Genomic DNA, 72,089 nt, shown 5'->3' with positions numbered 1-72,089 from the left:
GATTTTGAGGCGGGGGAAAAATTTCTGGAGAAATGAAAAGGATTGCTCTGTATGACAAATAATTTTTTTTTTTTTTTTTTTTAATTTGACATGGTTCCAACAATAGAGAAGCAAAAGAAACAATTCATGTAATTATGCTTTGGCTTTTCAAATTCCACTTTGGTCTTTTCAAATCACTTTGACACAGCATCCTATTGGAGTCTCATGATCCTATCAGGAAGATTAAGCAGGCATTTTTATCCCCATCTTCAGATTGTAGGTGTTGTAGCTGAGTCACGGAGATCAGCACACTGCACAAAGTGAGCATGGGCATCCAAACTCCTCAGGTTTCTGGATCTTAAGACCCTCTCCCCCCAACACCTCCCTTCCTGTTCACTATAGTAGGTCATAAATGTGAGAAATAGTGATATAAAAATTTCAATTACTGGTAGATTCCTATTAAATAATATAAGAAAAAGTTGTTTTCTTAGTAAATTAACATCTTTGCATCTTTTACAAATTCTTTTTTTGTGGGGCGGGGGCAGGATACTGGGAATTGAACTCAGGGGCACTTAATCCTGAGCCACGTCCCCTGCCCTATTTTGTATTTTATTCAGAGACAGGTTCTCACTGAGTTGCTTACAACCTTGCTTTTGCTGAGGCTGGCTCAGGACTCAAGATTCTCCTTCCTCAGTCTCCTGAGCTGCTGGGATTACATGCATGTGCCACTGCACCTGGCTTTTTTACAAACTTTTGATCAGAGTCCTGTAGCATTTTGGCCTACTCTCTTGACACAAGAAAAACAAGATCTTAAAATGGACTTTGATTTAGAAATTACAGTACTAGTTAATATTGGCTTTCATGATGGAAAGCAGGCAACATGGATTGATAGCTCCTGAATGCACCTATCAAAACAATACCTTGTTTTGAATCTGGCACTTTCTAGCTGTGTGAATTTGGACAAGTTGCTTATCTTCTGTGTGCCTTTGAAAGGGGAATAGATTCTATCAGAAACTCCTCATGAAGCTCTCATGAGGTCTAACATTAATATATGTGCTTTCAGCAATGCTTGGCCCATAGATAATTAACAGTTGTTATTGAATATTTACAGGTAATACTTTGAAAGGCTTTGTCATTAAGTCAAACCTCTTTTGGGAGGAGAGTTAGATTATTTCCATGAATTTAGCTTTGAAATGTTTATTTCTTGCAGGTATCTCTCCAAGAAGCAAGGACAGTAGTTACAAGTTATACTGGCAGTTATTGAAGATACTTGAGATCCATGAACTTTTTGCTTTTATGCTAGAAATCATTATGATAGTGCTGGACACTGAAGCAAATACCAGACTGCTTATCCTTTGGTCTTCCAGTTTTTTGTAAGTTTAATTTTATATTTTTTGAAGATCACAGCAATAGGCTAAAAAAATTCTTTCTCCCCCCATATGAATATGCTGTTACTCTTGAAAAATATTTTCTCCAGCATTGATTACTGAGATGTTTTCCACCAAAAAAAAAAAAGGAAAAAAAGGAAGACAAAGACAAGTGAAGAAAAACTTACTCAACAGTGTCATTTTGTGACTTGGGGAACAGGTTATGTCTTGTGTTTTAACTTCATTGTGTTATCGATTGCCTAAATCTAAGGCCAGACCCATCTTGAAACTAGGGCTTTTCCCTTAATGACCAAAAAAAAAAAAAATAGAACCTAGTTTGTTATGATTAAAATTACCAGGAATTTTTATTCTTTTGTCACAAAATTTTTCTCCTGTATTTCACTAGTTACAGCTCTAAATTCTGAGCTGTCTCACTTTGGCCTGTGTGTGTCAGTGTTCTTTAAGTAAAAACTGGAGAACATCAGTTGTGATACAGACATGTCCTCGTATGAGAAATAGAAAACGTAAGACTGAATAATAAAATTAAGGGGCAAGAGTGTTTCTTTTTGTGGCTAAGTAGGAGCACTTGTGCCTGAACCATTGTCATAAAAGCAGTTTAAGGCAATAAACTTTAAAATGGGATATATTACCCACCAATTAGCTCTAAAAAGCATGAACAAAATGTTTTTGTTCTGTTCCAGCTCTATCTTGTCTAAGTGCTAACACTGTGTTTCAGTGAAAATATCTAGCCATAAGATTAAAAAATATATCATTTGCAATGCTTAAGCCTGCAGATATGTAATGTGACCACTGTTTCGTGTTGACAGTATTGCTTTAATACAGTTCTTGTATTTGGAAGGAATTGATCCTTTTAAATAAACATGGTGTATATTGTTCTTATGGGACTATTTCAGTGGTATAAATAATAAATATCTTTTCTTAAAACATTGGTCATCTGTTCTATATTATTTTACCCCTTTGTTGAATCACAAAACAAATTTTGGGTTCAGCCAAGGACTTATTAAAAAATCAAGTGTGTATGGTATTAAAGGTGTGTATATCACTATGCAGTCAGAGTTGGTTTTAATAGCTACTTATATATGTTAATTCACTTAATTCTGAGGTTATTGTAAGGATATATATATATATATATATAATATATATGAATAATTTGAGAGCTTATAACTAACAAAATGATTCAGTTAAAGTAAGTTCTTAATTATGAGGCTAAATTTAAATATTTAAGTGTAGAATAGAATATTTTAGAGTATTTGTTTATTGATATATCTACCCACTGTAAAAGACAGCTTTTTATTCTAAAGTAAGCATTAAAGGGCTTACTCTTTTTAAGTGAACTGAACATTTAACTTCAAGAAAATCAGATGTTTTCCAAGTCTGTGTAAGCTAAAATACAAGAATTAGCAAGCCCCTTGGAAACAAAACATTTCCTGCCATTAGATGGTGCCCAAACCAAAGTTTGTGAGCCAATATGCTTAATCAAACCATTCTGGGAGAATATTGTCCTTTTCAGCTTGTTGAAATCATATGTGCTATGTGTGATTGATACTTTATGATCATAGAGTATGGGAATTTTAGTGCATCTTCTCTCATGGCTTTTTTGAAGAGATTTGTTTATCTCTGTGGATCTATATCTATCTATGTATGTGGCACACAAATCTGAGCCAGGAGATGTCTTAGTTCAGACTAAGTCACTCTGGTGAAGTAGCGAGTTGTTTTTGTCAGACATAATTTCAAACTTTTTAAAACAATTAGTATCTAATGTTTATTTAGCTTAAGAACTACAGAGCATCATTACATCTTTGATTCAAAGGGCAATTTGAAATCTAAGAGCCCTTCAGATTCAGGTTATGAAAATCAGTTATTGAACTAATGACCTGTAGCAGCTATGCAGTTTAACAGGTCAAGAATAAACAGGGTATTATAAATGGTAAGCAGCTGAAACATGTTCATTCACGGAAAATAAAGTAGTTGACTTTTAGGGGGAGGAGGTGGAGGTAGAGGTGTGCTGGGATAGTAACTGGGAAAGAAGCATATGCAAAAAAGATTAGGTTATTGCTTGTTTTTTTCCAGTGATAGTTGTTAAGAATAGTAAATAAAATATGAATACTGAATAACCCTGTTGAAGATTTTTCTCATGTAGTAATCAACAGAACTCTCTCAAAGGACAACTTGTTACAGGTTGCCACTGAAGTATTCACATCAAAACTTGTTAATCTTGTTAGCTGGAATAGCAGCCTAAGAGGTGTTTCTAAAGATTAAATGCTTAGCTACTTATGGAAGAATCTAATTTTTGAAATTGCTTTGGGGGAAGCTATGTGGGTGTTGGTGAGAAGAGAATTCTTTTCATAGATTTATCAGGAAGGAAATTCTTTTCATAGATTTATCAAAGATTTCTGAAAAAATGGTGCATTATAAGAAGGGGGACAAATCAACATTAGGCATTCTGTCAGCTAGAAAAGGGTGAACTAATAATGCCAGTGTGCACATGGAGAGTAAATCTTAACCTTCCTACTGATAGTTCTCTTTAAATTCTTCCTTTGGAAGAAGCAAGGATTTCTTAAATGCTAATGTAAAGATACTTCTTGACATAAGCTCTTACTTATTAAAATACTGATTCCTTCTGAAAAGCTTTAAAAGTTGAACCTGTGGCTTCTAAGGCTGTTTATAAACAGAGCACAAACCTTACAAACATCAAAGATTGAGCTCTAGTGATGTTTCTGCAAGTCAATATAGTTAACAATGAACCATGTTAAATTGAGTAGGTGTATAATTTGGCCTTACTAAAGACCAAAGTGATGACTTTTCAGGAATATATAGATTGTTAAAGTGAGGTTAAGTAGTTTCTGATTGAATACAAATTCTTACTGCTAGTCCCCACGCTTGAGGTTGCTGTCATGTGTGATTGCTTAATCTGTAAGAACTGCTGTGGTTTCCCAAATAAGGCGTTAAAAAGAAAGTGCAAGTGATTTGTCAGAAAAACACTTGGCTAGAATTCCTCTTTACTGGCAGTAGGACCTTGGGCAAATGGCTCTAACTCTGAACTTCTGCTTCCTCCTCAAGAAAGTCTGAAAAAAAGTACCTGTTCTGCCTTTTCCATAGACTGTTGCAAAGGTGAAATGAGCTAATGCATGAAGAGGCCCTGGGAGGCGACAGTGGTCTGTACATGTCTGATGTTACGACTAGTTCTGCGCGTGTGACTATCATTAAGCTGTATCATTCTGAAAATTATAATTAACAGTGTAATTATTAAAAGAAAAATTTCTGTGATTGACTGTATGCTTACAAATACTACCTTACTTTTCTAAGAGTTCTTAATAGAAAAGAAAAGAATGAGGAAACATATTTTATGACCCTGGTCTTTTTTTAAGTCTGTAAATGCCATTTAGTAATTCAGAACTGGAAGACAAGTCGTCACTCCTCACCTAACCACCCAAAGTGGACATGATTGAAAGTTTAGTGGCACTGTAATATAATCTGTATAGTGGAATATTAACATCATTTCAATTTCTAATTTTGGAAACTGGCAGTTCACAGATAGAAGCTTATTAATTTTGCTGTGTCATAAAAGAAGTCCAAAACCATTTTTTAAACTGTTTTGTTTTTATTGTAAAGCTACACTAAGGTAAATGTTGGTATCTTTTCCTGATGAGTTTTAGGGAACTACACAGGAACCAGACAGGCAACATTTAACATTTTGTTACTACCTGCAGCATCTGGGGTACTATTCTTCAGAGATAAACAAGATTCTCTAGCCTCAGCTTATATGTGAGTGAGGGTAAAAAGGTAGAAAGATAATTTCAAATAGAAGTGTGTGTGTGTGTATGAAATATGATAGTAATTTATTGATGAAGTTGTATGAATTAAAGTGGGATGACAATAGTTTAATCTTTTTCCTTAATAGGACAAAACATCTAAGGCAGGCTAATGAAGAAAATATTTATTTATCTCAGTTTGGGAGACTGAGATCTGAATGATAAGAATCATCTCTCAGAATATTATGGAGAAAATTGTCTGGGGCAGAGCTAAGAGCAAGTGCCAAACCTTAAGGCAGGATCAAGGTAGGCATATTCAGCAGAGAGTGGAGGTAAGCGGTAGCCTGGCGAGAGATGAGGTTGGAGAGGTAGACAGAGTCCACGGGAAAGGCAGGATTCTGCAGGTCACAGTAAGTAGTCTGATGAATTCTAAGTGAAATGGGAGGAACCAGTGGACAGTTTTAGATATGAGAATGGCAATTTCACTTTTTAGCAGCTTTATTGAAAGAGAATTTACATGCCGTAAATTCACCCATCACTGAGTATGCTACTCAGTGATTTTTTAGTATATTGTACAACCATCACCATGATCGAATTTTAGAACCTGATTTTTTTTTTTAAATCATTCTGGCTCTTGGGTGGAGAATATACTGAAGAAGGCAAAAGTAGAAAGGATAAAACCAATAGGAGGCGATTGATATCACCCAGATGAAAGGTTTTTCACTGACCACATGTGCATTCCTTCACTCCATTATTGCATCATTTCCCAACCTGTAGAGTACCCCAGCATGATGTCCTTGGCCATGTCCCTGGCTGTCTTCAGTATCCCATGGGAGCATGCAGCTGTGAAACTGGCTGACAAATGTAGCCCTCCCAGCTTCTCTATGCAGTGAAAGATTGACTTTGAAGAAAAGAAAACTCAGCATATCAAAGTCAACATATAAACTGCCATTCTCATCCACCTATGCCTGCAATGAAGAAGCCCTTCTCTGTGACCTTAGCCAGCCCTTCTGCCCAGATGGTCTGGGATGGAGCATCCGTGCATAGGCTGTGACAGTGTGGGGCAGAGTGGAGTCCTGCACACTCAGGAAGATAGGTCAAAGGCCCCTTCCATTTCTCTCCTTGAGGTACCCCAGACATGGGCAGCTGAGAAAGAAGCGGGCTTTCACAGTGCAAAATGTTTACATTTGTGCTTTTTTACTCGTTATATTACAACTTTTTCTCAGTACCTAATGGGGGTACAGTGTGTTCCCTAAGTCTGTGGCTGAGCAGCTGTATATTGCCAGACGTTTCCCACAACTCCCAATCCCCTGTACTATTCCCTTCAGCATCCCTGGGGCTTATCTCATGCAAACCCATTAAAGGTGCTCCGTTACAACCAGATTTTTCAGGACATGCGCTGCTATAAAATTTAAAAGTTTTAGTCAAAGCAAAAACAAAAATAAAATAAATGTCCACTAACGGGAAAATAACTAAGGGGTGCTACTGCAGATGTTGCTCAAGCTTAAGATCATATATCTATGTATCTATGTATCTATCTAGATATATAGAATGTGAACTATAAATATTCTGCTTGACCTAATGGTTTAGGAGCTCCTGAAGGGGCCAAGGCCAGAGCCAACATTTCTGTAACAAAAGACAGGTTAGCAAGGAAAAAAAGTAACATTTATTTTTACCAAGTTTTATGTGACACAGGAAGCTTTCAGAAATAAAGACCCAAAGATTCAAGGAAAAACTGTATTTTTATGCTCACATTTGATGAAGAGTGGACAGCTGTGTAGACAAGTGATCAGACAAAAGAGTCCCATCTAATGACAACACACTGGGTGACTCAGAAAGGCCAGTTTGTTTAGATTGATCTTGTCCTCTCCAGGTACCATCCTTTCTCCGTGGGGCATGGGACAGCACCTTTCTATAGAATGAGGGTCTTGTGGCAGGCTTTCAGGGAAAGTAGTGCCTCTAGGCTTTATAGCTTGTTTGGGGAAGCAGAGTTCTAGTTTCCATGATACCCACCCCCTTGGGGAAGAGGAATTCTCTGGTTATGACCTGCTTTGGGGGAAAAATGAGGGATGTTGTGAGAAAGGAGGGCAGGGGAAGGTTGGTGAGAACTTAATTTCTGCGGCCTTTTCAGCCTCCTTCAATAAAGTTCCCATTAGGACAAAGCACCATACTTGGGGTATCATCTGAGTCCCCAAATCTTAATACTAGTTCATGATTATTTTTATTTGGAGACCATTTAAATATAAGAAATACAAATAATTTTTTTGAATTATACATAATCTTACACCCAGAAGTAGCCACATGATTACACTGTAATTATGGCTCACATTGTGATGCCCACCCTCCCATGGTGTTTTTCTATGCACATGTGTACTGATAAAACATATGTGTAGTGTGGATAGCTGTTTCACTGGCTCTCTGGGTTTGAATTAGCCCCAAGAGATCATATCTCTATTTCTTTCTTTTTTTTTTTTTTGGCCAGGTGCGGGGCAGGGGGTGATACCGAGTTTTGAACTTAGGAGCACTCAACCACTGAGCCACATTCCAGCCCTATTTTGTATTTTATTTAGAGACAGGGTCCCACTGAGCTGCTTAGCACCTTGCTTTTGCTGAGGCTGGCTTTGAATTCGAGATCCTCCTGCCTCAGCCTCCTGAGCTGCTGAGATAACAGATGTGTGCCACCAAGCCCAGCCTCTCTATTTCTTTTATATTCCTCCCAAGTTCATAGTAAGCTTCTAAACTTGGTAGATACATGACATATGGGAGTGGAATTAACCAGTGAATATATAAACAAGCCATAAAATAGGTGCTTGTTTAATATCATTATTTTTAACATTTGCTTCCTTAACTGCTTCGAACTGTGATGAGAGTTGATAAAATATAGCATATATGTTTATTTTCCTTTTCTTTTTGCATTCCTTCTTACTGATTTTTCAGTCTACCTTTATAGGAGAATATATTGAAATAAAAATATTTTCATGACTACTTTCTTATTGCAAAAGAAGAGGTTTTAAGATTCTGGTTATCCAATGTTCTGTTGGGTGGGTGAGCTTTACTACAGTTTTACTTTTCTGTTATATAGGAGAGAGCTTTTCATCCATCTCTTAGCTACATTCTGCCTTTAGTGTTATAAGTTGATCCGTGTCATTTACAAGTGCCTTCACAAGAGAACAATAGAAGTGCATAGCACCATATATAAATGCCATAAATTATTTCTTTTAAATTGATATTCTCAACAGTTCTAGGAGCTCCAGATGAGATGATTGTCCATTCTGATTAATGGGGTAATGGGAGAACAGGGCCCAAGAAGAATCCACATTTTCATTGCCTATCAGGCTGCTCAGTATATATGAAAAATTATGTGATCTGCTTGGTGACCCAGGTCAGGGAAGATCCTTTGGGAGGAATGGTTTGGGGAAACTCAGCTGCAGGCTGGGACCTTAAGCAATCTTAAAAGTCCCATATGGGAGCAGGAGGGCAGGTCATGGCCTTGATGAACATGGGCTTTGGGGTTAAGAGACTTGGGCTGGATATCCAGTTCCACAAATTATGTGGGATCTTGGGTTAGATACTTAATATCCTTGCATTTTTTCCATTGCCGCATAGCAAATTAGCACATGCTTAGTGGCTTAACCATGCATGTTGGTTATCTCACAATTTACATGGTCATGAGTCCAAGCCTGGTTTAATTGGATCCTCTGTTCAGAGTCTCAGAAGGCTGCAATCAAGGTTTTGGACAAGACTGGTTTTCATTTGAAAGCATTACCAGGGAAGAGACTAATTCCAAATGCCTTGGGATTGTTGGTGGAAACAATCATGTGCTTGAGACCGTGTGACCCAATGCGTGTCTGAAGTCCCCCAACTTTTTGTTGATCGTCAGCTGCCTCAGGCTGGTGCCTTCCCATGGTTTCTTGCTACCTGAGCTTTTGCAGAATGGCTGCTTACCTCAGCAGCCCTTCCAGGAGAGTTTCTGGCTCTAGTCTGCTGAAACGGACGCATCTTATGTTAGGAGAAATAGGGGTGACATCTCATCCCACTTCCATATTCCATTAGAGGTAGCTGACAGATCCCATTTGAACTCAGGGGAAAGGATTACACAAAGGTGTGAATGCTGGGAGATAGAATCATTCAAGTTTATCTTATGGTCTGTCTCCCACACTCCCTGAACTCATGCCATAAAGTTGGTATAAAAATACCTACTTCTCAGGTGGTTACACAGATTCAAAATGAGATAACATATCAAGTGTTTGCATGATAATAGGTGCCTGGCTGATAATAAGCACTGGATAAATGTCAAAATGATGATGGTCATCATTGTTGGTAACCTGTGGATAACCTGATAAATTTCTACTGGCTTCCTAAATCATGGTGAGAACTCATTGGAGTATCTTGGAGTATACTGGTCAACTCAGTTATGAATGTGATGCAGAGAGAGAGAGAGAGAGAAGAAATTAACATAATTCAGAAAAATCTCTAACTGGACTTTGCAGGATTTTTTTTCTTTGTCCAATTGATTTGCTTAAGCATACTGTTCCATACTACAGAGGTCCTCTAATTATTTTATTTAACTCTTTCCCCAGTGATGGACTTTAGTTTGAATATAGTTTTTATTCTTGCCAACAATGCTTCAGTGGACGTCCTTCTACATGTATTCTTTTTCTTTTCTTTTTTTATTAGTTCTCTTTAGCTATCCATAACATTACAATTCATTTTGACAAAATGAATTACAAAAGCATAGAATATAATTTTCTTTAATTCAGTCCCCAGTACTTGTCCTTTTCCTGTCCTCCCTTCCCCCTTCCCTTCCCTCTACTCCACTGATCTTTCTGCTATTTACTTTTAGTTTTCTTTGTATTTCAATTAGTGCCTTGTGGATGTACATGCTGATGAGATTTGCTGTGGTGTATTCATATATGCACATAGGAAGGTGATGAACAGATTCATTCCACTGTTCTTATCATGTCCCTCCTCCCTCCCCCTTCCTCTATTCCACTGATCTTTCTCCTATTTGATGGAATCCCACCACTGCCTCTTTTCTTTTTTCTTTCCCCTCATTTTTGACTAGCTTCCACATCAGAGAAAACCCTTAGGTACACAAATATTCATAATAACATTATGTGGGCCTTATAATAACCCCAAAGTAGAAACAAATGTCCACCAACTGATAAATGGATAAGTAAAACGTGTCCTATCAATGTAATTGAATGCTGTTCTGCAATAAAAGGGAGTAATGACACATGTTGTAACATGTATGAACCTTGACATTATGCTGCATGAAAGAAAGCACAAAGAACCACATGCTGTATAATTCCATTTATATAAAATGTCTGGAATAGATGACCCCACAGAGGAAGTAGCTTAGTGGTTGCCTAGGGCTTAGAGGGGAGGAAGGGATGCTGTGATTGGGGTTGATGGCCAAGGGGTGCTGGGTTTTTGTGGGTTTTTTTGAGGGTATTAAAAGTATTCTAAAGTTGATTATGGGGATGGATGCACAGTTCTGTGAATATACCAAAAGCCATTGTATTGTGCACTTTAAAAGGATCAATTGTGTAGTGTGTGAATTACCCTTCATTATAGCAGTTTAAAAAATTAAAATTTGGTGTTCACATTGTAGTAGATAACAGTGGCTTCAATTTGTAGAGTTAGAAGAGTGAGGTCAAATAGAGAGATCTGTTTTTGTTTTGTTTTGTTTTTGTATCAGGGATTGAAACCTGGGGCCCTTAACCACTGAGCTACATCCTAAACCCTTTTTAAAATATTTTATTTAGAGACAGGGTCTTGTTGGGTTACTTAGGGCCTCACTAACTGCTGAAGCTGGCACATGAATTCACAATCCTCCTGCCTCAGTCTCCTGAGCCACCGGGATTATAGATGTGCACCACTGTGTCTGGCAAATATGAGGGTTTGTTTGTATGTTTTAAGTAACTTTTTCATTTCTTAGAAGTGAAAGTTTTCCCTTTTTTGTAGATCTTGAGCAAAATGCAAATTCACTGATTTGCTAATTTGTACACACTTGCTTTCTGAGGGTTAATAGTATTTTTCTTACCTGGTAAAGTTTCAAAGAATTGAAGTTACTCAGATTTAAATGTCAAAACATTGTGTAAAGAAAAGAAATCACTAAAATCCTTGAAAACAGTGAATTTTTCTGAAAAGTGGTAAGACCTCTGCATTATTTATATGATGATCCCATTCAATTCAATTGATCATTTCCTCCTGCTCTGTCCATTCTCTGGTAGGAGCTGAATGCATAAATATAAGAGGAGGTTGTTTTCTGCCCATCAGAGTCAGTGGTAATAATATGCAGTTGCTGAATCAGCCAAGCACGTTGTGCATTCTGACCTCTTCAATACAGTAACATTTTTGCATGATTAAGTCTGTACAATTTGTTCCAAAACATTACCCTACAAAGCAGGCTGATCCGTGCCTGCACAGCCATCTTGAGCTTCACAGCCGTCTTGAGCTTGGTCCTCTCAGCTTGTGGACTAGGATCTGGAACACTGAGGGCTTGTATAGAGAAGATCATGGATTGGGTCAAACACAAATGAGCACCCCAGAGATGCACTCAGGAAAGTGAGAGTCAGCCACACCTTGGTTTTCATGTGACAGCAGCACATCTATTCTATGGAGCCAGAGCTTGTGGACCAGGCCACATCAATGCATTTACAAACTCCAGAATCACTGTTAGAGCCATTTCCTCCAAAGCCTGTAGAGAGCCTGCTTTTCCTGAACCCCTCTTGGTGAAACTGATGAGCCAGAGCAGACGATAAAGGAATAAAGAAGATTTATTACCCGCAGGAGCACTGGAATTACTGGCAAAGCAATGCTCTCGCCAAACAAAGGAAAAACGGGGATTTTATTCTGGGAACCTGTACATATTCGTATAGGAGAGCACATGTAGGGGCAGGCACATTTCAGAGCATGCTCACTTTAAGATCATAGTTCAAAAGGAAAGATGCTGGACGCACTTTTGTTGCATGCTCAGCTCAAGGTCATGGAGCACACGTTCAAAAAGGGAAGATGGTGGACACAAACGCTTCTGAGCATGCTCAGTTCAATATTACAGTGATCCAGGTTTACTTGAGGTTGACTAAAGGAATGAGTCAGAGTGACCTTGCTGGTTTCTCCTGAGTGTCTCCAGTTTTAGGAACAAAATAAAAGCATAACTTTGAAAATGTGTTAATATAGGAGTTTGCCTTTAAAGGTGCCTGCCTTGCTTAGTGGCTAAACCCAGTGCATTCAAACGTAAGAGAAATTAAATTTAACGGAGGTGAATTGAGCAAAGAACAGTTTGCCAGTCAGCCCTGTGAACCAGCAGAGTTTCAGAGAACTCAGTCTTCAACTTGGGCAGAAAGCACTTATGGACAGAAAATAGACATGAGGTATAGGAAGAGCTTGGTTGGTTACAGCTTATGTTTGCCTGATTTGGATGTGATCTGATCAGCTGTAGCCTGTGATTAACTGAAGCTTGAGTGCTGCGATTGGTTGAGACTCAGCTATTTATTACAAAAGTGTATTCTGCCCAGTGAGTTGGCACAGGACTGTAATCCCAGATACTTGGGAGGCTAAATAGGAGGATCTGAAGTTCGAGGCCAGCCTGTACAACTTAGGGAGACTCTGAATCAAAATAAAAAGGGTTTGTGGTGTGATTCATTTGTAGAATGCTTGCCTAGCTTGTGCAAGGCCCTGGGTTTGCTTGCTGATACTGAGAGAAAAAACCTGCTAAGTTAAGTTGTAGTTTGTTCAGTAGTGATTCAAGGTACATTGGCAGGGTCAGGTCAAATTTAGTTTAAGCAACTTGTAGGAGGCAGAAGTCAGTTTCAGAATTATGGCTGATTGGAAAATATTTTCATTTTCTGGATTTTTTGAGGGGGTAACCTAGTCTCCTCTCTGTGCCCCCAAATGGCCCCCTGATTTCTAATGACAACAATTCCAAGAGGGTCTACAAGCTAGAAAATAATACAGAAGTCAAAAGAAGGAATAAAAAAAACAATAGCTAAACTTTAGCCTTATTAATACACTGGTATTTATTAGTTCTACTTAATAGAAATAGAAGATGAATGAGCCATATAAGTAATTAAAAAAATCTTTTTTTCATACTGGGGATTGAACTGAGGGATACTTTACCATGGAGCCACATCCCCAGCTTTATTTTTATTTTTTATTTTGAGACAGGCTCTCACTAAGTTGCATAGGGCCTCATGAAGTTGCCAGGCTGGCTTGAACTTGTGATCCTCCCGTCTCAGCCTCTTGAACTTCTGAGATTACAGGAGTGTGTTATGGCATCTGGCAAAATATTTACCCATATTAAGAAGTGTTAAAAATAGGTGAAATAAATTCTAATAATACTTTATAAGAAATATAATTCTGACATACAACCAACTAAAAAATGATGAATGGGGTATTCTATATTCTTTCATACTATCTTTAAAACACTGAGTTCACATGCACCTTGCGTCTCACTGCATTTCAAGTGCTCAGTAGCCTCCTGCAGTCAGTGGAGCAGTGCAGGTGGGCATGTGTGGCAGACTTCTGCCCGCAGTTTGGTTTGATGTTACATGAACGGAAGGAGGTTTCTCAGAAGCTCTTCCAGATCTGGGTGTGGAGCAACAGAGTGGGAGGGTGGTAAAGCTGTTAGCAAACATCAAAAAGAAAACAACCAGAGGCAGACTTTTTATATGTATGATAAAAAAGAATATTTCTATAACATAAATATATTGTATTTATGGCATACACTTTTACAGATATTATATACTGGTGCAACCAACCACTATGAAAAGCAGTATGGAGATTCCTTAGGAAACTTGGAATGGAACCACTGTTTGAACCAGTTATCCCACTCCTCAATTTATACCCAAAGGGCTAAAAATGAGCATATTATAGTGATGAAGGCACGTCAATGTTTATAGCAGCTCAATTCACAATCACAAGCTGTGGAACCAACCTAGGTGCCCTTCACCAGATGAATGGATAAGTGTTTTATACATACACAAGGGAATATTACTCAATTTTAAAGAAGAAGGAAATTATTTCATTTGCCGGTAAATGTATAGAATATTAAAAAAAATATACTCTACTGTCATGTATACCTAAAAAGAACAACAAAAAACATAAATAATATATATTTGTTATATAAATATGTAATATTTTGATATATATATACACACACATGCAAAGTCTGACTTTGTCCACCTTTCTCTAGCTATTTAAAATGTGTATAGTACCCTTCCAAATGAGGAAATACATCTAAAACTGTTAAAAACTTAAATACATCGTATTTATCATATCTATATTTATATACAAATAATATGTTTTTTGTATTAAACACAGTGATCTATTTAAACTTATCAAATATATTGTGTTTGTCATATCTATGATTTATACTCAAATAATATATATTGATTATATAAATATGGAATATTTTACTATGGAAAGGTATACATGGTCTGATTTTCTCTACTTTTCTTTAACTATATAAAATATTTACAGTACTCTCCAAATGAGGAAATATATTCAAAACTGTTAAAAGGCCTGTTAAAAAAATTAAGTGGAGGAGGAGATGTAGATTGGAAGACACTAAAAATTTAAGACTTAGCAAAGAAGGATGTATGTATACAGGATAAGCCGAGCCGCGTGGGGACAGACGGACAGTTCTTCCTCTAGCACAGGCAGCCCACTCCTTGACCTGACCCAACCTTGCGCCTACGGCCCCTTTTCCTGCAATGTGCCCCCCTCCCGAGGTCACAGAGCTTCCCTTTCTTCCTTTCAGTTCCCTGCTCAAACCTCACCTCTTCTTCCCCATTTGAGGGGTCCTCCTTGTTCATGCTATCTCTGTGAGAGTCCTGCCCACCCTGTGACTCTCTCTGCCTCTCCCCTGCAGAGCAGCTACCCCTGCTGGAGTTCTTCTTGTGGTAGGGTCTGCCTGTTCTGGTGAAGCAGGAAGCTCAAGAGCTCAGGAGTCTGTGTCTGTGTTGTTTTCTGCTTTGGCCCCCAGCTTTTAGTGAAGAGTCTGGCACACAGTAGGTTCTCAACAAATGGTTGCTGAAGAATGATTAGAAGAAACAAATGAGGAGGTTAGCTGAACACAGGGAGCAAAAGCTCCTATCACGAATGCAAATATGTATTTAAAAACAAAACCCAGGTCAAGTTTTCCTTTATTAAGAAAAGCAGTTTTGCTTTCAAGGGCCTGGAATAACATTAGACTAACAGTGGCGGATTTCTGAATGCTTTGGGGTTTGTTTTAATGAATAGATGGAAATTGTATCTAATTAGCATTAACTTTGTGTGTGTAAACGGGTATATCCAAATTGTATAAAAGCAGTTCTGAATAATTAAAACATCCTCTCCACCCTGCAACGCATTTGGCACACTTGTCTCTCCAATATTCCATTACTGGGAACTAAAGTCATGAAGTCATGAGGTTTTTTGCAAAAAAAAAAAAAAGCTCTTTCCTTATGCAGGCATATAGAAAATACAATACTTCAGAAATGGGTAGGCCTGAGAATCTGAAATAGACAGGGAGCCAACACTATGGTCTCTAACAACATCAAAAATTAGGGAGGTTTTGCTGGGTGCAGTGATGCACACCTGTCATCCCAGTGACTTGGGAGGCTAAGGCAGGAGGATCGCAAGCTCAAAGTCAGCCTCAGTAATTTAGAGAAGCCCTAAGAAACTCAGCGAGACCCTGTCTCTCTATAAAATATCAAAAGGGCTGGGGATGTGGCTCAGTGGTTAAGTGCCCCTGGGTTCAATTCCTGGTACCAAAATAAATAAATAAGAATAAATATTTCTTCTTATATTGAATCAATAGAATTCAAATTAATAGATGTAGAAAAAATGATGGAAATAGAAAACCACCATTAGGCAAAATGAGTGTCGTGAATAGGATCATCTATACGTGCTGAAGTAAGTTGGTAGAAGTATGAGGAAGAGGATATTGACATCATCTCAGGGCACCTCTCCACAGGTGTATTCATTCCACAGGGAGAAGCAGCAGCTTCACAGTGGAGAACCCTGGAAGACCACATGAAGCATGCGATCAAGGTCAAGATCGCTAGAACCCCTGGCGCCGAGACTCAGTGCCCCTCCTGATGTGATTGGCGGAGAAAGGCACGGGATTGGTGGTGGGATTCTTCACAAGAAAGCAGAAGAGAACTTAATCATGGGGAAACATCAGATGACCCCCCAATGAGGGAGAGTTTCCATAATAATGGGTCACTGCTCTTCAAAAAACGACAAGGCAATCTGTGATTAAGGAAGACCCAGGAACTGACCTAGATTGGAAGTGATGAGAGGGACAGAAAACTAGATGATGTGGGATCCTGGATTAGATCCCAGACCACAAAAAGGACATTGGTGGGACAACTGGAAGAATTTGAAGGTCTATGAATTAGGTGAGAGGATTGTGTAAATGTTAGTTTAGATAATGACACTATGATCATGCTAACATTAGGGAAGGTGAGGGATGGTCATCTGGGACTATAAAGTACTATTTTTGCAATATTTTTCTAAGTTGGAAATGAATTCAAAATGGAAGATTGGAAAGATATGCAGATCTACTTGGGTAATCTGATATGAGCATGATAATAATGTTAAAAGCAAAACCACCTACTGTTATGGGTTAGATCATGTCCCCCTGAATTTCATATGCTGGAGGTTGTAACACCTGGTCCTTTTTTTTTGGGAAGGGAACCAGGAATTGAACCCAGGGGCGTTTAACTACTGAGCCACATCCTCAGTCCTTTATATGTTTTATTTTTGAGACAGGGTCTCTCTAAGTTGCTGAGGCTGGCTTTGAACTCACGATCCTCCTGCCTCAGCACCCCCAAATCGCTGGGATTCCAGGCAAGTGCCACCAGGCCCAGCACACCTAGTACTTTTAAATGTGCTGGAAATAGGGTTGTCGCAGATGTGATTAGTTAAGATGAGGTTTTAGTGGGGTAGGGTGGGTCACTAATCCAAAGTCACGGGTGTCCTCATTAGAAGGGGAAATTGGGATACAGATGGTGACATAGGAAGAACACCATGTTAAGATGGAGACAGAGCACAGTGATGTGACAGAAGCTGAGGGATGTCAAGATGCCAGCAGACCCTCAGAGGCTGAAGGGAGAGTCCTGGAACAGATTCTCCTTCACAGCCTGTGAGAAACCAGCCCTGCTGACACCTTGAGCTCAGATTCCCATTCCCAGAACTGAGAGACAAACCATTTCTACTGTTTAAACTACTCTGCTTGTGGCTCTTTATTACAGGAGCTCCAGGAATGAATGCACTAGTTAACATTTACTGAGAACTATATTCAAGACTCTATATTGAGCTTCCCAAATCCTTTCTCTCACTTCATTTTCACCCCAGCCCTTTGCAATTGGTGTTATTATTGCTTTCAATTTGCACTTTAAAATTGGTGCATTGAATGGGTAAGTAACTTGCCCCAGGTCACACAGCAAATAAACAGCAGAGCAGTTCTGACATCAGTGCATTGCACAAACGGCTTATCTTTCCTGGCTTCCATTCCCATGTGATTTGAAATGATTTCCTATGATCATTTTCTCTCTACACCTCAAGTGTAAATTCCAGAGATGGAACATAATCAAGTGGATGCCGTATCCCCAATGACCACCTGCAGCCTCATTGCAATCAAGCCTCTACTTATTTGGAAACTCTGAACTTCCGACTTGTGAGTCCCCCCAGGAAGGGGCATGAGTCATCCAGGAAGAGGATCCACTTCTAAAGTGAGCAACTAATTTAAGTGAAAATTAGGGCTCAAACTCAGGCATCAAACTCATTGGGGACTGTATTTCCGGTGATCACAATTCCTAGGGAAAAGCAGACAGAAAACTTTTTTCTTTGATGACGAAGAGTCAGAATTCTCCACTGGGCTTTCCTGAGTCATTCCACCATTCCTCTGCTTTTAGTGAGCATTCCTGGAACCATTGGAATCAGACCCAGCCACTTGATGAGAAGATGATAGTCCCAATTTTTGATAAGTCTCTCATCCTGAGGCAAAAATGTGAAAGTGATAGCTTTTGAAGGCAAATCCCATGGACCAGTTCTCTTTCTTCCTTTTTCTTTCCTTCCTCCCTCCCTCTTTTCTCTCTCTCTCTCTCTATTTGGTTCTGAGGATGGAACCCAAGGCCTTGCATGCTAAGCATGTGTGTGTCACTCATCTACATCCCCAGCCCCCATATCCCAATTCCCCTCTCCCCATAGGCATCATCTTCTGAATGATTCATGTCATTTTCCTTGTTCATGCTAGTGCTTCCCTGTCCCTGTCTCCAGCCCAAATCTTACTCATGGGCTCTGGACCCGTATGTGTAAGCCTTAGTGGATATCATTTGTTATGGTTTAGATATGTGGTATCTCCCCAAAAGCTCATGTATGAGACGATGCAAGAAAGTTTAGAGATGAAATGATTCAGTTATGAGAGGTTTAACCTAACCAGTGCATTAATCCCCTGGTAGGGATTAATTTGGCGGTACAATTAGATAGGGAGTGGCCGGAGGAGGTGGGTCTCTGGGCACATGCCATTGGGGTTATATTTTGTCCATGAGGGGGGCTCTCTCTCTCTCTCTCTGTCTTTCCTGGTGCCATTTTCCTAGATGCTTTCCTCTGCCACACACCTCCACCATGATGTTCTGCCTCACCTTGGGCCCAAGAAATGGAATAGGCCATCTATGGACTAACCTCTGAAACCATGAGCCCCCTGCCCCAACTTTTCCTCTCTAGTTGTTCTTGTCAGGTCTTGGGCCACAGCAGTGAAAAAGCTGACTATTATTTGTCCCATAAATATGTCCTCAGATATAAAGTGGACCTCATTGTCTTTTTCCCTTCCCCAACAAGCCTGCTCCTCCTCTTTCAGTGAATGGTTCCACCAGTGACCAAGCTGACAAAGTCAGAAGTCTCTAAGTTCTTTGTCAGTTGGGTCTGGGTCTGGATTTTTGCTGAGGCAATGTCTGTGTCTAGCTTGGCCCTTGGAACATGAGCTATAATGGTAGGTGGTAATGACCAAGGGTTGACCGGGTTTCCTTCTTTTCCTTCACTGATATGTCCAATAAACCCTGTCAATTCTCTGCTCTATATTATTCAAAGTGGCTCACTCGTTTCTAGCCCCACCAGCATTTCCCCTGTCCAGATGGTCATCATCTGTCTCCTGGACCACCACTGTGTCCTTTACCTGGTCATCTTGCCTTCTCTCTTGCCACCTCCCAGTCTATTCTTTGGGTAGCCACTAGCATCATCTGGTAAACACAGATTCCAGATCCTGTGACTTCCCTGCTTAAAACTCTTCCATGACTGCCTATTGCAATCCTGATGAAGCCCAACCTTGACATTTGAGAACCCACCTGATTAATTTCTACTTATCTCCCTGTCCTTATTTTTCAACTTTCTCTTTTTTCATAGCTTCTCCCACACAGAAGGAGCTTCCTCCTGGTCTCCAAATATAACATCTTTCTCTCTTCTAGACTTGTGCTCATGATGTTCTCTTTACCTGGAAATTTCTCTTAATTCTTCAAGGTGCAGCGTGAGTAAGTTCTCATTTGGAGTCCTGTTTGAATTTCTATTGCTGCTGCAACAACCACAGATTTAGTTGCTTACAACGATACCTATGTGTGATAGTTCTCACATTTCTGATAGACATCCAGGTGGGCTTGCCTGGATTCTCTGTTTAGGGTCTCATAAGGTAGGGATATATTTCTCTCTAGAGGTTCTGGGGAAGAATCTAAATTCACACTCATTCAGATTGTTGGAAGAATTCAGTTCCTTGGGGTTGTAGGACTGAGGTTCCCATATCCATTACACCAAATGCCCACCTCCATATTCAAACCATCAACAGCATGCCAAATGCTCCTCAAACTTCAAATGTTTCTGAAACCTACCTCCTGCATCTCTCTGACTTTTAAGGGATCATGTGATTATAGTGGTTCCACCTTAATAATCTGGGCCTTTACATGCTCTAGAGAACAGGGCATGGACTTCATAATGGGCCATTATTTCATCATCACTGATGTCCACCTGCACATCTGGATTTCATGTCCCTCCTTTGTACACCAGTGACAGGTACTACTGGTTGTCTAACCAATAGCCATTTTCTACTCTCAGCATCTTTTCTGGTCTCAGACCCTGTTTCCCACTGTGGTGGGTGAAAACCCGAGATTCTTACTTTCCAAGCTTCCCTTGTAGTTAGGACATAGGCATATCTACCAGGAGACGCTGGGGAAAATGGTTATTCCTGATTAACAAATAATTTTAGGAGAAAAACTGCCTTTCCAAGTTTTTTGCATGATGATATGAGGACCTAATGTTTAGAGGTACAGTAGTTATCCTGTGGGGCATATATGAGGATAAAAACCAACATGTGGAGGTGGGTGGAGGAGGAAGTTGAAAAGAATCTAGGTTATGGATGACATCATGAATTGCTCTATTTTGCCACAACTTTCTGCCAGACTTCTTATGTTAACCAGAATGTTCCTTACTACTGAAGCCAATTTTAGTATTTCTTTTACTTGCAGCCCAAAGTATTCCAAATGATAACTCCATAGACTGCTCTTCTCCACCCATACAAAAATTTAACCACACTGTATTTTTATTGTCTGTGACTTTATTTTCTGCCCTCTCTAGGCTGTAAAATCTTGCATTCTCTTTCATACCTATCATAGGTACAGTAAACACTAGTAGTTTTTTGCTAAATAAATGAATGAATAAACGGACAATTGAAATGCCCACTTCTGCTTCCAAGCACTTATTCTTATCTTTTCCAAACATCTATCCTTTCCTCTTACCCAAGCATCTGTTTTTTTCCTTACCATGAGTAGGGCTGCCACTACTGGGTAGATTGGTTCCTACAAAAGGCTCCTGATTGAAGGAGTAAATGGAGACTGAAATCTAGACTGCTCTCCACTCATCAAGCCATGCATCCTGGCATGGGGCTGTGTCTGCCTGTGTCTGCCTTTTGCTTTAATTAGCACAAAGTTGCTGTAGGACTTGTAGCACCACAGTGACAGCCACATCCCAACTTTCCTAGGTGTATAAGGGTCACTGCTTGCTCGTACTTTTCTACCCTCCCATGGAGGAGAGAATGCCTTTCGGTTCCAAACACCATGTTCCAAGGAGATGGGCAACTATTTTGAGAAACTAATTAGTACTAAAGTGCTTGTGGGAGATATTAAGTTTTAATGTGCTGTCCCATTCTAGTGATAGACTGGTCATTTAAATGCCAATTTTCTGAGAATTTTGACTTAATATAACAGGAGTGACCCAAATGGGAGTCAGGAGGCCCAGTTCAAGTTTGAGTCCTGACATTGATCCGGCTCTGAGTGTTAGGGCAAGGTACCAAACTCTGCCTTCAGTTTCCTCATCCATAAAACTAGAGATTCACCAATTGTGTTCTGCAGAGCTTAAGGGTATTGAGAGGCCTGGGGATTCTCACAGGTGAATCGAGAGGGTACTCAGTGGATAGGAGGCTACAGCCAGAGCAGATTTGCTTTTGTCTTCTTTTCATATGGGACTCGAGAAAAATTAACTTTTAATTATGCAAAAAATGTATTTACATATTCTGTTATAAGGACTTAGAACATTGCAGATACAACAGAAACACTTCTGAACACCATCTTCAAAATCTCTGTGTATGTTGGGATTTCATTTAGGATTTCCATTTGAACAAAGGGACCCTGGTGAAATTCGTTGGGGAACCATTGATCTATTTAGCCTCAAAGGTTGCCAAACATACAAAAAAGAGGTATTTCAGAGAAAGGCACAAGCTGCGAATCAGATGAACTAGGGTGTTGCCCTGGATGCTGTGACTTGGGGGTGCTGTCACTGCTGTGAGCATGCACTGCACCCAAGAGAGGTCTTGTGAGTGGGAGGATGTGGCTTTCTGACTTAGGACTGGAAGGTTTATGTGCCTTTCCAAACCAGCTCATCCCCATGGGGAGAGAAGAGGCAGAATTTAGGATCGCTTCTTCCGTTGGGTCTGATCATAGAAAAATAGCAATGGTCACTAACCTTTACTGTGTTTTTGCTGGGTGCTGTTAGCCTTGTCTTATTTAACTCTCATGACAGCCTGGGGATGGTGGTGCTAGTAGCATTCTTACTTAAATAAAAAATAAGGAAATTGAGACACAAAGAGATTAAGGAATTACTTTAGGGCCCAAGGCAGTAAGTGGGGAGCAGGGATTTGAAGACAGATCTTCTTGCTTCAAAACAAGGCACCCACCCTTGAGCTCTGGGCCCCTCCCAGGCATTGCTTGGCTGTTATTTCAGCAGGGTTATGTACTTTCCTTCTCTTCCAAACTCCAGGACCACTGGCAGAATAAGCACTACCCATGTTCCAGTTAGGTCCGTTTGCATGCAATCAGGGAAGGCGCCAGGTGGTCTCAGGCAAAAGGGTGGAGAGGTGTTTTGTGTGTCTTAGGAAGACCAGAGAGCTTAGCAGGCAGCTGCAGAGCCCTGCAGCCTCTCCTACACTGCTATCCTCCGGATGGAGAGGCCGCATGCTGCAGCAGGCAGGTGGCCAGATTGCCCTGCGCTGACTGGTACCCGGGCTTGCGTGAAGGTAAATGCAGATTGGCGCCTCCCAGTGCGCCACTGCAGAGGGAGGTTTTATTAGTATGCACGCCTGGTCTCCTCAGCCTTCAGCTCGAATGCTGATTTTATTTTTGCATTTTATGAGCCTGAGAGAGGGAATTCATTTCCTTGGCATAATGTGACCCTCTGGAGAAAGTCTTGTCCAAATACATTTTGCTCACAAACCCTGTCCTGGAAGAAAGGCTGTATTGAAATGAAAGAGATGATTAAAGTCTGATTTATAGATAAGGTGAATGGGTTAATTCATGCCAAATTATTATATCCAGGGAAGGTGACAGAGAATGAAGGGGCTCCTCCAGGAGCTGGAAACCTTTGTAAAAAGAAATATTAATGGTGCACATACATTCATTCCAGCCAGGAGATTTTTAAAATATATTTACCATGTTTTAAATATATTCACCATGTTTCTTTCTCTCACCAGATCGTGCAATCCCTGAAGGCAGGGGTTGGGTTCCTGCACCTTGATATCCCCCATAAAGGGGTGTTTTTGTGATTTTATTTATAAAATCTCAATCAACTAAGCCACATTTCTTCCCCATTGGCTAATCAGTGATCCCTTTATCCCAGCTCAGTTCTCAGGAGACACCCAGGACTCGTAACAACTACTTTTTCTTCCCCAACCCCTGAAAAAAAACCACAGGTTCCAGAATTGAACTTTTTTCTTTTTCGAGCTGTAAGTACTGTAAGTCTACTAATAAGCTTTATTGAGTACTTACTATGGAGCAAGTACTTTGCTAAGCACCGTTGAGGCTCAGAAAATGATATTGCCAAACATGGCACTTTGGCATACTGAGCACTTCGAGCTAAAGGACACTGGAAGGGCTTCAGGAGCAAAGTCTTCCTCTGACCTTCCCCTGACATCCTGTCTCCTGTTCCTCTTTACCCCAACGTGAGTCATTGTGACCAGAATTCCTCTTCCCCAGGGCAGTGTACAGGAGCGAGAACCCTTCTCCCCACAAGAAAGCCATAAAACCTTGACAGGTCACTCTCAATCTCTCTTTTGAAAACTATCATTCCAGAGGAGTCCTGCCCCATGCCTGGGAGGAAGGAATACCCTGCATAGAGAGACCAAAAGGAATCCATCAGACAGGTCTTGCTGGGTCCCCTTCAATGACCATTAGATCACACCCTTTGGTTCACATCACACCTACAGAGCTGTCCGTTCTTCATTGAACTTATGCATAAAAACAGATGGTCTTCTCTGGGTCTTGACAGCTGAAGGCTTTCCTGCCTTCCCATAACTTTAACTCAACAGACTTGCCACGCTTCTCTGCCACTCACCTGTCTTTGTTGGAGGAGAGTCGGCCACTGTTGAGAGCCACAGCCAAAAGGGCCCCAGCAAACTTCCAGCTGATTGGCTCACCGTGGCCCCAGCAAACTTCCAGCTGCCAGCTGATTGGCTCCTCTGCGGTGATGCTCATTGGGCTGTTTCCCCGCCCTTTCAGACCACGGAGCTGCTCATTGGGGGACTCTTTTGGCTCCGCCCATGCCACCTAGCCAATCGGCCTCAAGAGCAGGAGGAGTGGGTGGTTGAGAAGCTTGTGGGAAGCCGGTGGTGGCAGTTGGGCTCTGAGGGAATTCCTGAAGAGCTCCTGTGGTAGGGTGTGTGTTCTAAAAATAAAGTTTGTTTCTGCTTGATAAGTGGCTTGTGAATTGTGCCCAGCCAGACTGCAGCAGGCCATGCTGTCCATGAGGGCAGAGGAGCGGTGTCCCCTCTTTCTGCTCCTACAGTGCTCACTGAGCATCATTTCATTTCACACTCACAACCACCCTGTGCTTATTCCCTTTGAAGGATGAGAAAACTGAGCCTTGAAGACAGTACATAACTTATTCAAGGTCAAAGAGCTAGTCAGTGGACACAGCTACTATTTACAGGGTGCCAGTCCCATTAAGTTGATCTCACTTCACAGTGCGCTTAATAGGAAATGGCCTCCAGGACTTAGAGCCTCAAGCATTTAGTCCTTTGCAAACTAGAAGCCACCTGAGGGCAGGGCTTTTTCATCTCTGTATCTAGGAGGTTGAGGATGGTGCCAGGGACCGAGCAGCCATCCTGGGCATGTGAAATGAAGGAACAGAAGAGCTGCCTTTGCCAGGAGATCCTCCATCTCCACCTCTTTGCTGGGACTCAGGCTGCCCTTGGAAGAAGGACCCTGGCCATGGCATCCCCATCTGTATTACTAGAGATTCCCCCTTCACAGGGCGGTCAGGGGCCTCGTGAGATGCTCCAATGTCAGCATTGGGCCTCGACCTTCTGCACCATCTTATTGAGGGTGAGAGGTGAGGCACAGACCCTTCATGGTTGGACTCTTGCAGACCTCAGAAGGGATCCGTTTGTGATCTTCTTTCTTGTTCCTGCACAGCACAGAGTCAAGGAAGCAGGACATGGAGGACCCCACCCAGCATCTCCAGAGATGGAGGGAGAGAGCTCCTCCATTGGGTTTGTGCCAGCTGTGAGGTGCAGAACCAGGTTTTCTGCACCAAACCCTAGGCTCCTTCCTGAGCTGCTCGTTAAGTCCTTTTCCTGACTTGGACAGCAGCCTTTCATGCATAGGGGTCATAGATGTTTATAAGGATGTCTTTATTTAATTTTTGCTTTATTCATTTTTCTATTTTGAAAACCAATATGGAGGAGTTATTGTTTAATGGATAGAGTTTCCCTTTAGGATGATGAAATATTTGTGGGGATGGACATCGGTGATGGTGGCACCACAATGTGAATGTATGAATGGCATCAAACTGTACACTTAAAGAGGTGAAAGTGGTGCATTTTATGTCTTGTATTTCAGCACCAAAGAAACCAGCATGGCTGTCTTCTCACTTGCAGTGCTTTGAATATGTCCTTCCGTGTGTTGAAAACTTAATCCCCAGATTGTTCTGTTAAGGGTACTTGGAGGTGGGACCCCTCACCTCAGAGAGATAATGAGGATTAGGTGAGGTCATGAGGATGGAGCTTCCTTGAAGGCTTTGTAAGAAGAAGGACCTGCACTGGCTGCGTGCTCATCTCACCCAGTGGGGCCTTCCACCATGTTGAGATGCAGCAGAAAGCCCACCAGTTGGGGGCACTGTGTTCTTGGACTTCCCAGCTTCCAGAGCCATGAGCTAAAGCATTCCGTGTCCTTGGTAAATTATCTGATCTGTGGTGTTTTGTTGCCACAACAGAAAACATAGCAGGACATCTGGGGCAGGCCGTGATAAGGCTTCTCCATGATGCCACTAGAGTCCAGAATCCTTCTCTCTATTCAGTTTTTGCATGTTGACTTTCATCCTGGGTACAAGGCATTTTCTGAAGCTTCCCAAATTTTATCTGCTCAAGAGATGGAGAAGGAGGGAAACAATGCTAGTTGTGACTCTGTCATTTATCAGGAAAACCAAAGACTGCTCAGCAAGTTGGGTGGAATTTTCCTACACCTCGTTGGCCAGAACTGGATCTCCTGGCTTTGCTGATCAGCAAGGGTGGCTGCAAAAGTGTTTGCTTAGCTCCAGCCTTTGTAGCTAAAGAGTACAAGGAGAGAAGAAAGCTGAGTATTGACTGGACAAGTAGCCAGTTGTGTTCAATGCCCTGCTCAAGGTCACAGGGTCACACAACATATCTGGCCAGGTTCAGAACCAGCTTGTCTGATTCCCAGTCCTTGGATGTTTGAAGTCTTTTGTAGTGGCTCGATTTTCAACAAAAAGGAATGTTCTGAAGAACATTTTTAAAAGATAAAGATTTTCCATTGTATGCTCTGAAATTCTAAGACGTCAGTTCAGAAGAGTACTGTGCATGGTGGGAGCTCTGCCTTTGAACTATTGGAAGTTTTGGGAACTGTCCCCAAGTCTCTATGTTTATAAAGTGTGATTTTTTTTTTGGTCCTGCTTGGCATTGTTCATTAAATGTCTAATAAGTGCTTTGGTACCCCTAGATGAAAGACCCTGTAGGAGGAAATAGTTGTTATCAACTGTGCACGTGCGGTCAAGTGTGGCTGATGACACAGATGATAGGTTCCTAAGGTTGGAGTAGGAGGACAGAAACTTCCCACTGTTTCTCTAGGCTGGAGCAGGGTAGAATAAGAGCTGCCGGGAATACTTACCATTAGAAATGTAAACAAACAATTCTATTCCGATTACCCAGCTGGTGCAAGGAGGCCCAGATGGGATTTCCAGGATAGCAGCGAATTGATCTCCATTCTCTTTGATTCGACCACTTGCTCTTTCACAGGAGTCACCAAAGGGAAATCGACAGGTCTTTTCCATTTTTTGAGACCAAAGCTGGCATCTCCCTTGTCTCTAGTTTTTCAGGATGACTGCAGGTTACATGGGTCCTTCTCTTTCATTCTTGCCCTGAACATTTCAGCATTTAATGGTATTGAAGTTGACCTTTCAGACTTGGCTTAGAAGGAGTGGCAGGAATGGGCATTGTTTGGGGGAGGTAACACACAGCTCGTTGAAATCCCCTGATTCCCAGGAGTTGGCACATGTCCAGATGCATGGCAGACTCAATAAATACTAGAGGTAAAGCTTTGAGAATTTTTTTTTTTAATTGGGGATTGAACTCAGGGATGTTCTACCATTGAGCTGTATTCCCACCTATTTATTTATTTATTGTGGCAGGTACCAGGGATTGAACTCAGGGATACTTGAACACTGAGCCACATCCCCAGCCCTATTTTGTATTTTATTTAGAGGCAGGGTCTCTCTGGGTTGCTTAGCTCCTCGCTTTTGCTGAGGCTGGCTTTGAACTCAAGATCTTCCTACCTTAGCTTCCCTGAGCTGCTGAGATTACAGGTATGTGCCACCATGCCTGGCCTGTTTGTTTTTGAGTTAGAGTCTCACAAAGTTGCCCATGCTGGCCTCAAACTTACTGTCCCCCTGAGACACTGGGATTATAGGTGCATGCCCACTGTGCTTGACTGCAGATGGCCCTCTGAGATAGGATACCCATGTTCTACCAAGTTAAGAGCTTTACTTCACAGTATTAGGAAGACCATAGGAGTTGGTTCTGGATTAGAAGGTGAAAGAAACTAGAGAATTCAACCCCTAACCAGTACACAATGCAATTCAGTGCCCTTGCAAAGAGTCCCCACTGGTCAGCCTGCAGGGACATTCCCTGAGCTCAGCAAGACACTGACTTTGGAAATACTATAAAGGGAAAGAGCACTTCTGCAAAATTGGAAATGAAATCACTGCAAGGAGGGATAATTTTTAAATGATAGGAGAGGGGGAAAAAAAAACAACACCCAACAACAACAACACATCACAGTAGACCTGGAAATAGAATCCCTGAGTCAGCTGAGAAAGTCCAGATGTGATTGCAAAAAACAGCTTTTATTAATTTGGCCTCAGAATGCAAAAATAAATAAATAAATAAACAAACAGAAAACCAACCTAATCGCTTTACAGAATGCACGTCCATTATTTAAAAGCTACACCTCCACGGAGTGATACTGTCTGGTCCTATCTGGGTGTCAGGTTCTCTGGTGCAGATGGGGAAGTGATTCTAGATGGTTTTCTCTGCATCTGCCTGCTTTTGTGTGTGGCTGTAAAGCTGCCATCTGTAATTCTGACAATTTAATGTCCTTATCCATGACTATAATTGTCCACCCTCTTGATTTCTAAGAACATTTTATCTTCAGGACACCTATGATGTCCCTGTACCACCCTTCTGTGTCTTAGAGAGAACCACCAGGGAGGCTGAAATTCAATGTTAATGTTTTGTTTGTTCGTTTTTAGCTCTTTTTAAATTCAGGCATCTAAAGGCTAAATCTGCTTGGAAGTACAGATGTCTCTGAATTGCTTATCAATGCCACTGCTAGCACGTCTCCAGTGTATCTAGCATCAACTCCTTCGGGATCTCTTCCACAGCTTCATGTCTTCATATCTCCATTTAAACATCTGTATTCCCATCCAGCCCAAATATATGATAGTGCCCATGTCACAGCATTGTGCCACTACTTGTTGTCATAAAATCAGTGCACCTGCAGCCTCACTTGGAAAGAAGTCAGTATGAAGAACACTGAAATTCACATTTTGCATAATAGGGCTTGACTTCTATGGATCAGGTCATGAGAGTCTGAACCATTCAATACATCCTGGTACATAAATCTTAAATAACAGTAATAAATTAATAAATACATAAATTACTTAAATATTTAAATAGCAATAAGGTCAGTGGCAACTACAGTTCTTAAAAACATCTATAAATAAATTAGCTCATTGTGTCAGTGAGCACATAGCTTCTACATGTAAAAACATAGCAAAGGTACCAAAAAATTTGGTCCTAAAAAATTTGAAAAGCAAACTGAGTAGAAAATATCATTTGGGGTTTCTTCCAATATGTCTTGAAAAAATTTTGTATAATATCTTCCATTTTTTCCTCCAAAGTTTCATCTGGGATTGTAACCTGGAAAAGAATGTGGAAAGCCTGTGTGGATGAGAAATGTGGTGGTGAGGCCCTCTGATTTCTCAACACACATGATCCCAGGCAATTGGGTTTGGGGGCTTCCATGTTAGAAGGCCCAACCTTTCTATATGTGGCCTAGAATTTGGCAGATACCATGGTTCCATGTTTCCCAAAGATTGGTTTGTTCATTCTTATTTTGTTACTAGGGATCTAACTCAGGAGTCACATCCTTAGCCCTTTTATTTTCTTCATTTTGAGACAGGGTCTCACAAAATTGCTGAGGGTCTTGCTAAGTTGCTGAGGCTGGCTTTGAACTTGAGATCCTCCTGTCTCAGCCTCCTGAGTCACTGCGATTACAGGCGGGTGCCACCATGCCCACCTCCCCAGAGGTTCTCTTGAGGATGTTTCTTTAAAAAAAAATATGTGATTGGGTTGCTTCCTCATTTAGAACACTTAGTGGCTCCCCTGGACCCCAGAATGAGGTTCTAACTCCCAGAAGCTCCACGCCCTTCTTGCTCTGACTCCTGGTTTCCTCTCTCTCTTTTGTGCCTTCTCTTTGAAGACAGGACCCATGCCTGTTTCTTTACTGCAATATCCCTTGGCCCAGCACACTGCCTGACATAAACAGACATCCAATCAGTATCTGTTACTGAATAAATGCTTTGGGCTCTGGTGTCCCTATGCTGGGCATCCCACTCCCCCTTTCCTTTCCTGGGCAGCCCCCCATCATTGTTCTCTACCTGGGGACAGGTCTGGGCTGGGCTTCGTAGTTCTGCTCACCTAAGGGCAGGACATAGTTGCCCATTCACTCCACGATGAGTTGTAGTATCGGTCCCGGGCTTGCACGCTGACCTTGGCACCCTTCTGGCAGGTCACTGTGACTGAGGTCTTATCCACGTGGAGAGTATTGCTCTGAAAAGGAGTGGAAACCGTAAGATCCATTGACATTGCAGTTACTTGGTAGGCTACACCTGTTTCTGCAGGGCACCATCTCTTCAAACCAACCAACCAGGTCTTGGGACCCTGGCAGTTCTGGCACTGAGCAGAATTGCACCACCTACTGGGCACTTAATGGAATTGCACCACTTACTGGCAGAATCTCCGAATACACATGTGGCTTTTCTATCTTGTAAGCCCTGAAGGGAACCGTTTTGGTCCAGCTCTCATCTTTCTACACAGTGGCCTTGCTCCAAAGCTATGTGGACAGTCACTCCAGTACTCAGCTGCTGATGGGACTCACACAGCTTTTCTCTAGCTGTCCCTTGCATATTCAAAATCCATACCCCAATCTTCAAAGCCCTCAGACTTGCCTTCAGAGCTTTAGCAGTGCTACTTAATAGCTCTGGAACTTCAGGGAAATGTCTTAGGCTGTGTCTCTCCTCATATACGAGCAGGGACAACAATAAGCCTGTCTCATAGAACTGCAAAAGTTAAAGTTGATCATGTAAAAGCTCTTTGTAAGTCATCAGTATGTAGAGAGCCCTAAGTACCACCTAATAGTGACATGTATCTTAAATAGGGGAAGATATTTGCCAAGATTTTAGGTGACAACTAGGTAAAATCTATTCCAGGATAGCCTCACCTCCCACCTTCCCCTTTTCCAGGGAGTGACTGAATTGTAAGTTTCTACCACCTGCTAAATGTTATGCTGAATAAGACCTTTGTTAAGTAATTTTTTACAAGTGGTGTATAAGAGGGCAGTACTTTGTAAAAGTGTCTCTGAAAACTTGTTTGAGCCAAAAGGGTTCTGAGGCTAAAGCCAAAGGTTGGAAAGCCAGCATTTTGGTCTTGTAAGCATAGCCATCCTGTTTGGTGACATGATTTTACCATGTTTGGAACAGTCAGGAGCTACCCATATTGGGTGAGACAGTGTGAATGCTTATCATTCATTATATTCCCTCCATGGAAACAGTCATTTGGGGATCCTGGAGTCCAGGTCTCCTGTATCCGGACTGGTTTTAGTGCAAGGATGAATGGTCAGCCATACTGGAGGCCATATGGTGGCTCACTGAGTCTGGGTCCTGGTTCTACCACTTTCTAGCTAGTGATCTTGGGCAAGTCACAGCCTCTCGGAGCTTCGTCGTCTTCACTTGTGAAGTGGTGAAAGTAATACTGGATGCTTTCATGGGGTTAATTTTATGCATCAAGTGACATGCCCTTGACACAGGCCCAGGAAAGGACTAAGTCAAATTAGCAGTGATTACGGTGAACCCCACCATCATGTATAATTATAATGCATCAATTACAACATAGAAAATCAGTTGTTATCAGCATGCTTCTCCCTGGTGTGTGTCCACGTAACTTCCCACAGAATCTGCTATACCTAGATGGCCTCTTACCCTTTTCTTCTTTTTGCCCTGGACCTGCACAGAGAATGTCAGGGAGAAGTAGGAGTGCGGGGTGCTCCAGCTGTCCGGGTACTCCCAGGTGACCTCCACCTGCTGAGGAGTCTTGGATGGCTTCATCTTTAGGTTCTTGGGTGGGTCAGGTTTGACTGTGGAAAAGGACAAACACCTTTATTTTCCTAATGGAGCTTTGGAGTTAGGGTTTGGGCTTCTGATCCTGCTTGCACCTTTGAGCAGCCATGAGTGACAGGGCACTTCTTAACTTCTCTGAGCAGCTGACTGCACCTGGGAAGCCTCTCTGCCTATAGGTGCTCCCACTGGCGCCCGGTGCAGGGAGTCATCATCAGTGGCCACAGCTTTCATTTTTCCAAGAGAATCTCGGACTCCTCATCACTGCACAATCCCATGAGCCTCGGTGGTGGGACCACCCCTGCTTAGTGCCTAGAGGTGAGTTCTTAGTTATGAGCTCACTCTGAAAGCTGGGCTCTGCAGTGAGGGGCCACCCTCTTTGTGCTGAGTCCCACACTTGGCACTAAATGAAGAGCTGAGCTGAGCTGCCCATGGAGGTGAGATGAGAGACTTCCCACTCACTGCTGCACTTCCTTTTGTGTTTTCATGGCTTTTGGCACTGATGGGTTGGACAAGTTAGCACTGATTGTCTCTGTGCTTGTTCATTTTTTTTTTTTTTTTTAATAAATGATGCCTGGGCACCTATCCCACGCCACCACTGTACTGCGCCTGGAGGACATGCAGTGAGCATCTCAAAGTCTCTGTCCTTAAATAGGTAGGTGCCTTCTCTACACGAGGGGAGAGCACCCCTTCTTCAGGATGTGCATAGTCCCTGGGGACCCAGCACAGTTCCACACAGAGACCATGGCTCCTAGGACATGCTTTGGAAATACTTTTCCCTCTGTTCTTAATACAACTGATATCTTTCCTGGAGGTCTCAGCTGAATGTCAGCTTCTTAGAGAGGGCTTCCTTGGCCATCCTCTGGGGACTAGACCCCCTGTCCCCACCCCCCAGATACAAATTTCACAAATTCTAGAGCAAGTTCTATGAGCCTGTTATAGTTTATCATGATAACTGTTCAATGAACAAATGGTAATGGAAATAATCAACAATGACATCTCTACCTGCCACTTAGAAAAAAAAAAAAAACACAGATGTACCTTTTGGAGAAACTTATATAAATCTCTTTGTGTGTGTGTCTGTAATTTCCCCTTCTTATAATGCAGATAATAGGAAGTATCTACATCATCTTTGGGGTGTTGCAGAATAAAGAGCATGCAAGTAAACCCCTTACCCCAGTGTCCTGCTCATGGTGAACATGTGACAAATGGCATCTTTCCTTATGAAGCACAGAAAATCATGCAAACTCACTGATGTCTCTGATGAAGAAGCTGCTGATGTAGTTTTCGTACTTGAGCTTGTGAACTGCGTCCACCACCACTGTGATGGGCAGGGTCTCCTCAGCGGTGGGGCAGGCATTGTCCTCCTGGCACTGCACCGAGTACTTCTTGTACTCCCTCTGCTCTATTTTGACCCTCTCTGCAGAGAGAGTTGCTTCTCCACACGTCACCCCTTGAGGGTCAGAGGAGCTGAGGTCAAAGACAGAAATTATCCTGTGTTACAATTTGGTGAGTGAGTTCCCAGTGATTGCAGTCACTGAGGTCGGTAGGCCTCGAGAGTCTGTGTGGGGCAAGATTTGTCCAGCTAGACTGATTCCCTGCAGTGGGCAAGAAACAGCCCTTTCCAGAAGAACAGGCTTAGCTGTAAGAGATTGGAAGCTACAGGGGTATATATACCCCTGGCCTAAATGAACCTGGAAATTTGTCAGATCCAGAATCCCTTCTTAAATCCTCTTATTAAAAATTTAAATAAATTTTCCAATTTTAATCACAAAATTAGTACATACCAATTATAAAAATTAAAAATGATAAAGATGTGTACTAATAGTGAGGTGCAGTGGCATATGCCTGTAATCCCAGAGGTTTTGGAGGCTGAGGCAGGAGGATCACGAGTTCAAAGACAGTCTCAGCAATTTAGTGAGGCCCTAAGTAACTTAGTGAGACCCTGTCTCTAAATTAAAAAAAAAAAAAAAAAAAAGAAAAGATATTTTTAAAACATGGCTGGGTCTGGGGATGCGGCTTGGTGGTTAAGCACCCCTGGGTTCAATCCTCACAAAAAAATGTGTATGAAGGAAGTACATATCTTCCCTATGCCTGTTCCCCACATATAAATACTTGTTGTAGCCTGTTGAATATTCAATATAATCATATAATCCACATGTATATATGTTTATGTATTTTATCTATATAGATATCCATTTATTAAAATAAAATAGAATCAAATGATATGCCTATGATTTTGTCACCATCTTGTCCCTGTCTCCAGAACAGAGAACCCCTTGACAGAACAGTTAGATTGGGTTATTGATGCTAAGGGATGCACATTAAGCCAGGGTATATTGTTCTAGGCTTTATTTATCCATTCTTTGCCGATGATCAAAAATGTCGCAGTGTCACCTAAGACGTGCATGGGTGTCTTTGGACACTGGGATAAACGTTTCTCCAGCAAACATTTTCATTTTAAAGATGGAAAGGGAGACCTCCCAACACTTAATTGACCCATTTAAATGGCGGCAAAGCCAGGGTGCTCACTAGGGTTTGCTCTCAGCTGTTCTAGATTGCTTAAAACTTGATTCAAGTTGGACAAACAGTGAACCTCAGATTAGCAGCATCAGCAGAGGAATCAGGAGTTGAAGTGGCCGTGGGAAATTTTCAGGGAGCCTCACAGAGTTCTGGAATCTGCTTTAGGGCCTCCGAGGTCTATGCCCCTGGGCACTTGTTTCTATTTTTGAGTCAAGGTACAATTTTGGCAAGTCATCTGTAGCTTCGATTTCTCCTTTTTTATTTCTCCCTGTGGTGCCGTGAGCCTTAATGAACCATTGCCAGGAAATTTGGCTGAGTGGGTTCAAACACAGCAGAGACTGTTGTCAGGCCCTGACCGTATCCTGCCCTCACACGCATTTGTTCAGAGGATTGGCTTCCAACTCCATGTTTTCCTTGCCTTAAGCAAGAGAGGGGAGTTGAAAAAACATGGGATTGATTTTTAAAATTCTTATCACTAATGGATAGGTCTCTGATAGTTTCCCTTTATATTCTTAATGAAATGGTGGCATCAAAATGCTGAGAAACTAACGTGGTTTCACTTACCCTCTGTGGCTCTTGACACTGAATTTCACATCAGTACTGATTGCCGTCAGCCACCAGCAGGTAAAACGTCCAGAGTAATTCTTTGCCTCGCATGTTACAAAGTTCTTATTTTCAGGTTCTGGGTTTGAAAAGAATAAAAATCCAATATTTAGAGGTTGTCTCCCAGGAAGATTTTGATTTTTGTGGTTAGTCACAGGCCAACAAACGGTACAAGGATGACATCCTTCCATTCATTTCCTTTGAAAATGCTGCTACTGCTTGGGCAGGTTGTTCTGCAAAGATTGGGAACGACCCAATAGGAGGCTGATTCTGCCGAGTGTGCCACTATACACACTCAACACTTGGAACAAAAGTATTAATTTTCATCCAGATTGGTTAACTTCCATTCGCCATCCAATAATGTTTGCTATTTAAAGACAACCTCAGCACAGCATTCAAAGTGACAATGAAACTCTCTCAATATGAAATTTCAATTGATTGATCAAATCTCCAAATTCCAGAAAGCAAAGGAAAATGGAGATTTTGGGTGGTTTTAATACAGACTTGCCGTTCTTTCATTAACTCTACTAATTATGTCTTGCCTTTTCAATTTTTAAAAATTTCTGCATCTTTTATTGAGGGGAAGAGAAATGATACTCCCCCAGGGAATGCAATTACCTTTTTTCTTCAGAATATCAGTGGACCAAATCCCATCTTCATTTTTGTGAAGCAGCAGGAGCATCTGGCTCAGAACTTCACCTCCTCTGTGGCAGGTGTAGCGGCCAGCGTCTTCAAACTCTTTGACTAGAATGGTCAGGGTTTTGCCAGAGCCTAAGACCTCACTGCTCTGCTCTGAGGTCCAGGTGATGCCGTCTTCTTCAGGAGTGTCACAGGTGAGGACCACCGTTTCTCCAGGTGTGTCAGGGTGCCAATCCAACTCCACCACGTAGACTGGAGAGCACCAGAAGTAAAGAACCATGAACTTCAGGGCTATTTTATTAACCATCTTGGCATCTCCACCGCCTAAGCACTACCTTGCTCATAAGTGTTTGGCAAATGCTTCCTGAGATGATTTTATACTATTGGGCTCTGCTTGGGCTCAAGGTCATGGAGCACAGAAACAAAGGGTTTTAGGGCTGCTGGGGACTCATAAGCTGGCAGTCTGCCTTTAATGATCAACCTCTGATTAGTGGGTATATGGAAAAAGACTTTGACCCATCCAAAAAAAAAAAAAAAATACAGAGAGCACAAGATTCTTTGTCAAAGGTCTAGTGGAGGTAAACACCCAGCACAATTTCAGTTTCATAGGGCATAATGCAGGGTACAGTATGTAACAGAGTAACAGTAGTAAAAGACCCAGGTTTTCCTGGTCAGTCTCCATAACTAGTTAGGGGATCTAGAGAAATGCACCTAACCCCTAGGAACCTCACTCTCTGCCAACTGGGAACATGAACAGTATCTATGTTGTAGGTTTGGTTGTGAGCACTAAATGAAGGAAGCACGTAAATCCAAGGCACTTAGCACGTGGCAAACTGTGTTTGTTATTATTGTTAGTCACAGCCCAAAGTGTCAGCCAACTGCACCGAAAACTCTCTTAAAATTTTCCACAGGGATTTAGTGGTTTAGTTCCTTCTGCACGGAACTCAACAATGGAGATTTTCATGATCTCTGTTTTCTACTTTAGAAAGCAACCCAGTGGATCACAGTCTTTTCATTTTGTACGGGAGGGCTCTGAGGCTAAGGGGCTAAGCAAGGTCATGTCCAGCAGGAAGCTGAACAGCAAAACCTTGGACCTTTGTCTCTTAGGCTTGGATCTCTAAAGCCAGTATCTAAACTGAGGATGAGGAATGGCTCAGGGGAGCATCCCAAATGGCAGGTCAGGTCAAAGCTTTGCTCATTTGTTTATCCACGCATCAATTATTAATGGCACCGAATAGTTTAACACAGTGGTTCTCAGAGCCTTATAATCCAACTGCCACCAACAAGCAGCGGCTAGGGAACCTGTTAGAAATTGAACTTTCAGTTGCTAAATCAGAAATGCACATAACCACTAGGAACCTCACTCTCCTCATCTACCAACTGGGAACATGAACATCATTGGGTCTGGGTCCAATGATGCCTTTTTTTTTGAGCCCTCTAGATGATTTTAATGCCTGTTCAAATTTGACAGCCACAGGGTGAAGAGCCTGGATTTTGGAGTGACATGGGTCTGGATTAGAATCAGCTCTAGGCCTTACACTAGCTTGGGGCCTTCGGCAGTGGTGGGGGAGGGGCACTCAACTACTTTAAGCTTGGATGTCACCATCTTTCAAAGGAGAAAAATATTAGTAGTTGCTTAAAGTTGCCGAGGTGTGGGATTATATAAGCTAATTCATCTAAGAGCTTAACATGGCGCCCTTAAATGCCCGGCGAATGGAGACACGTGATTGGCATTCAAGGGTAAGCACTGTGGAAGATAAAGTGCTCCCTTTACATCTATGGGATTTGTAAGTACTTGAATGGGTAACAAAGATAAGAGGTAAAAAGAGCTTGGGGTCCCACGCTTTGGAAATGATTAGCTCTGCTGACATAAAACCACTGGGAACCTGAGGCTGTCTCTAGTTTTTCTTTGTCCCTGCTGGCAAAGGAACAGCATGGTTATTTTCCTGTCACAACCAAGACTCAGAAGCCCTAGAAGACCTTGGCCCGAGGGTAGGGAAAACAAATGCCAGAAGAAAAAGAGGCTTGACTTCATTAAGAGGCCTCCCAAGGCCTCTCAGTATTTCTCACACTGACATTCTGGAATTTCTGTGGTTTACCAGATCAGAACGAAGGGGTTACCTAGGCAAAGGCCAGAGTTCCTAAGCACACAAGAACTCCTGGGGCTGGAAGGAATCTAGCTTTGGCCTGTACTTAAGGGCGGATTTAATACTCTCTGACCTTCATGGGGTCAGGGAAGAGTGGCAGCACTGTCCTCTTCCTGAAATTTTTTAGAATGAAGGAATGTTCTTAAAGTTCTTTCTGTCACCCATTTCAGGGTTGTACTCACTTGACTATTAAAACATTATTTCTGATCATCGGCTGAAATCTTCATCCTCAATTCATGTCTATTTCCTTTGACTCAGCTCTCCAAGGACCCAGGAAACAATTATTTTATGTCCTTGTAACATTTCAAATAACTTCAGTGCATATGCTTTGAAGTGAGATAGAACTGGGACCAAGTCCACCCTGTTCTACCCTTTCTAGGTATGTGGTATTGGGTGAGTGACTTAATCTCTTGAGCCTCAGTTTTCAACGTCTGTAAAATGGGATGCAGATAATCCCTATCTTGCATGGTTGTTGGGAAGTAAAGTGAGATCTTATGTTAATACATAGTAACAATCATTATTATTATGTAAAGATAGCCATCTCCAACATCTGATGGTCTTTCAGGTACAAGTGACAATCAGCTAATGTGTATTTACCCAGTGAATAATACGTACTAACACATATTATTTACTTAGTAATTTGTTGTTGTCGTTATTACCAGCGAAGACCATAGTTCTTTTCATACCACAGTCCACAACAAGTCCCACTTGGTATCCAACATGAAAACCAAACAATGTAGATACCCTACAGGGGCGGAAGGAACATGGCCTTCCATGTTCCCCGTGAGGGCTCTCAGGAGGAGGGCTCAATTGCCCATTGCTGTCTGATTTCCATCAGGGGCTGCCTGAGAGCCCTGGCTTAGACTCTGGGGCCTCCACAGAGAATCATGAGAGGTTGGTTACCATTTTTCTCCAGTTCCCATATGGCCAAGAGGGGAGATGCCAGCCAAACCAGGGAGACCCAGGAGATGACCAACTGCTGAAGACACATCTGTAAAGGAGGGAAGGAGGCAAGAGAAGAAAGGGGAAGGAGGAAGAGAGAGAGGTCCATCATCATTCAGTTAGCTTTGTGAGCCGTATCCACGTTCTACCTAAGTTTTAAATCTGGACTTTCTCCACACTCTCATGTGAATGTGATGAGAATTACAGGAGTCCTATGCCAGTCTCTGGTAAGAACATGTTCAAACAGATTCATAGGCTATCTGGAGCTGAAAGACACCTGAGGTGTGGCCGTCGGACACAATTAAGATGAGAAACATAAGCTCAGAGAAGGGACACAAACTTTTCTGGATCAACATTCAGCAGGTATTTATTTAGTGCTTGCTGTGATTTTAATACAATACTTAAAGATCATTGAGCTACCCGTGGTTGGGAATGAAAAGTTTTCACCTACATCCTGCTTTCTAGGTACAGATACTTCCATTCAGTATCTTCTAAGTCAGTATATTAGATGCTTCCTCTCCAGTTGGAGTGATAAGCCCCATGCCTGTATCCCTGTAGCACAAGGTAGCATGAATTGGGATAACTAGGGCCAAAGGACTTAGCTTAGGAATGGGAAAGGTCATACAGAAGTGAATTTCCAAGTTTTGACAAAAACCTGTATTGATTTAGTTTCTCATGTTTCAACAGCAGCGATTCCATATTTCAAGATAATTCCCACATGATATGAACCCAACAGTTCTCAAACTTAAACATACATCAGAATAACTGGTAAGCCTACCAAACAGACTGCAGGGACTCACCACCTCAGTGTCTGACCTAGCATGTCTTGGCGCAAGGCCTGAGAATCTGCATTTCTAATAAGGTCACAGGTGAAGTGGATACTGCTGGCCAGGGGACCACACTTTGAGAATCACTGTTTTAACCACAACTCCCGAAAATCAAGGTGTTCTTTGGCAGAAGACAATAAAATAATGATAGATGTACCATGAAGTAATGAAATGCATACTTTCATGCTAAGCCAACCACCATTTTCTATTAGAACACAGTCTAGATTCGTATCCAGGGTTTGTAGAAATCTTTAGACTGTGAAAATTACATTCCATCTATAAATTATGGTGAGGTGATGATTATTTGATTTCATTCTGAAATGCCTACATCCATCTTGACGAACACCAATGTGCTGGAGGAACATGATTACAGGGACCATTGGTGTAAATCATATGAAGAACAAGGCTTAAATGTGTCACTCAAATACTTTATAAATGTATCTGGTTGGTATCACAGCTGTGGCAGAACTGTTGCTAAGCTATAAGTTTTGTTCCCTTTCATTATAAAGCTCCTGAGGTTCTAGTTGGCAAAGGGCATCGGTTGGTACGTCCATAGGCTTGGAGTCAAACAGACATGGGCTTGCATTCTGGTCCCACCACTCATGAGCTGTGGGGTGTTGGCTAAATTATTCTCTGAACCTTAGTCTCCTCATCTATCAAATGGACATAATAAAAGCACCATGTCATTTCAGAAGGGTTGCTGAGGAATTCAGTGAGATGATATAATAGAAGGCAACCTATCATGTATTAGCTCATTTCTAGCAGAAGAGATAAGGGGAAAAAAATGGGTGCTCTCTCTATACTGTGCATAATGGATAGCCAAAAAAGTCATGCCAGGCTATAGGGAAATGTCTACAGAGATGCTGCAATGACACGGGCCTGTAAAAAATTCACGTGTCAGCACTCTGGCAATGGAATCGTCGGAGATTCCTGGCATCTCCTGGTGATTCCTTTGGACTCTCTCAGTGCCGGGATTTTCCCTTGGCTCTGTGCCAAGCATTTCCTCTCTGGGCCTTAGATGCATTTGAGCATTGCAGGAGAACTGCCTCTCAGGATCCAGGGATCCCTGGCCATGGTCCTAAGAAACAACTGCTATTCTGTCATCATCTGCATTTCAAACCGCAGAACTTTGGGAAGGGGTGGAGACAGTGCTGGGTCCCTACCTGACTCAAACCTAGATAAACAAAACAGGGTGCAACATGGGCTTATCCTCGGGCTCTTGGATTGAGAGCTGAGACTGGGAAGCTGTAGCCCTCAGTCCACATTTCCTTGGCACAGTATATTTGAAAGCCTTGAGGATATTTTCCCCCCATTCAATTTCATATGTTTCCAAAACTCTTAAAACCCATGCAAGAGGAATAAAGGGACCATAGTTAGGCATTCCTGCTTCCTGGGGTGTGCTAATGTAGCCTAGCACTGGGGTCAACCCGGGTATTCCAATAATGAATAGATCTTTTGCAGGTTTTATTTTTGCTGGTTACTTTTCAATTTGAAAGAAAATTGTAATTTACAAATAGAAAAGACATAGTCAAGCCAGCGTGGTAGTGCACCCTGTAATCCCAGAAGCTCGGAAGACTGAGGCAGAAGGATCATGAGTTCAAAGCCAGCCTCAGCAACTTAGCGAGGCGCTAAGCAACTCAGCAAGACCCTGTCTCTAAATAAAATACAAAAATAGGGTTGGGAATGTGGCTCATTGGTTAAGTGCCCCTGGATTCAATTCTCGATACCAAAAAAAAAAAAAAAAAAAAACAGTAACAGATGGCATGGGAGGCACATGCAAAGGGCTCCAGTCCTAGAGCTGGTATCCTAGCTCTGCTGCTTGCTAGTTGTGTGACCTCAAGTGAGTCCCATAGACCTCTGTCGGCCTCACAGTCTTAATCTGTAAAATAGGCATCCTGTTGGAGCAAGGAGCTAATGAAATAACTCATGGGAAATGTCCAACTTGGTGCCCATGGGCTTATCCTTGGGCTCTTGGTCCCTTAGCTCCTTGATCTCCTCCTTCCATGGTACTTACAATAACACAATTCCTTCTTTAAGGTTTGGCAGCCCCCCACACTAAGTTCTCTGATAGCAGGGATGCCGTCTGTGTTGTTTCATGCTTTATTCCCAGAGTCTAGCCAAAGTCTAGCCTAGAGGGGTTCCATGAATTAGCAGTAGTATAAAAGCCAGACAATTTTGGATCCCAGTAAAATGAACTCTGAGAGGGTCCCCTTGTTCAGTTCACTATCTTCAAATTTCTTGTTTTTTTAAAAAAAGGGAGCTATCAGCTGGGGTTTAAAGTGAGATCTTAACCTGATCATGTCACTGCACACAATTGTACCTGGGCAAGTATGAGACACCAGTATAGTAAAGATCACCTCCCTCCCACCCTTCTCCTGGGTTTTAGAACTCTTCAGAAAATAGTTGTAAACCTTACCATGGCTTTTCATTTTGTAAGTGGATTCAAATTTAGTTAATCCCAAAGAACCAGAAGACCTACTGTCCAAATTGGTTGATTCAACAACAGACCATCCCAAGGATGGGAGTGGATATGATCTGTCACATCCAGTTACCAGGCCTAATTTTGAATTCAATAACTTCAAGGCAGGTACGAAACACTTTTAAAAAAGTTTTCAGTACAAAGGCGAGCACCACTGACTTTAACTGTACACGAGCCTCTCATTGATAGCCATTAATACTTTGGGACACAGACAAACACACACCCAGAGAAACATAAAACAAACCTTTCTGTCAATGTGGGCTTGTTCATAGGTCTTGGCATACAATTATTATTAATTGGCTTTTTAAACTGGTGCTTTATTCAAAGTACCTAGTTTTCACCAGTGTCCCAGAAGGTAAGTTAGCTTCCAGTAAACCAGCCCTCCACGCTGCCCAGTGCAGGGGCAACACCTAGCCTGCAGGACAGAGGGAAGGGTGGCAGGGCCCAGGGAGCAGCTTACCTTGGCTTGGTGCAGGCTGCAGGGTCAGATGGGCTTGAAACCGTTGTTTCCTCTGCTGCTGGTCCTGCTCTTGGAACTTATATACCCCACTCCTGCTGAGCTTTCTGATGGAAAACCAAACTTGAAACTGACTTGTTCCAAGTTACAACATTGACAACTATTCTCAAAACCTTCTGGGGAATTTTGAGAAGTTCCTCCCCTAACCCCCTTGGTGTGTATCAATAACACTGAAAGGAACCAAGACATCAAAATCCCAGGTAGGAGGAAATGAGTTTGGGGTGGGGAAAAAGGAAGGAGAGTGGAATGCTAATTTCTTTGGATTTGCAAAATCAGACAATGAAAGATCACTTCAACAATGAATTACATAAACAAATCCAAGACCTGGATTTGCATCATAGTCAAGGTGCTTAGAGATGGCCCTAGGCAGCCTCCCTGGGTTCCACAGACTGGAGGGAAAAAAAAGGCCAACGGGAGTCACGCAGGAAGCTGAGTTTGTGACAGAACAGGGCAACGGGCATGTTAGTTAGAGGTCCCCAAAGACAAGTGTATGGCTCTCCCAAAGTCAAGGGAGATGACTAGCAAAGGGCTTAGTGTATCTGGGGCCTCTTCCCTCACTTCATCCCATTAACATCTAGATTTCAGAAACTGTGCCCACCACACACCCAGGCACACCCTCTCCTCCCCACACCGCTGCACATCACCCATAGCTCTGGGAAGATGACAAAAACTCGTGTACAGTAATAAGACAGACACTTGCAGAGACACATCCTGGGCTCATAGGTGCTCACTCATAGACGGTAGCAGCAGGTGAGGCGGCCACACGCAAGCCTGCCACAACCTATGTCACACTCAAGACATACCCTCTTGGGCAGCCAGGCATTGGCACACACATCTTTGGCCTTAGGAGCCCTGGGTAGATGCTCCTGAGGTTCAGCGAATAAAGACACCTCTCTAGAGGAATGTAAAGTGGCTAAGAGGTGCACAAAGGTGGACGCTGGTGGTAGTCCTCCCTTTTGGCCCCGCCACCTGCGCTTCTGCACAAACAGGCGCCCAAGTTCCCACACGGAGGCGGCCGTCCCGGAGCCGCCGACAGAGGGCGCTGCGGCGAGGCGCGCCAAGTCCCGAGCCCAGCTCGGCGGCCGCCTTCTCCGCCCCGCGCCCGCTCCACCGCGGGGGAAGTTCCTGGGGCTGGAGCCCGACCCGCTAGGTTTCGGGCGGGCGCAGATTTCCGGGCCACTTTCCTCGTAGCGTTCGTCGAGGGGGAAAAAGGGAAACCCGAGCGAGAGCGGCGGAGCTTCCCAGCCGCACACTTCCTCCCTCCAGCCATCGGTCCTGGACGGGGAGGGCGGGGCCGCTAAACTGGCAGTCCCACCGGTTATCTACCTTGTGCTCTGACTGAGGGAGGAGACATTGCCTCCAGCCCAGAGCGCCTCCTATTCTTTTGTTCTCTAGGCTTCCCCAAAATGAGATCTCGGATTCAGGAGATTGTGAACCAAGAAGGTTGCATTATATGTTGGTTGTACAATACCATTGTGTGTGTGTGTGTGTGTGTGTGTGTGTGAGAGAGAGAGAGAGAGAGAGAGAGAGAGAGAGAGAGAGAGAGAGAGAGAGGCGGGGGGCGGGGAGGGAGAGAGACTGAGATGGAAGGTGCAGCAGGAGCAGATGCGAGGGGTGGGGGGACCCTGTGGGCTTTTCACAGTTGGTGTATCTAGGGGGCCTTTCCATAGTTAATTTTTGTTGTTGTTGTTACTGCAATTTGATTGTGTGTGTGTGTGTGTGTGTGATGTTACTAGGGAATCGTACACATTTACTGAAATATGTAACAACTTGTGGTAATCCTTTCTGTGATAATGTATTAATCTTACCCAATCAACTCCAGAGAGTACTGAACAGAAAACTTCTTATGAAATAGACTCATGAAATAGTCTCACTTGTTTAGGCACAGTGGCTGCATCACTACTGACGAGCCCTGTGTCATACATAAAATAAGATGAATCAGGTCCTGAGTGACAAATATTTCATTCATGAGTTCATAAAAAAGCATCTTCAAAATTCTAGAAAAACCTATGATTGGTAACAGAAGACCTCATGAGCAGTAGTGTGCTAGTTATGCAAAAGAGGCTCTAAGGTAAGTCCTAGCTTCTCTCTCCCACTGAGATTGCAGCCCCAGGGCCAATCCTACATGCAAATATGGGGCCTCCACGTTCACTTACTCCAAGGGAGCAATGGGTGTTTCAGAGCATGGTTTTGGAGCCACACGGAGAACTGGATTCTTGCCCCTGCTCTGCAAGTTTCCACTTCTCTGAACTTCTTATCAACATGTGAACAATAGCGATGGTACCTGATTGTCGATTGGCTGTGCAGATTGAATGGGATTTGGTGGGATGTACCTAACGTGCATCCTGGCTAAATGCTTAAGAAGGCTGTTTGTACTTATGTATTTCAATACTGTCCTGTGCCCCAAAGGCTTTTGGTAACTCACAAGGGGACATCAAAGATGATAGGAGTGGAAGGAGACAGAGGCAAGTAATGAGACAGGGCAGAACAGGGCTCCTAACAGTCCTTATACCATGAAGGCCGCTGGCTGTGACTAAGCCATTCATTTGGCTGCACATCCAGATCAGAATGAGAAAGATGAACTGGGCCCACCTCATCTCTGCCTCATGGGACTGTTTTGATGAGTCCAGTTCAACCACGGTGGAAGTAGTTCTCAAACTTGAACTATGTATAACAACAACAGACTCTAGGTTGTTAGCCCTCACATTCAGAGAGGAAGATCAGTAGATCCCAGTGGAGCTCAGGAGTCTGCATTCTAAAGTGGAGACTCATGTGGCCATCGCAGGTAGTTGTGTGTGGGTCCCTTGGCTGACACTTCTAGACACTTCACACTCGTGTTCCATTGACTGGAGAGACATCCCGGGCCTCGTTCATCTCTAGACTCTGCACAAGGCCAGCCAGCACTCTGGCTATGACAGTGGAATGCCCATTGTCTGGGGTTCTCATAAGAGGTTTATGAACTCGTCCCACTTCATGATCCAGACCCTGACCCCAGGCAAGCTGAGTCAGAGCCCTTGAGCTCCCTACGCTCCCCGTGTGGGAGAGGAAGGATGAGGCTGTGAGAGGCTGGCCATCCCCCCAGAAACTGAAAATAACTGCAGAACTGTTTGACCACAACCCCACCCCACCCCCCACAAAAGATTGCTTTGAGCTTCTAGTACACATTTCAAATCAAGGAGGAGTCATGTGTTCTTTAAAATATTTAAATGTTTAGCCAGGCGTAATGATACACGCCTGTAATCCCAGTGGCTCAGGAGGCTGAGGCAGGAGGATTGCAAGTTCAAAGCCAGCCTCAGCAATGGTGAGGCACTAAGCAACTCAGTGAGACCCTGTCTCTAAATAAAATACAAAAATGGGCTGGGGATGTGGCTCAGTGGTTGAGTGCCCCTGAATTCAATCCCTGGTACCCTCTCGCCGCCAAAGTTAAATGTTTAGAAAATTACACAAGCAATGCATGCATGCATGCTATTGTGAAAAGTTCAAAAATACAAATATACGTGGAATATTAAGTCAGAGCCCTGATTGGAGAGTCTGCTGGAGGAGTCCCTCAAGCCTTCTTTATGTAATTATATCTATCTGGTCATATAAATGGGACCCACTATACCCACATTGTTCTGCTAATTGCTCCTGTGTAGTGGTTAGCAGTTTGTCTTCTAGAATCAGACAGACCTTGGCTGGGTGATGGGCCGTATTTCAGATACAGTTGTGACAGTCTATTCTGTATGCGTGGCTTACAATGTCTCGCTAGAGGTCACCTGGGTAGATTCCACCTGTGTATCAGTTAGGGTCCCTCGGACTTAGTTTTCCCTCTAGCGTCTCTCAGTCTATCATCCCTTCACATTTCTGGATGACAACCCACATGGGACAACATTCAGGACAAAAAACAAACAAGCAAAAATCTAATAAGAACAAACCCCCATCTTTTCTTGTCTGCATCTCTCTTAAGAACAAAAATGTTTTCTCAGCTGCTGCTCCAGCCCTTTCTCCTGTACCTCTAAACCACTCCTGCCCAAGGAGTCTGGGCTGACAGTGGAAATTTTAGATAAGTCAGCTTTGGCCTTGAGCGGGGAATGGGTCATGATCCCAGGGGAATGGGTTTGCCAACCAGGCAGAGACAGGTGGAACCCGGGCCACAGGTGTCAGCCAGGTGAGCCCAAGTGATTATGGCTGATGATAAAGTGACAAAAGAGGGCGACCCTGTGGATAAGGAGGTAAGGCTGCTTCCTCAGAACAGTCCAACACCCTTGAAGGGACACTTCCTGCCTAGGACTGTGGGCCACCTTGTAGATACCTGCTTTTCCAGAAAAACCAGTAACAGGGTATATCTGAATAGCATTGTCAGGGGAGCGGGGTCCTGAGGAGGTCCTCCCCAAAAGGCTGTGAAGGTCTTCAATGTCATTGCTGGAAAGAATTTAAGTGAGGCCCAGATTGATTTTGTTGAGAGAAAGAGAGAAGCACACTCTGAGAGTTGGGGTGGTGTGTGGACGTTGGAGAGGAAGGCGTGAGCCTGTCTTTGCCTGGGCATGTTCATACGCCTAAGATCAGTAGGGCAGGGACGTGGTCTAGAGGGTGTTCAGTTCTTCTTGGTGTTGGTAACCATGTTGACCGTCACTGGGATGGGGGGTTAGTTTCTTCTCCGATGTCGATGTGTTTGCTTTGTGAATTTAAGTAGTATTGCATTGATGTATTGAGAAACTAATGTGACTCCCTTTTTGAGAAACCAGCCTCTACCTCAGAGCAAAGCCTGTCCAAGGAAGGGGGCGTGACCCTTGTTTTTGGAAAAACCCCAGAGCACTCCTAAGCACATACCCACCCTGCTGAGTTGTTTGTCTGTAAATAACAGGAGAGGTCCCTGACTCAGTTAGGCTAGGTGAGACCCTATAGCAACCCCCCCTAGCAACCTCCAATCAGCATGAGACAGGGAAAATACCTGGGATGCCAGATGACCCCCCAGTAGTTTATGGTGGTTGATAACATGTTGGGAAACCACGTAGTTTAGCTCTTACACCCCTCGTGGCTTAAACCAATCAGTTCAAATGAATCCCCCTCTTGCACTAACCAATCACCCCTACCCAACTTGTTCCCGCCAGTGAATGTGCTAATCAATGTTAAGAGTTGTTGTTTGACTTTCCCGCGGTATGGAATGATTTGCTGTGTGATGTTGTGACGCATAGAGTATCCCCCCAAAACCTATAAAATCTCACTGAACAAAGGACCGGGGCTCACTTCCTGGGACTGCAGCATCGAGGGTGGTGAGTCCAGGCTCGAGCTTGCAATAAAGACTCTTGTGTGATTGCATCGGATTCGGCTCCTGGAGGTCTATTGGGGTCCCATGAATCTGGCGTAACAGTATCTGTGGAGAAGTTCTAATAATTGATTTAATAATGCTGTCTGTGGTCAAGGTAGGTGAAAGTGACTTAGATCTGGACCTTGGATCATGGCCCATATTTTCTCTATGCTCCCCTTCTGCTCGTCCTTATATCTCCCCTCCCGCCTCAGCATGAGGGTGCAGGAGTTTTGTTCTCTTCTGTATGTTTTTCTAGTCTTTCCAAAATGTCCACCATGAACTCGTATTACTCTTCCAATTAGAAAAAAAAAAATGTTCCCCAAAGAGGAGACGAATGAGACACACAAAGAAGGTGGTCCATGGAGTGGCGATGGGTTTGCTCTCCAGGATCACACGTACCTAGGCTAGATCATGAGTCACATTTCCAACACAATTCTCTGTGTGCACACATAGAGCATTTCCAGAGGGCGTAAGTCCCCAGGTCACTGCTGAAACATTTGTGGTGGTGATGGAGAAAGAGCAGTCCTACCTGGAGGCAGAAGACTGCGGGAAGTGAGCACATTCAACCTTCCAAATGCGCTTCAAATACCTATTTGCTGTTTGGATGCTTTGTGTAAGATTCCTGGAGTCAGCTGCATCCTTAAAGGGACTCTCAAATTTCTGGCCCTGGTCCCCCTCAAAAATGAACCAGACTACATCTCTACAGAATCACCCTTCCTTTCTTTTTTATTTTATTGATTTTTTAAAAAATTTATATATGATAGCACAATGCATTACAATTCACATTATACACGTAGAACACAATTTTTCATATCTCTGGTTCTATGCAAAGTATGTTCACACCAATTTGTGTCCTCATACATGTACTTTGGATAATCATGACCATCACATTCCACCATCATTTCTAACCCCATGCCCCCTCCTTCCCCTCCAACCCCTCTGCCCTATCTAGAGTTCGTCTATTCCTCCCTTGCTCCCCCTCCCTACCCCAGTCCCCAAAAAACAAATGCCGAATGAATGTTTTCACCCCTCTTTTCTTGGCCCACGATGGAAGGCAGAGGTGTTGGAGGTGGTCACTGCTGACTTTCATCATTCAAGTGGACATCTTTGGCTTGCTCAACTGGACTGGTTACAGGTAAGGTCAGGGCTCCCCTTTGACATTGATTGTGCTGTTCCCATATTGCAACTTTTTTTCTTTTCCTCTCTGCAATTTTTTGTTAATCCCAGTGAAAGGTGGAGGTGTGCGGACAAGGAAGGAAGTGGGTGTGTCCTGGGATGTAGGAAATGGGTGTGCCCTGGGCTGTAGGAAGTGAGTGTGTCCTGGGCTGTAGGAAGTGGGTGTGCCCCGGGGTGTAGAGAGCAGGGAGTAGAAATGCCTATGCTCAGGAACACCTGGACTTGGCTGTGGGTTGGAACAGGTGGAGCAAGGCAAGAGGTGGGGCAGTTTGGAGAGGGCAGGCCCCGGGTGAAGGCCTGCCCTGGCTGGTGGTCTGCCCTTCCCCTTACCACGTCTACTCCACCCACCAATGACTGAACATCACCTGGCCACCCTGCACTGAGAGGACGAATTGTTGAACCACTGTACAGTTAAGCAGAACCTGTGGAGCAGGTAGGAGTCTCCAGGTGAGAAAAGGCTTGACCCAAAATCAGGGCCTCTGATTTGAGCCTCTTCCACTGTGACTGCTAATGTGACTCATCCAGTTGAGGCTGCATTAGTTTCTCTGTTGGTAGGAAATCTGTATTTATCTGGGCCTTTATTGTATCTTGCTTTAGAAATCTGCTCTGGAAGATAACTATGACCCCAGTCTCCTGCCCTATCATTTTCTCTCTACTTTTTAGTTTTGAAAAATCCTTTTCTATTTAATCTATATTTAGTTTCTTTTGGTGTTACTTTAAAAAAGAAAAAAAAAGTGTGCTGGTCATACCTGTCATCTCAGTAATTCTGGAAGCTGAGGCAGAAGAATGGTCAGCCTCAACAACTCAGTGAGACCCTGTCTAAAAATTTAAATTAAAAAAAATTGAATAGTACAAAGCACAGTGACTTTTTTGTAACATTAAAATTGGCAAATTCTATTTTATTTATGTTCATAAATAGGCAAAAGATGTTCCTTTTAGATCTTGGGATCCAGAAGAGCCCTGACCTGAGCACTCTGCCTGGGGGTTACTCTGCTTGGGGAGACGAGGCAAGATGAAAATGTGGCAGGGAAGGGGCGATTAGTCACCAAGGAGTTAATGCCTATAGCATCACCACGGTCACCATGTGAGCATCAGGGGACGAGGAGCGCCCCTTCTGTAGTATTTGGGAGGCCAGAGAAACATAGCATAAAGGAAATGCAGCTCCTCAGTTTCCTCAAGGGTCAGACAGACCCTCAGGTTGACGAGTCTTGGGTGGGCATCCCAGCTTTGCTCTACCTACTGGATGATCTTGGACAATTACTTCAATTCTCCAATCCTTAGTCTCCTCACCTGTGAAATGGGACTAGGAGTAGTTCATACCTCAGAGGATGGAGAGAAGGATGAGGTTACAGTTTGCACAGAAGATGGACCAATACGTGGTGGCTCTTATTAAGATTAAATAATATATACCATGCATGTTGGCACATGCCTGTAATCTCAGCAGCTCAGGAGGATTGGGAGTTCAAAGCCAGCCTCAGCAATTAAGTGAGGTCCTAAGTAACTCAGTGAGACCCTATCTCTAAATATAAAACAAAAAGGGCTGAGGATGTGGCCCAGTGGTTAAGCACCCCTGGATTCACTCTCCAGTACTAAAAAAAAAAAAAAAAAAAGTAATATGAAAAAATAAGCAATTGGTTACCAAGTGAGTCTCTCTAGTGTTACAATGTGGCAATTATAGATATTAGCACAGCCAAGTTTTAATAACCACTTTAACTTTGTGTGATTATTTGCTTGATCAGTTTCTCATATGACAAAATATTAGCTCAGCATTTACTTTGTGCCCATTGCTATGCTAGAGGGGAAGTTCGGTTCCCACTGGGAGGGTGCTCAGGATGCTAGGAAGCAACACAGAGGCCAAGAGGCAATGCTGATGCAGTGTGACACATCTTGCCGTGGCAGCCAGGGCTCGGTGCTTTAGAACACACAGGTCTTTGGGGTCACCGTCAGGGAAGTGCAGGAGAGGAAGTTTCTAGGCTAAGACCTGAAGAGTGAAGCCGCTGACTTCTTTGCCTGTGCTTCCATGGCCCATATGTTTCCTGGGTGACTTTTTTCCCATCCAGTCCTTACAATAAAACAATGAAGTTGATATGATCCCGTCCACTTTGCAGATGAGCAAGCAGAGGCTCAGAGGTGTGAAGGTAACTTGCCACAGCAATGCAGCTAGTGAGAGGAGAAGGGGGGATGGAAACCTGTGAGTCCCTCTGCACTGTCTGTCCAGCAAGGCCAGCCCAGATTCCGTCTATGGAGTGAAAGTTGCTCAGGTTGCAGAAGAGGCTTTATCCTTGGCTAAGCCACAGGGGGAGAGAGCAAAAGAGTGAAAGAGGGGTGGGGTGGGGGTGGGGATGGCTCTTGGGGAGGAGAGGGATGTGGTTCCAGGCATTGTTGAGAACAGAAGCTCAGCCTTCTGGGGGAACAGATGAAGACCCAAAGCCCCTCCTGTGGCATTTCCTCTGTGTCTGTGAGTGCCCTGGGCCCCAGGGCTCCCCAGGGACCACTGCAAAGACACTTGGGTGCACCTGGCTTCCTCTTTCACCAAGAAATGAATAGGGCTGGTGAAAAGGGAAAAAGCATTTCTCTAATTACTAAAGCTGTTGAACCCTTTTTTTTATATTTGTTGATTGCTGGTATACCTTCTTCCGAGAAGTGTATGTTCAGTTCCTTAGCCCATTTATTGATTGGGTTTTTTCTTGGTATTAAGTCTTTTGGGTTCTTTATATATCCTGGAGTTTAGTGCCCTATCTGATGTGTGTGTGGTACAAATTTGCTCCCATATTGTAGGATCTCTATTCACCTCAATCAAAACTACTCTAAGATTTCATCTCACCCCAGTCAGAATGGCAGTAATCAAGAATACAAGTAATAATAAATGCTGGTGAGGATGTGGGGGGAAAGGCACACTCATTCACTGCTGGTGGGGCTGCAAATTGTTGCAACCACTTTGGAAAGCAGTGTGGAGATCCCTCAGAAAACGTGGAATGGAACCACCATTTGGCCCAGCTATCCCACTCCTCGGTCTATACCCAAAGGACTTAAAATCAGCATACTACAGGGACACAGTCACATCAATGTTTATAGCATATCAATTCACAATAGCTAAACTGTGAGTCTAACCTAGATGCCTTTCAGTAGATGAATGGATAAAGAAACTGTGGTATATATACATAACGGAATAGTACTCAGCATTAAAAGAGAATAAAATCATGGCATTTGCAGGTAAATGGATGGAGTTGGAGGATATTATGTAACTGAAATAAGCCAGTCCCCAAAAACTAAAGGCCAAATGTTTTCTCTGATTAGTGGATGCTGATCTATGATGGGGAGGGAGCATGGGAAGAATGAAGGAATTTTGGATTGGGCATTGGATGGGTGGGAAGGGGTCATGGGGGTAGTAAATGTAGTAGAATGAGATGGACATCATCATCCTGGGTACATGTATGACTGCATGAATGGTGCATCTCTGCACTGTGTGCAACCAGAGAATTGAAACGTTGTGCTCCATTTGTGTATGATGAATTGAAATGCATTCTGCTGTCATGTACCACTAAGTAGAACAAATTAGAAGAAAAAAAAAGGGAGAAATCAAAAGATGGGAGGATCCAGCAAATGCCCTCAGCTATTTGCTTGGGGCCATAGTGAAGCCAGGTTGGAAGAAAATGGCCACAATCCAGCTAATGTTCTCCATGTCCTCATCCAACTAGATAATCAAAGCTCCAAAAGAGAGTCTTTTCAGTTCCAGCTGTAACCTGAGCCAGCCACACTGATGGGTCTGGGAATTAATTGCCCTCAAATCTCTTTTTTGCAATAACCTTTGATTTCTTAAGTGGGCAAGAATCATCTGGATCCACCAGTTTTAAGGCAAAAAATTTCCCCAAGTGTGGTGTGTGGACCTTCGTGGTCCAGACCTCAGACACTGGGCTAATGATCAAGCTAACTTGTATTTAGAATACTTGTTCCTTGCAGGTCAAGACTTAAGGATTCACAGTTCTATGACAACCCTTTTGTAGGCAAAGACAAGGGCGGGCAGGGAGACACAGAATGACTAACTTGCTTAGTGTCTGCCAGTGGTGAGGTGGCACAGTTGGGATTCTCCATCCCAAAAGCTGTCCTTGAACACTTCTATCTGAGGCTCCAGAAACGATTGTCCCTACTTCCCTTGGTCATGTTGTTTGCCAAAAGAGCCTTCTAATATGCTTGGGCTTCATAGCACCTCAGTTCAAATACCCTTGCATAATTTAAATTAGCATTTATTAACTTCACAGTTACTGGTTGAGTGATAGTTTTGTAGCAGGCACTGTGCTAGGGTTCTGTGAGCATCATCAGGAGCAGAGCAACCCCAGATTCTTGTCTTTATGGAGGTAGGTAGGAACAGTCTGCCCTCTCTATCAACCAGCCTTGGGTTGCATGCATTTGAAAAAGAAAAATTTGCATTTGTATTGAAAATATATAGACTTTTTTCCTATTACTATTTCTTAAACAATGCTGTATAGTAACTATTTTCACAGCATTTATATTCTACTAGGTATTATAAGTAATCTAGAGGTGATTTAGAATATAGTGTAAATGCTCGTGTATAGGTAATATCAAACATTACACAATTTTGTACAAGGGGTCTGAGCATCTGTGGGTTTTGGTATTCTTTTTTTTTGGGGGGGGGTACCAGGAATTTAATTCAGGGGCACACAACCACTGAGCCACACCCCCAGCCCTATTTTGTATTTTATTTAGAAACAGGGTCTCAATGAGTTGCTTAGCGCCCTGCCATTGCTGAGGCCTTTGAACTCATGATCCTCCTGCCTCAGCCTCCTGAGCTGCTGGGGATTACAGGCATGTGCCACTGCTCCCGGCAAGGGTTTTGGTATTCTTGGAGGTCTTGAAACTAATTCCCCTTGGTCACAAGGGACAACTGCATGTGGAGAGGACAAGATACTATGAAGGAAATGAGTGGGGTCATCATCATTCAGAGAATAACCAAGAAAGCTAGGGAAATCTCACTCTGATGGGTGAGGGAAGGCCACTCTGGTGACGTAGCATTTAAGATGAGACCTAAAGGTGACTCAGGATGGGAACAAGCAGGAAGTCCTCGTGGTGGGAAAGGAGGACGTGGTGTGTCTGAGGAACTGAAAGGAAGCTAGGGCGACTGAAGCTTAGAGAGAAAGGGAAAGATATCCAGAGAGGCTGGGGCAGGTGCTGGGCCAGGTGAGTGGCGAGGAAGGCCCTGGGTAGTGGGCACCTTTAGGAAAACGGAGAAGCCACTGGGTGGACACGGCCTCAGCAACCAAAATCAAGACCCAGTGCTTTGTAATGAGGTCAGGTCCACGGGAACCGCAAAGCATGACAGACCTGACCCGGGGTTTTCAGACCTTCTCAGTTCATGGAGCCCCAAGAGCCTCAGCAAATGTTTCCTGGTGCCCACTGGTCAAAAGAAATAACTGAACGGTTCCATTTTTAAGTAGAGAAAGGCAAACCACTTGGAAAGCATTTACTAAGAACTTTGTAGCCATTTGAAAAAAATGATACACATGCAGTGCAAGAAAAGTCTAGCATTTTTATTGCGTCCTGAAATCATGGTGATTACTTACTAATCTGATGTGTGTGTGTTGGGCACAGGACAACTCCTCAGACTTTGGAATCTAATTGGACCCTGCCTCCCTGGTTTCCTATCCTACGCTGGTGCACTTGGTACTTGCTTTTGTTATAGTAACTGCCCCAAACTTGGCTTCCTTTAAATATGCCATTATTGAAAGGAATGTAGGTTGATCTAGTGTTGAAACAGAACAACCCTGAGTTTGTGCAGTAATTGACCAAGAGTGTGCACCCTGTTTTTCCTTTGGAGAATTGCACTCTGGTGATTTGGTGAGTTTACCGGGGGTGACCTGTTATACAGTTTGCAAATAACAGAGCAAGACATACTTTCAGATTGGAAGCTATCTCTTTGTCATCAAATCCTTTTTCAAAACCATACATGTGCACATTTTATAGGAAGATTCCAGGAAGGAAAGTTGTCATCCTTTTGGAAATTTTATTCTATTGATCCAGAAAATCAGTAGGGATGGACCAGTCTGCCTAATTTGAGTGGAGAAGAGGAAAAGGGTGAGAAATACACACAGATCTTCAGAGACAGGCTGAGAGCTTGTGAGACTGAGCTAAACAGGTATGCAACATGCAACAGTGACTCGGGGCTGAAGAAGTGCTGAGCTTCTGGAGGGTTGGATACTGTCAGACCTGGACATTGTCCCTGTAATCAAGACCATCCTGCCAGTGGGTAATGAAGGAGCCGAAGAGCTAAGATGCAGAGAGGGAATTCAACACCCAGCTCCGTGGACGCACCATTCCTTGGGTTGTCGTTATCTATTTCCCTAGGCAGCTCCCATTCTTGCTGAGCAAGAGAAAGTGAGCATTTATTACCAGACCTGTCTCTACAGTGCCCCAGAATCTTGATGCAATGTACGTACCACGCTGTGGACAGTAGCCAGTAGAAGCAGTTGATCTCGAGTCAATTTAACTTTCTCTTTCTATGGGACATAATGTATGCAAATCTTCCAGGCTAGCTGAGATACTGATGAAATCAGTTCCCCTGGCAACTGAGAGACTGTCCTTACATCATCCTTGTGACGGCTTGACCCGGGAAATCGGATGGAGAATTCATGGTAGCACTCAGAGGAAGGCTGGATCTTCATGGGCTGACCCTTTTGACATGAACAAGTATACTCCTAGAGGGTGGGGGATCCTAGGCTGGCCCAGGTTACTCTTTCCACGTCCTGTAGATGACCAGAGTGATTTTTTTTTTTTTTGGGGGGGGGGTAGGGGGAATCCCAGGCTTGGAAATTTTGCACTTATAGTCATCATGCTGAACGGTCCAAGTTCTCTTTGCAAGGTGTGCCCATCTGGAATATACAGAGGGTACTTGTACTGATTAATTCATGTGGAAACGGTATCTATTGCAGGTAGAACAGGGGATGGGAAGTAGCAGTACAGTCTTTTCAAACTTGGATGATCTGAACTGGAGCTACCTTTCTTCATGATGTATTGCATTTAAAGTAAACCATCACTATGTCAGGGTAGAATATAAAGCATGGTTAAACTTAAGAGGCCCTGAGAGCCCTGCTGCCTAGATATCAATCCTACCACTTGGTGTTTTTATGATGTTGGGCAGTGTACTTTATCTTCCTCTGCTGCCATTTCTTATGCTCAAATGGAGGTGATTTTTCTAGTACCCACCACAAAGGGCTGTTGTGAGCATTAAATGAGATACTATATGTAGAGAACCTCACTTTCCACAGACACTTGGTACATGTTAAACTGTTTTCATTATGTTCAAATCTCTGTCCTCCCGGACTGCCTAAATAGATTGCAAGATTCTTTGATTCAAAAGTCTGTTTTGTTTTCCTTCCTTTTCTATGTCTTTCGGTGTTTAGAACAATGTTGGGCACACAATTACTGCTCAGCCATACTCTGTTGATTATTTTGTTGTGAAAATACTACCTGGTGGGTACTCAGCACTTCTGACAGCTGTGAGAAACCTCAGGCACTCGGTGCCTAATGAACTCACTGACGTCGTCCTTGACTACAGTTCTGGGGGCTTAGACGTCATTTTCTCTTACAGCCACTCTAAATTATTGTATTTGGACCAAACATAACCTTTCTTCCAATTCTTCCTTTGTTCCAGTGGAACTTTCTAGAGCTAAGGCTGGGAGTAAAGATGCCTTATTATGTCAAACTTACAGGGATAACAAAATCTGGAGGGGAGACAAGGAGGAAATGTTGGGAGGTGGAGGGCATCATAGATACGACTCTGGATAGCACAGGGGACATCAAAACACCAGAAAGTCACGGCCCTCTAGGTGTACTTACACTGACTTCTAAAAACAACATCATAATCACCAAGCAAACTTTCTGAGGAGGGTTGAACTTGACTGTATTGACCCCTCGCAACCTTGCCAAGGTGTCGTAGAGCTCAGAATTCTACAGGTAGAACCACAGGGAATATGACTTGTTTGGACATCTCTGTTCTCAAAAAAAAAAAAAAAAAATGCAAAGAATAAATGTTGATGTCCTGTTTGAAGTGTTCAGGCCCAAAGTGCTTTCAATGATATGCAGATGCCAAATACATCCTGGGGGCCAGGGATCTTCTCCAAGGGAATATTGAAACCGATGCATTGATTTATTCATTCATTTATCCGTCCCCCCATAGTACTCTGGTAGCATGCCCAGGGCATTACTCTGTAGGGATGAGGGGAATCAGGTTAGCAGGGGAAATGAGCCCAGTGCTCAGGGGCTACTGGCCAGGGAAGGTTAAGAGACTTGTCCAGGTGCACAGGAGTGCCCGGGAATCTGAACAGAGCGACCACACATGGTTGGGAGGATGAAGGTAGATTACACAGAGGAGACACTCGCTGTGGATTTGAAGCCTGACACTACAGAGTTATGAGAAGAAGAGCAGACCAGGAGGTACAAAAACACAGGGGCCAAGTGTCCTGGAGGCTCCAATTATTTCTTCTCCCCTGGAGTGTAGTGTCCACCTAAGGAAAAGTGGGGAGCAAAGTTGGAACAGTGGCGGCAAAGAGATGCACAAATGGCTGATCTGAATGACTGAAACACTAGGAGCAAAGTCCCCTTAAGACCAGAGGGAAGTACAATTCAGCTGCCTTCTTCTCATTTGTGTGAAGAGGGTTGCACCAACCCAGACCTGGAGCTGCCAGCAGAAGTGATAATGCTTATGGAGCAAAACCCCCGTCTCAGGCACGACGCTGCAAGCTTTATACAGCAAACCCAAGGAAGGTGTCATAAACCCCATTAGTGCCCAGCGAAGATGAGGCCCAAAGAGAAAAAGCTGACTAATGTCACTTGGATAACAAATGGCAGGCAGGCAAGGCGAGGTGCCATCTAGTGTGGTTTGGTTGAGATCTGCATGTGAGTTCTTGTCCAGGGGCTTGCCGTCGCAGCTCTGGACAAAGGCTAGTTATTATTAAGGGCATTTGAACTGATTCCCTTACCATTATTATTTTCTTCCATATCCACTCAAAATCTGGGGAAATCACTTTAGGCTTCATGGAGGAGGAGATATTTGCAATTGGCTCTGGGGGTAGGTGGCTTTGAATAGCAGGGGATGAGGCAGAAGGACATTCTCCACTACGGGTCAATGAGAGCTACGATTTGAACTGTATGGCTCTGGGATGTAGCATAGGGAAGTGACAAGGAAGCTGGATCTTACGCTCTAAGGGACGCAGGCAAGAAGGGGTCTATTGACTAGACAGTCCAGCCGGCTGGCTGGCGGTGGTAGACAGTGGGTCAGCATTCTAGGTATTAAATGTAGGAAGTGAGGAGATGGGAGCCTTGCTCAACTCCCTCTTTACCAAGCCAGTCTGCCTGCTCTTGAGGTCTCGCTCTTCTGAGGATATTTTTAAATCCAAATTCACACAAGCAAGTACCAGTTCTGGTGGTGATGCCCAGGCCAGAGGAGGAAACCTCGGAGACTTGGAGTCACCACCAAGGTCTAGATGTCAGTCCAGATTCACCCCTCCATCCCAGCAGCCTGTGAGTGGTCCTGGATGTGTTCAGTGGGGGAGGGAAGAGGAGAAACCAAATAGCAGAAGGCCCTCTGCTAGTCATGTGGCTTCCTGCACTGGGTCCCCTGGTTGTCTCTTCCCTGGTGATACTTCCTTTAAGATCCTGAAGGGCGTGACTGACAGCTGACTTAAATCTTCTGCAGGGCCAGACGCTCCTGAGTAAAAAAATGAGGGGCTTCTCGAGAGGAAATGAAAGGAGACAGATGTGGTTTTTGCTGAAGGTTTTCTGATGTGAGGATTCATTTTGAAATAGAAAGATGGGCCTGGAAGTGTGATGTCAGCTCAGGCATTTGGAGCCCCTGCTGGAGAGCACACGGAGGTGGGTAGGGGTTCTCCCCGTCACCTAGGTGGAATCTGGCTGGGAAGCTGCCTGAGGGAGTGGAAAGGGCACAGAAATAGGAACCAGGCCACCTGGGTTCTTCTGGTCCAGTGTTTTCCAAAGGGCGAGTGCCGTCTGTGGTGTTGTTTGACCCAAAGGAGCCTCTCATTAACCAGTAGCACATCACACGAGAACTCTTCTCCACTTCAAAATTGTTGTTGTTGTTATTATTATTATTATTGGTTTCTTCTGGTGCTAGCAAGGAGAAAGTCTCAGTTTGGGGCTGGTGTGCTTCACTACACCATAAGTACTGGTTGACTTCGCTTCCTAACAGGTGCTCTTGCACCTCAGAGGCCTTGGAGGCATTAGCATCTATTCTCCAAGGTTTCATCCTTGGGCTGTACAAAGCTATTTCCTGGGGAGAGCTTTAAAAACTACTTATGCCTTGTTCTGCCCTCCCCAGAGGGATTCTGACTTAATAGGTGTGGGGCCTGATTTGGGCATTAGGATTTTTAAAAGCTATTCAGGCAACCATTTCTAAGTAGAACTGTTTCATATTGTATTTATTAATTTCCCATTTACGGCGAGTGATGCTGATTTCCAATTAAAGACTTTAAACTAGAATTTCATTTCAACAGCAATTGACTTACCCAAAACACTAAGTACCCATTTAAAAAATCATAACTAAATAGTGCAGGTGGTATTTAAATACGGCACAGACAATGTGCATCTGGTGAACTTGGGGAAACTCTTTAGGTCCTGGCTTAGTTCTATCGATATTTTTTCCTTCTTATAGCTCCATTTTTTTTTTTAACAATTAAATGGGAATAATTATCCCAGGTCACCTTGCTGTACGGGTTACATTGGGAATTAAATGATTGTGCTTCGTTAAGTCTGATTTGCTGATAACTATGAACAAAGAAATAAACAGGAGCAGCTAAAGGGACGGCTAATGGGCAGATTTTCATAGAACCAGATTTGAGACATCTTAGACCATGTTATCTGGAGCTTCTAACATCTAGGTACAAACTTCCCTTGCTCTCAACTGAAGATGCCATAATCCCCAGTAAGGACTTATTTTCTCCAACAGCAGTCAATTAAAAGAACACTCAAAGTCCCACCCACCCAAGGCCTCTAAGGGGTTGCATGTTAGAATGCAAGTTGGACAGCCTGTATTCCAACCTGGCCAGGGTCACCTAGATGAGGCATGGGGCACTGGCCTGGCACTCTTCAGACTGAATTGTGAACTTATCGGTGAAGTGTCCTCTCCCATGGGTCCCAGGGTCTTCATCAGAACAGCGAGGGGCGTGGACCAGTCTAGGACAACATCTAGACTCAAATGTCTTCAGAGCCAAGGAGGTGACCCAAATGTAAGACCCTGCGATAGGATAGGGTTCTGTCTCACAGTGAAGATGCTCAGGTTCCATTTTTTAAAACCCGGGAGGTTGTCAAGCCATTTGGCCAGGTGACAGTTGATTCCTGGTTATGGTAGTTTCCAGGACCCCTTTAATTTCTAAAAATAATGTGATGGTAGTAAAGTAAATTAAAGGACTCTACTAGGGATTATTGATGTGACTGTCATAGACAACACCCAACGGCTTCCCTGATAATAAGAACTAATAGCTATAAGAGCTAGTATTCATAGGCTAAGTTCTTGAAAATCACCATCTCATTTAACTCCTGCCGCAGCCCTGGGAGGTCAGTACTACGCTAACTGCTTTGTAACACATGAAAAAAATCTCAAGAGTTTAAGTCATTCCTGTAAAATTTCTGCAGCCTCACTGTCCAAGAGAAATATAAACCGAGTCATGTATGTAATTCTAAATTTTCTAGTAGCAGCTACATGAAAAATAAAAATAGGCAGATGAAATTAATTTTAATAGTATATTTTATAAAACCCAAGAGATCCAAAAAATTATCATATCAAAATTAGTGTAAAATTTAACTAATGAGATACCTTATACTCTCCTTTTTGTTTGCTAAGTCTTTGAAATCTGGTGTCCCCCCCCTTTAAAAAAACGCTTTATTGAGATATAATACACACACTGTACAATTTAAAGTGTACAACTAGCATAGATAGTCCCCAGCACTGCAGAAAATTTGAAATAAACTAGACAGTTCAGTTGTTTAGTATATTCCTATATGTGCATCTATCATCATAATTTTGAGAATTTTCATCCCCCAAGATGAAACCCCAGGCCCTTTAGCTTCACTCATTGGACACCTCATACTGTCCTCAGCCCTAAGCAAGCCACTAATCTGCTCTCTGTCTCCATGAATCTTCCTGTTCTGGACATTTCCTACCAATGGAACCCGACTCACATGTGGTTTTGTTACCAGCTTCTTTCACTTAGTATAATGTTTTCAAGGCTTATCTATATTAAGGCATATATCACCATTCTAACGCCTTTTATGACCAAATAATAGTCCACTGTATGCACATACCACATTTTGTTTATTTATTCATTCACTGGTGGGCATTTGGGTTGTTTCCACCTCTTGGCTATTATGCATAATGCCATCAATGACGTTTGTGCCTAAGTTCCCGTGTGGATGTCAAATTTCATTTCTCTTGGGTTGGAATTGTGGAGTCATATGGCAACTCTATGCTTAACTGTTTGAGGAACTGCCAGACTGTTTACCCAAGTGCCTGTATCATTTCATATTTCCACCAGCAGTGATCTGATTTCTCCACGTCCTCACTGACATTGGGTATCTGACTTTAAGACCCTGGCTATCCTGGTGGGTGTACAGTGGCCGTTCTGATTTGCGTTGCCCTAATGACCCACGATATAGAGAATCCTTTCATTGGCCATTCAGCATCTCCTTTGAAGAAATGTCTACTCCAGTTCCTTGCCTATTTTGAAAGTTATATTAGTTGTCTTTCTGTTATTGAGCCATAGGAGTTCTTTATGTGTTCCAGATATAAGTCCATTATTTGCCATTATTTTTTCCTATTCTGTGGGTTGTCTTTTTACTTTCTTTTTCTTTTCTTTCTTTTTGTACCAGGAGATCAAACTCAGGGGCACTTAACTACTGAGCCACATCCCCAGCTCTTTTTATAATTTATTTTAAGTCAGGATCTTGCTGAGTTGCTTAAGGCCTCACTAAGTTTCTGAGGCTGACTTTGAACTTGTGATCCTCCTGCCTCAGCCTCCTGAGCAACTGGGATGACAGGAGTGTGCCACCATGCTCAGCTGTCTTTTTACTTTCTTGATGGTGTTCTTTAAAAGAACAAAAGTTTGAAATTTTGATGAAGTCCATTATCTATTTTTTCTTCTGTTGTTCGTGTTTTGGCTTCATGTTTGTCCTTTATCAAATTCAAGGTTATTGCCATGTTTGGTGGCACACACCTGTAATCTCAGCTGCTCAGGAGGCTGAGACAGGAGGATCATGAGTTCAAAGCCAGCCTCAGCAACTATGAGGTGCTAAGCAACCCAGTGAGACCCTGCCTCTAAATAAAATACAAAATAGGCTCAGTGGTTGAGTGCCCCTGAGTTCAATCCCTGGTACCCACCCCAAATTCAAGGTCATGGAGACTCACCCCTGTATCTCCCCACCCCTGGGTGTTGGACATTAAACCCAGGGGCCTTGAACATGCCAGGCAAGTGCTCTACCACTGAAGTCACATCCTCAGCCCACGAACACTTAGGTTTTCTTTTAAGAATTTTGTAGTTTTTGTTATTGCATAATTACATTTAGTTTCTTGATCTTTTTTTAAAAAAATATTTTTAGTTGTATATGGACACAATATCTTTATTTTATTTATTTATTTTTATGTGGTGCTGAGGATCGAACCCAGGCCTCACACATGCTAGGCAAGTGCTCTGCCACTGAGCCACAACCCAGCCCATCCTTGATCTTTTTTGATTAAATTTTCGTACATGTCTTGAAGTAAGAGTCTGCTGTGGTTTAGATCTTGAATATCTCACAAAGACCTATATATCAAGGGCACAGTCCCCATTAGGATGCAAGGACCAGAGCAGGGAACTTATGTCATTGGGTGCAGGCCCTTGAAGAAAACATTGGGACTCTGGGCCTCTTCCTCCCTACGCTCCTTTTGCTTCCCAGGTGCCATTAGATTAATTAGGCCTTCTCTGTCACGTGTTCACACCATGATGAATCATGCTGCCATAGACCCAAAACAGCAGGGTCAATGAATATGGACTGAAACCTCTGAAACTATGAGGCAAGACAAATCTTTCCTCCTTTTAAGTTGATTAGTTCAGGTAATTCCCCACAGTAACAGAACGCTGACCAACAGAGTCCACATCAAATTTTTTGCAAATGATTATGCAATATTATGGCACATTTGTTGAAATTCCTGTGTTTTCCCCACTAAACATAGTTTTGGACTCCTATCAAAATCCATAGGTCATAAACACATGAGTTTATTACAGTACTTTTGATTCTATCCTATTGATCTATATCCTTATGCCAGCCAGTACCACACTATCTTAATTATTGTTAATTTATAGTAAGTTTTCAAATAGGGAAGTTTGAGTTCTCATATGTTATTCTTCTTTATCTGGATAATTTTGGCTGTTCTAGGTGCTTTCTAATATATAAATTTCAGAATCAGCTTATAAATTTGTACAAAGAAGTCAGCAGGGATTCAAACAAGGATTGAATCTTTAAATCAGTTTGGGGATTACTGACATGGTAACAATGTTAAGTCTTCTGAAGCAAAGATAAATTAAGTTTTTGCATTTATTTTAATTTTTTTTCCCCAGAAATGTTTTGCAGTTTTCACCATATAATTTTTACACTTCTTTTTTTTTGGGGGGGGGGGGTAGTACTTGGGATTGAACACAGGGGCACTCAACCACTGAGCCACATCCCTGGGCCTACTTTGTATTTTGTTTAGAGACAGGGTCTCACAGAGTTGCTTAGTGCCTCACTTTTGCTGAGGCTGGCTTTGAACTCACGATTCTCCTGCCTCAGCCTCTGTAGCCCCTGGGATTACAGATGTGTGCCACTGTGCCTGGCAAGTTTTACACTTTTTATTAGACTTATTCTTAAGTAATCAATATGTTTTGGTGTTATTTTAAATGGAAATGTTTCCAATTTTTTTTTCAGATGTTCATTGCAGCCTATAGATGAATTTGGGGATAATTGATATATTTATAATATTTGGTATTCACATATACACCATACTATGTTTCTCCATTTAATAGAATCTTTTGAAATTTCTCACACAAAAATTTTGTATTTCTAAGAGGGGGTTTTGACATTTTTTTTTTTTTGCTAGGTTTATTTCTAGATAGAGTATATTTTAATTTTTCTTTTAAAAACACTTTTATTCCCTAATAGTTTGTTGTTAGTTTTTATTTGTTTGTTTATTTATTTATTCTTTCATTCATTTAGTACCAGGGATTGAATCCAGGGTCACTTAACTACTGAGCCACATCCCTAGTCCTTTTATTTTTTATTTTTGAGATGGGGTCTCACTAAGCTGCTGTTGTTAGTTTTTAGAAATGAAAATAATTAAAAATGTTTTTTCTATGTCTAGTAGCCTTGCCAAACTTAATTATTTAATTATAAAAACTTACCTATATATTATTTTGGATTTTTCTAAGTATAAAATCGTGTTATTTCCAATAACATTAGTTTCTTTCTTTCAACCTTTGCACTTTTTATTTCCTTTTTAAAAATTTATTACACTGGCTAGGATCTCTGTACAGTATTGAATGAAGAATGTAATCGACCTGCTTGTCTCCTTTCCAATCTAGAAGAAAAATTGAAATACTTGAGAGTAATGTATGACATCAGCTATAGGGTTTATATAGGCAGTTTCTAGATGAATTAGTAGATGAAGGAGATTCTTTGTATCTCAAGTTTGCTGAGTTTTTATTTTTCTATGAATGGATATGGAGTTATTTTCAAACGCTTTTTAATTTTCAGGGAAAATCATATGACTTTTCTCTTTATTTCCATGTATAGGTTTGGAATTGCCAAAGCAACTTCACATTCCTGGACTAAGTTCTACTTGGTTGCAACATACTGTCCTTTTTATATATTGCTGTCTTCAATGTTTCAATGTTCATGAGTGATGTTTCTTTCTTGGTGATGATCTTGTCAGGTTGTGCTATCAACTCTATGCTGGTCTCAAAACCAGTTGGGGACGTGTTCTATTTTATTTATTGTAAAGTCAGACACTCCTTCTTCTTTAAATGCTTAGTGAACATATCAATGACTACATCTGGGTCTCCAGTTTTCTTTTTGGGAAAGCCCTAATTATGTATTCAATTTACTTTATAAAGTACTATTTTAATTTTTCTTTTCTTCTTATGTCAGTTCTATTACAATGTTCTAGGAGTCTGTCCATTTCCCCTAAATTTTGAAATTTAGAAATGAAATCTTTTATGTTTTCTACTTATGTTCTTCCATTTTCTTTGGATTTGTTGTTCTCAGTGTAACTTTTAGGGATAGAAATAGTTCATTGTGTTTTTTTTCTTTATTTCATCCTTCTTTTTAACATTCACATTTCAAGATTTGAAGCATGACCTTACTTGGAAAGCCAAAATGATTTAATTAACTCACTATTTAGTCATTTATTCATTGTTTACGTTACCAGCTCCTCTGTCCCTGTCTCTACTCAATGCTCCCAAGGCTTTCAGGGTAAAGCCTGGCTCTTACACGGAAACCTGTCCCCTCTTTGGCCTGCTGTTCTTCTCTCTTTGGCTGCTCTCCTACTTCTCACTCCCATGGTCTTCTCACTCCAGCCAAATTGGCCTCCCTGGTGTGCCTAAGAATGCCACACATGATGAATGGATTCTATACTTGGGTCAGAAGATCTGGATTCAGTAATTCTAAATCCATTACATGTAAGCCATGTGACCTGAACAACCAAATAAGAATTTCTAAGGCTTAATTACTTATTTATATAATGGGATAATAATTGTTATTCCTGATGCATTGAAGCAAAGTCCTTTATGACAGAAAAAGTTACAAGACTTTTTTTTATATTACATCTCCTAAATTTATATTTGAACTTCTATGGTGTTAAAAATTCAGTCATTTGTGGTAACTTATTTTGTTGTGTTTGTCTTTAGTTAAACATAAATATCTTTCCTAGGGAGGATAGCATTTTTACTGTTAGTTGTCGTTAACATGCTAGCAAGAATTAGTATATAAATTACTATGATTTTATGTGCTTTTATCGTTGTCACTGGAGATGTGGGGTACAGGGAAGGTGTGTTTTGATGGAGAAAGCAGGAGGTAAAGACCTGGAACAGGGCAGAATGGAGTTCTGGAAGGCAGTTCTAAGTAGGTCCTGGGGGAAAGTTAATGAGGCCTCTGTTAGTCAGGGCTGTCTAGGTCGTGCTGCAATAAAAAGCAGCCTCAAATTCTGAGTCTAATCCAGGAAAAGGATTTTATAATTGAAAATAGTTATCAGGAAAGGCTTCTGAGATAGATGACACATACATGAAGCTTTTTATTTTTAATTTATTTTTTCCTCTGCAGGTTTGTGCATGGTGAAATCTGAGATATGGGAGTTATGTGTGGCCATGTTCCTGTCATACTGGTCTCTTTTAAGAAAGAATGAGGTGCCTTCTGGGTGATATGGGAATGAGAGGCCCAAGGGAAGTCTGGTGCATTTCAATTCTTGGTTCCAGAAGTCTCTCAGATCCACTTTCATGTGCTGTTTTGGGTTTTAATTCTACTTATGAATAATCTTTAATAAGTCTCCTGCCTCTGCCATCTTTCTTATGCCCTTGGATGGTTTGAGCTGAATTTTTTTTTAAACAGGTTTTTAAAATAGCTTTTATTTTTTAGAAGTTAACTGTGCATTAAAGGAAAAATAAAACACAAGCAAAGAAGGTCTGGGGATATAACTCAGTTGGTAGAGTGCTTGCCTTGCATGCACAAGGCCCTGGGTTCAATCCCCGGCACCACACAGACACACACACACACACACACACAAAACACGAGCAAAGAACAAAGAAGTCTAGTGTTCAGTCCCTCTAGGTTGTTAGGCTGAATTTTTTGATGCTTGAAACTCAAAGAGTTCTGACTAATATTTCATTGTGGCTTCATATTGCAATAGGGATTATTTTCATTTTATAGAGAATATATGAGGCTCAGAAAAAAAATGTAAACAAGATGCTAAAGAATATAAAGAGTTGATCCCAAGCAAATATCCACTCTGCTCTCACAGGGACAGCGCTGAAGGTCTAAGGAGATGGGTCAGGAAAAGCCTGAGGGCTCAGGAGATGATAGAATAGGCTCCCAACAGCTTCCCGTGTCTCGGGGTGTTCAGAGTGTTCTGATGACAAATGTTGGTATCGATTCAGGCTTGGTTTTTATTGTTGTTGTCACACAACCTTGGCTTTTGAGGAAAAAGAGGAAGTTGAATTCCACCGCAGCACCCACTTCCCTTTTTATTTTAGGCCCATGGGGTGGCCCAGGTCTGAAGGGGGCCATAATGACCTGTCTTCCACCTTAGAGATGCAGCATGAAAGACCATGGGTTGGACAAGAACCAATTTCAGAACCATACGGAATGGTCGATTGTCCACTCTAACGAGAACACCCTAAAATTTATACTAACTTAGGGATCCAGAAAGATTCAGAAAGAAAAATCGCTTCAGTTTAAGGGCAAAATTTGTTTAAAGAAAGATATTGACTAAAACTAAAAAAATAAACAAAGAAACAGAAAATTCCAAAACATTATATCTTGCCTTCTTCCAAATAAGATTTAAGGTATCTTAAAAGGATTATAAACATAAAGGATAATAACTAAGAAGAAGGTAGGGACATTAAATAGAGTTAGGAATAAGGCTTAGAAACACTGAATATGACCCAGTTTTTTCCCTATTTGACAACTGGTCCCAAGTTTGGCTTCAACTTTCTCATTGTCAATGTAAATAGAGAAATCTATTCAATTACATGGTTTGCAATGTTCATGAGATAAAACAAACCAGGCCCTTAGGAGAAGAATAACTCCATTATACCATGAGCAGGAGTAATGCGTCCCTGGTTCTTACAAAGAGAGCTCTGCATTATATACCATAAAAAACCCGAAGAGCCTCCTGGGAGACCCAAGGGTGAGGTTCACAGGTCTGCTTCTTGCAGCTGGGAGCATTATCTTCCAAATTTGGGCATCTTATATTGTCATTATTTCTGACATATATTTTTCCTATATATTTATACACTTCTAAGATACCTTATTACTTCTGCCATATCTACACATTACATTTTAACAATTATTCACCTAAGATACACACACACACACACACACATACAGAGATTTTTTAATGTGTCACTTTTTTATTTTTTAATGAAAAGAAATAATGTTTTCTGCTTTACCCATCTTTAAATTTTTTTTTTTTACTTATAAATGGACATAATACCTTTATTTATTTATTTATTTTTACGTGGTGCTAAGGATTGAACCCAGTGCCTCACACGTGCTAGGCAAGTGCTCTACCACTGACCTACAACCCCAGACCTTTACCCATCTCTTAAAGAGATTTTTTTTTCAGTCATATGTGTGTGTGTGTGTGTGTGTCATACACACACACACATGTTATTTTTTAAAAATATTTATTTTTTAGCTTTTAGGTGGACACAATATCTTTATTTTATTTTTATGTGGTGCTGAGGATAACCCAGTGCCCCATGCATGTTAAGCGAACGTGCTACTAATTGAGCCATATCCCCAGCCCCCACACATGTTATTATATATGTATATATTCATATATGTACATATACACACATATGTATATATATATGTATGTATATATAATATGTATATATATATGCACACACATATATACACATATACATGTGTGTATACATACACACATATATATATGTATATATATATATATATATATATATATATATATATATTTTTTTACTACTATTTTAACGTAACTCCTGATTTGCAAGATAGATGGGCTGGCTATCTTTTTCTCATACCCTTTGAGTTAAGCTCATAAGTATTAAATTAAGAAGTCCTCTATTATCTAAATTGCCCTGATGTACCACTAATGGTCTGTGTGCCACACCTTGGGAAACACGGACATAGGGAAAAAGAGCAGGATGACATTTGAATCTTCATGACCTCACTGCCTCTTACTATCTCTCGAGAGGCCTATTTTCCCCAGCAGAGATGAGGAAACTGAGGTTAGAGGGTTTTCACAAGGTTCCACACTAACCAAGCTGGATGATCTCGTCTTCTGGTGAAATCGAGTTCTGGCTTCTGGGTGAGTGTGCGGAGGGTCTTTTCTAGCCACCTGAAATCCAGGTCACTGCGGCTGCTTGCTCTTCACTTCCTGCCAGCGAGCCCAGCCCTGCTCGGTCTGCAGTGCCTCCTTGGCAGGATGGCAGCCCGGGCCGCTGGGCACAGGGAGGAAGTCTGCAGGCGTGTGTGGAACCCAGAAGAGGAACTTCACGACGCTGTGGACAGCTCTGCCACTCTGTGCCCCGTGGGTTTTTTGGGAAGTGTTTTTGTGGCCCACTGGTCTCCATCAGGCAGGACCACTTGTCCGTGCTGGCCTTCTCCACCAGCGGAAAGTACGGCTGGGAGATTTGGAATGGTTGCACTTTGACTTGGGCTCGTGGCAGGGACTGTCAACCATGAGCTTTTGGGGAAAGACCTCAAGAGCTGAGTTTTGTTGCTGAGGATTGTGGATTCCTCCTGACCTTGGGGGACGTTTTGACTCATCCTGGCAGTGGCTCTCTGGTAGCAACTTGAGCAATGTTAGAATGGGGAAGCCACCTCCCTCTCACATGAATATGACTTGGGTACATGAACCCTGGTGCCATCTGTGCTCTTACAGAGACCTGGTTTTCAGTGTAAGTCATATTCTTATTTTTTCATGAAAAGAAAGAGCATGTTTTGCTTTCTCCATTTCTTAAGTAGATTTTTTTTAGTCTCTGATTATTGATTTTTATTTTTGATTAATTTGATTATTTTTTATTTGTTATTTGTAGATATACATGATAGTAGAGTGTACTTTGACATGTTATACATACGTGTAATAAGTATAACTTGTTTCTGTTAGGATCCCATTATTGTGATTGTACATTATGTGGAGTTGGTCATGTATTCATATAAAAGGATAGGAAAGATATGTCCAAATCATTCTACTGTCTTTTCTATTGCCATCCCCACTCCCTTTCCTTTATTCCCCTTTGTCTAGTCCAGTGAACTTCTGATCTTCCCCTCTGTTATTGTGGGTTAGCATCCCCATATCAGAGAGAACCTTCTGCCTTTGGTTTTGTAGACTGACTTATTTCACTTAGCACAATAGTCTCCAGTTCCCTCCATTGACCAGCAAATGCCATAATTTTATTCTTCTTTATGGCTGAGTAATATTCCATTGTGTATATAAACCACATTGTCTTTATTCATTCTTCTGTTGTAGGGCACCTATGTTGGCTCCATAGCTTGACTATTGTGAATTGTAGTCCCCTATGATTTAAAAAATTAATTTCAAAGGATTTTTTATATTGAGATCATTATAGATTCATACGCATCTGTGCAAAATGCTATAGAAAAAAATCCTGTATACTTTGTAACTGAGTCTTCTAATGGTAGAATCCTCAAAAAAAATTTAAGAATTACCAATGCATAATTTAAACATGATGAAAAGCACTGTTTTATGTACTTAAGCTTCCCTCCGTATCTATACATAGCTTGATAACTCATTTTTTTAGCATTAAATAACACTCCATCATCTGGATATATCACAGTATATTAATCCATTCACCTATTGAAAAGAATCTCCTTTTTCAAAAGAAAAGTTTTCACAGTTATAGATAAAGCTGCTGTATACATCTGTGTATTGGTTTTTATGTGGATATAAGTTTTAAACTCCTTGGGTAAATACCAAGGAGAACAATTGCTGGATCATATGCTAAGAAACCACCAACCTGTCTTCTACAATGGCTGTACCATTTTACTTTCCTACCAGTAGTGAATGTGAGTTCCTGTTGCTCCACATCCTTATCATCATTTGATGGTGTCAGCTTTTTGGATTTTGGCCATTCTAATAGGTGTGTTGATGCTGAACAGCTTCTCACATGCTTATTTGACATCTATCCGTCATCTTTGGTGAGGACTAAGTCTTTAAATTTTTTTAAAGTCTTTGGCCCATTTTTTAATTTGGTTGTTTGCTTTCTTGTTATTGATTCATTTATAGACTTTGGATAATGGTCCTTTATCAGATATGCCTTTTGAAGATATATTCTCCCAGTTTGTGCCATGCCTTTCATTTTCTTGACACTGTCTTTTGTAGAACTGAAGATTTAATTTTAATGAAGTCCAGCTCATCAATTCTTTCTTTCATGACTTACGCCTTTGTGTGGCATCTAAAAAATTACCATCAAATTTTAGGTCATTTTGATGTTAGCCTATGTTATTTTCTAGGCATTCTATAGTTTTGCATTTTATATTTAGGCCTGTGATCCAGTCTGAGCTAACTCTTGATGAAGGGTGTAAGGTCTTGTTCCTTCTTTTCCTATCTTTTTTCCATTGTACTGCATTTGCTCCATGTAGTTCTATTTCTGTGATTTCTTTTCTTTTTCCTTCTCTGTCTCCTTCTTTTTCTTCTTCTTCTTTTGGTACTATGGATTTGACCCAGGGATGTGTTGCCAAACAACATCCCCATCCCCAACTCCTTTTATTTGGAGACAGGGTCTCACTAAGTTGCTTAGGGCCTCACTAAATTGCTGGCTTTGAACTTGCAATCCTCCGGCCTCAGCCTCCTGAGTCATTGGAATTATATGTAGGTACCACTGCTCCTGGCTATTTTCTGTGATTTCTAGTCCATTCCATTGACTTGCCTGTTCCTTTAGCAGTACCACATTGTCGTGATTGCTGAAGCTTTACTCCAGGTCTTGAAGTCAGATAGTATTAGTTCTCCCACTTCTTTCTCCTTCAGTATTGTGTTGGATATTCTGATTCTTTTGCCTCTCTGTATAAACTTTAGTATAAAATTGTCAATATCCACCCCTTCCCCCCCAAAAAAAAACTTGCTGGGAATTTCGATTGGAATTATATTGAATCTATAGATCAAGTTGGGAAGAACTGACATCTTGACAATATTGAGTCTTCCTATCTAGGAACATGGACTATCTCATTTATTTGGCTTTTTAAACATTTCTTTAATTGCACTTTTGCAGTATTCCTCATATAGATCTTGTACATCTTTTGTTAAATTCATACCTAAATCTAACACTTGGGGGCGGGGGATGATAAGGTAAATGGTATTGTGTTTTTAATTTCCAATTTGGATTCTTCCCTGCTGATATGTAGGAAAACAATTTACTTTTGGACACTCTGGATCCTAAAATCCTGCTGTAATTGTTGATTTCTGAGTTTATTTTACCTCTTGACAAGAAGATATTTTGTGTTGTTGTTTCTTTGTGTGTCTTGTTATTTTTGATTGAACGCCAGACATTCTGGTAAAAGACCTGTGAAGAGTAAGATAAAGAGTAACTAATAATGGGTATTTCTGTTCTCCAGTCAAGCATTAGCAGAGATGTCGACTGGTTTCTTCAT

The 72,089-nt window shown here is 42.2% G+C and overlaps 2 protein-coding genes across 2 annotated transcripts in view; one reads left to right on the top strand and one right to left on the bottom strand.

Moving 5' to 3' along the window:
• Window positions 1-2,291, top strand: part of Ublcp1 (ubiquitin like domain containing CTD phosphatase 1) — an 18,622-nt gene extending 16,331 nt beyond the window's left edge. The window contains exon 11 of the mRNA XM_027938735.2: window positions 1,190-2,291. Coding sequence (XP_027794536.1) covers window positions 1,190-1,217 — 28 coding nt within the window. The 3' untranslated portion in view covers window positions 1,218-2,291. The remainder of the gene's footprint in view (window positions 1-1,189) is intronic.
• A 27,564-nt stretch (window positions 2,292-29,855) lies between these two features.
• Window positions 29,856-38,452, bottom strand: Il12b (interleukin 12B). The gene is made up of 6 exons (XM_027938570.2): window positions 38,365-38,452; window positions 35,294-35,566; window positions 34,637-34,754; window positions 32,802-33,019; window positions 31,415-31,569; window positions 29,856-29,987 (listed from the first exon to the last, which is right to left on the bottom strand). The coding sequence occupies exons 1-6, from the start codon at window positions 38,450-38,452 to the stop codon at window positions 29,856-29,858; spliced, it is 984 nt and encodes a 327-aa protein (XP_027794371.2).
• Between the last annotated feature and the right edge of the window lie 33,637 nt (window positions 38,453-72,089).

The sequence above is a fragment of the Marmota flaviventris genome, chromosome 5 (assembly GCF_047511675.1).
Source record: "Marmota flaviventris isolate mMarFla1 chromosome 5, mMarFla1.hap1, whole genome shotgun sequence".
In the NCBI taxonomy this organism is placed as follows: Eukaryota; Metazoa; Chordata; class Mammalia; order Rodentia; family Sciuridae; genus Marmota; species Marmota flaviventris.
The sequence above is the reverse complement of the archived record's forward strand: the minus strand, read 5'-3'. Positions and strand labels throughout refer to the sequence as shown.

What these genes read in the sequence shown, in the direction of transcription:
- Il12b (XM_027938570.2), bottom strand. Translation starts at nt 38,452, where the DNA reads ATGTGTCTTCAGCAGTTGGTCATCTCCTGGGTCTCCCTGGTTTGGCTG. An exon ending in ATGGGAACTGGAGAAAAATG is followed by an intron (nt 35,567 to 38,364) that starts GTAACCAACCTC and finishes GGTGCTCTCCAG; the next exon opens with TCTACGTGGTGGAGTTGGAT. An exon ending in AGTGTCAAGAGCCACAGAGG is followed by an intron (nt 33,020 to 34,636) that starts GTAAGTGAAACC and finishes CTTTGACCTCAG; the next exon opens with CTCCTCTGACCCTCAAGGGG.